A 72,089-nucleotide genomic window follows, 5' to 3' on the forward strand; every position below is an offset into this window, starting at 1 on the left:
GTAGCCAGAGAAAATACAGACACCAACGTCAACTACTAATTACACATCATAAAACATTTCAGAAAAATATATGGTGGATAGCTAATGAAAGACAAAGATCTTGTGAATACAGCCAATATTTCCGATTTTTGAAGTGTTTTACAGCGAAAACACAATATATCGTTATATTAGCTTACTACAATAGCTAGCACACAGCAGCATTGATTCTAGTCAAACGGTAGCCATAGCACAGTTCGACAGATATATGAAAAAGCATCCCAAATTGGGTCCTTATCTTTGTTGATCTTCCATCAGAATGTTCTCCAAGGGGTCCTTTGTTCAGAACCGTCTTTATTTGGATCCAGAACGAACGATTTCCCTCTTGAATTAGCAAGCACACTGGCCGTGCGGCGCTAACCTCTCCTTCTTGACAAAATTCTTGCGTCGCATCACGTCTATAGTCCAGAATAAATTTCAATAATATAATTAAACTATATTGAAAAAACATACTTTAGGATGATATTGTGACATGTATCAAATAAAATCGAAGCCAGAGATCATATTCACCTTTAACGAGGGTTTTCCAGGAGCCGAGTCCAGGTCCTACTTCGCGCCCAGAAAAAAAAATAAAGTGCGCAACTCTCACTCCAAGAGGTTGTGTTCAATCCCAGGACAAGATAATCAAGTCATTTCTGCTCTCACTTCCGCATGACACCCAGGGGAAGGCGTATGACGTGTTTCTACAGTCCTAAGTGACATGCCCTTTTATAGACAAGCTCTAGAAGAGAGACATCGATTTTGGAAATCTCACTTCCGGATAGGAAATGGGCTGTAAAAAGAGTTCTGTTCCACTTAGAGAAATAATTCAAACGGTTTTAGAAACTAGAGACTGTTTTCTATCCAATAGTAATAATAATATGCATATTGTACGAGCAAGAATTGAGTAAGAGGCCGTTTGAAAATGGGCACCTTTTTCCAGTTTTTCAATACGCCCCCTGCAGCCATAACAAGTTAACCTGCTGGGATGTCCTTGTCCCATCGTGCTCTAGCGACTCCTTGCGGCTGGCCGGGCGCATGCACTGTGATATCAGTCGCCAGTTGTAAAGTGTTTCCTCTGACACATTTATGGAATTCAAATACAATTTCTGTTGACACTAAAACTGCTCCATACTCCTACCTTAATCTACCTTGATCCTGTATCTCCCTGGTCCTGGACCATTGTCACTGTCTTCTCTACCTTGATCCTGTCTCTCCCTGGTCCTGGACCCTTTTCACTGTCTTCTCTACCTTGATCTTGTCTCTCCCTGGAGCTGGACCATTGTCACTGTCTTCTCTACCTTGGTCTTGTATCTCCCTGGTCCTGTACCATTCTTATTGTCTTCTCTACCTTGATCCTGTATCTCCCTGGTCCTGGACCATTCTCATTGTCTTTTCAACCTTCATCCTGGTCCTGAACTCTTCTCACTGTCTTTTCTACCTTGATCTTGTCTCTTCCCGGAGCTGGAACATTGTCACTGTCTTCTCTACCTTGGTCTTGTATCTCCCTGGTCCTGGACCATTCTCGTTGTCTTCTCTACCTTGATCCTGTATCTCCCTGGTCCTGGACCATTCTGATTGTCTTTTCAACCTTGATCCTGGTCCTGAACCCTTCTCTCTGTCTTTTCTACATTGATCCTGTCTCTCCCTGGTCCTGGACCCTTCTCACTGTCTTCTCTACCTTGATCTTGTCTCTCCCTGTAGCTGGAACATTGTCACTGTCTTCTCTACCTTGATCCTGTCTCTCCCTGCTCCTGGACCATTCTCACAGTCTTCTCTACCTTGATCCTGTCTCTCCCTGGTCCTGGACCCTTCTCACTGCCTCCACTCTCAGATGTTGCACCTCCATGGCCTGTATGATTGTCTCACACTCACCATACACCCACCATACACCAAACTGTGAACACCCAGACAACTCGACAACACCGTATACTACCCTGCTTGTTCAGGCACGCTTCTCAACACCTTATACCTCCCTATTTTCTTGGCTTCATCCCTCTGCACCATGTCCTTATAGAACACCAGCAAGCTCCCATCTCTCTGCTCCATGTCCTTACAGAACACCAACAAGCTCCCATCTCTCTGCTCCATGTCCTTACAGAACACCACCAAGCTCCCATCTCTCTGCTCCATGTCCTTACCGAACACCAACAAGCTCCCATCTCTCTGCTCCATATCCTTACAGAACACCACCAAGCTCCCATCTCTCTGCTCCATGTCCTTACAGAACACCACCAAGCTCCCATCTCTCTGCTCCATGTCCTTACAGAACACCAACAAGCTCCCATCTCTCTGCTCCATGTCCTTACAGAACACCAACAAGCTCCCATCTCTCTGCTCCATGTCCTTACAGAACACCACCAAGCTCCCATCTCTTAACACTCTAGCATCAACCACTTCCCAATAATTATTTTTTATCAGGCGTCAACCTAATTGGATTCATAGTTCCAACTACCTCAACAAACTTCAGAGTCGGACATTCGTAACAGGGTCAACAGCTCAGCTCGCCTCCGTTAAATCAAATGTTCAACTTGCTATAAACTTTCTCTCCGGCTAAAAATTCCATCTAAATGTCAATAATCAAACAAATATTTAGGTGAAAATTTGCTACATCTTGAAATGACAGACACATTCATGGAGATAGAATTAGCTACATCTTGAAATGACAGACACATTCATGGAGATAGAATTAGCTACATCTTGAAATGACAGACACATTCATGGAGATAGAATTGGCTAAACAAAAGACAGATTTATGTTATTTCTATCAGTGAGAGGATCTCTTGAAATGACAAATAGGTAGCCAGTTTGTTACGTTCAATAACATCCGTTTAGAAAACAGCTCATGGTAAGTTGTCAGTGAGTGACTGCATAAAAATTGTGTACCGTAATTGTTTTTCTAATAATATACTACCCGCTGGGCACACACTGGTTAATTCAACATAGTTTCCACGTCATTTTAATGAAAGTACCCTGAACCAATGTTGAATAGATGTTGAACTAACATATGTGCCCAGTAAGTGTGGTTCTTGTGACATTTTGACATCAATGTATTAGTATAGGTAATCAATGTATTAGTATAGGTAATCAATGTATTAGTATAGGTAATCAATGTATTAGTATAGGTAATCAATATATTAGTATAGGTAATCAATGTTGCAGATTTCAGGGACTAATCTGTTATCGCTACATATATTTCTGGACTTGTAAATTGATAATACCTATTGATTCTTGAAGAATATAACTTAGAAATGCTTAATGAGCTGAGTTCAACTGTCGTAGCCCATCACAACCCAAAATATAAGATTGTTTCATTCCATTGTTTGTAAACCACATAATTGTTAATAAACACTGTATAGCCTCAAAACATGATTAAAAGTATCATTTTGATATCATGGACGGTCAGTCCTTGCATCCATGGCCCTGTCTATGAACTTGAGAGTTGCTACATTTCTCCAGCCCCATCCTTCAGCTTTTTGCCAAAACAGTGGCAGGGTGCCCACTTTGTTATTGTTTGAATTGCAGATTGACCCTTTTCATAGTAACAGTTATGTAATGAATATGTTCTTTATTAAAGACTGTGTACTTTTTACCTAGTCACACATTGATGCACTTGACAATATGAAATAAATCAAGAAAGATAATGACTTCATGCTTCTTCATCAGTTTAATACGTTTGCATAATGTCTATGATCGTGTAGACAGAAAGGACATACAGTTCATGAAAGTAGACATTATGATAATGAGACAGACCCTATTGGTTCCCTTTAGATAAAACGATTTAATATTCCATGCAGTTAATGTAAATAAGAACATTTCAAAAGACTTAATTCTTCAAGGCCTAATCTAAGTGGTTCTTCTTGTCAGAGTCATGACACTCAGAGTCATGACAGCCGCACTTATCAATGTAAATGTAGGACTGCATGATCTTCTTCCCGCCATGGCAGATCATCTCCACCTTCCTCTCACTGGTAGACATCTCCTGACAGCAGGAGCAGGAGTGCATCAAGGTGTTTTTCTCTGCAGAGTACCTAGCAAACAGGACACACAAACAACACTGTTAGAAACAGTACCACATTTATTCTGCCGTAGGTCAACTCCCATTGAATTCTCACCCTTCAATCCAATTCCCCACTTACAAATTTCTGCAAGACCCAAATGCATGTTGAGTTTGTTTCTGTGTGCTTTTTTGGCATGTGTGTTGTGTTCTTATTTAGAGTTTGTACTCACATAGAAGATGTTCCACAGGATCCCCCGCAGGCTGAGATTTCCACCGGCACAGTAGACTTGCAGTTATTCACCTCTAGGTAGGTGGTGGTGTTCTTCACATCACAGTGACTGCGTAAAGCACCTGTGTAGGTAGACAGAGTTAAGGAGGACATTTTAAAGTGTTGAGTTTCTTATGTTCATAAGAGGTCAGGTTCATAAGAGGTCAGGTTCATAAGAGGTTAGGTTCATAAGAGGTTAGGTTCATAAGAGGTCAGGTTCATAAGAGGTTAGGTTCATAAGAGGTCAGGTTCATAAGAGGTCATGTTCATAAGAGGTCAGGTTCATAAGAGGTCAGGTTCATAAGAGGTTAGGTTCATAACAGGTTAGGTTCATAAGAGGTCAGGTTCATAAGAGGTTCATAAGAGGTCAGGTTCATAAGAGGTTAGGTTCATAAGAGGTCAGGTTCATAAGAGGTCATGTTCATAAGAGGTCAGGTTCATAAGAGGTCAGGTTCATAAGAGGTCAGGTTCATAAGAGGTCAGGTTCATAAGAGGTCGGGTTCATAAGAGGTTAGGTTCATAAGAGGTCAGGTTCATAAGAGGTCAGGTTCATAAGAGGTTATGTTCATAAGAGGTCAGGTTCATAAGAGGTTATGTTCATAAGAGGTCAGGTTCATAAGAGGTTATGTTCATAAGAGGTCAGGTTCATAAGAGGTTATGTTCATAAGAGGTCAGGTTCATAAGAGGTCAGGTTCATAAGAGGTCAGGTTCATAAGAGGTCAGGTTCATAACAGGTCAGGTTCATAAGAGGTCAGGTTCATAAGAGGTCAGGTTCATAAGAGGTTAGGTTCATAAGAGGTTATGTTCATAAGAGGTCAGGTTCATAAGAGGTTATGTTCATAAGAGGTCAGGTTCATAAGAGGTTATGTTCATAAGAGGTCAGGTTCATAAGAGGTCAGGTTCATAAGAGGTCAGGTTCATAAGAGGTCAGGTTCATAACAGGTCAGGTTCATAAGAGGTCAGGTTCATAAGAGGTCAGGTTCATAAGAGGTTAGGTTCATAAGAGGTTATGTTCATAAGAGGTCAGGTTCATAAGAGGTCAGGTTCATAAGAGGTCAGGTTCATAACAGGTTATGTTCATAAGAGGTCAGGTTCATAAGAGGTCAGGTTCATAAGAGGTCAGGTTCAAAATAGGTCATGTTTGACTAGTAGATCTGATGTATAAACAAAAAATACAACTTTACACAAATCATGAATATTTAGAAATGAATCAGTCTGTTGTTTTAACTTACATGTTGTGCAACATCCATTTGCATCAGTTTTCTCAGTTCCCTGTCAAAAAGAATAGTGTACAGCTCAATTTGGATATGACTAGTTACAGTCTATTGAGCTAGAGAACACAGTATAGATGTTATAATGGAAAACTATGATCATCTATGAATATGTTACTCGGGTGTAAATTCAATATAAACTACAAGTTACTATCAAATGAAGCAACCAGTATATTTAGGTATAGTTACTTTACTTCAAACAAACACATTCAAGCAGTTTCCTCATCTACTTACAGGGACGCAGTCCTCTGGACGGAACACTGGGCATTTCAATTTGGATTCCACAACGATGAACTGGTTGTTTGTCTTTGTGCATTCATACTTCACACAGCGGTCACTAGGGGGCGACCAAAGCTTCCCAAGCTGTCAAGTAGAAAAAAATGAACCTTGGTAAATTAATACTGTACGTTATAAAAACTTCAATAAATAAGCATTGATAAATCATTTATAAACCTTTCAGAAATAAGTACTTTGTTATTTGAAAATGTAAACAAGAATTACAATTCTTAAGCATTTACACCTTTAACATTTATGATAATTTATGATGAAGTTATGAACATTTGTAAGCATTTATATGTTCTCGTTAGTGATGTCATTCGTCCCTTTGAGATATCACAAAGATATCTGATATTAAAAATAATCTAATTTGGTTGCATTATCTCATCAATGTCACCTGAATGATGTGAGATGTGGCATCTGGGAGAACTAGAACACAGTCCTTCTGGACACACGTTCCACAACATTTCTCAGGGACGACTTCATACTCATAACCCTGGAGAAGAGTCAACATGGTGACATCATTAGTGGATTTCCTTCATATATACCTGGATTATTATACTGTATAGCCAACCATGTAAAATGTTTCACTTATGTTTAACCGAGTTTGCCATTATCCTGAGTACAGTACCGTTGGGCAGGTGGTGATACAGTTGATTTGGCCACACTCAACAACATATAGCTTGGAGACTGGATCCTTATTAGGGCCACACTTGCACTCCTCACAGGTGCCTTTGGGAACATTTTCACCAAGCTGGAGAGTGCAAGCAAGAGTTAGTATCATGTACTGAAGCAAAAATTAAGCTTGGGGCCACAGTGGCTCTCAGGATTACTTAAAGGGGCAATCTGGGATTGGTACATCAATATTTAGGTTTATTTTATACAAAATGTACAAATTATTTACCATAATAGTGCTCTGAGTTATATCAAAAAAGTGTTACTTCTCACCGTGTATTCGGTATTATTGTGGACACAAACAGGTTTGGGCACTGAGAGAAGACACAATACAAGGGTCAGGCAATGGTTGAGACATAACAGTTGTTGAACGGTTAAGTTAGTCACAATTCCTGCACCATGTTACCATCACGATATCACGAATGACATTATGTCACAGTGTTATGGCACATTTATGAACCCTTTATAAAGCATGTTATAGATGCTTTGTAACACATTTATGTAGTGCTTATGAAGGCTTTATGAAGTAGCTAGAGTGAAGACCTGTTTGGTGCTAACATTCCATACCTTGTACTCCTTGTCATATGCCAAACATTTAGCACAAACAGACTTGTACCCAGGTAACCTGGTGGAACGTTAAAGTGCCTCTATCCGGTCTAAACTCAAATCCTGTCTCTACTCACCACATGTATTTATCTGACAGCAGTCCACCGTCTTGTTGACCAACACCTCACCGTACTTCTTACAGGTAACAATTTCTTGGGGCGGACATTTCACTGGTTCACACTGGACACTCAGTGTGTCACCATTACACGTGCACTTCTGGCAGTTACTGTACCAAGTCTGACCAAACTGTGTTGGGACAAAACAAACACTGTTAGCAGAGACTTCAAACTTATTAAGACAAGGACTGGCCACCCCTCAGAGCCTGGTTCCTCTCTTGGTTTATTCCTAGGTTCCTTCCTTCTAGGGAGATGTTCCTAGCTACTGTCTTTCTGCCTCTGCATTGCCTGCTCTTTGAGGTTTTAAGCTGAGTATCTGTAAAGCACTTTGTGACCACTGCTGATGAAAAAAGGGCTTTACCAAATACATTTGATTGATTGATAATAACAATAGGGCTCCAGCCTCTTCAGGGCTTGGACCACTTACAAACCCCAATGAAACTAGTAAACAGCTTAAAATAATTGGGGTTCTATACAGAACCTTTTTGTGGGCCGTAATGTGAAGTGAGCTGTTGAACCATTTCTTCTGACAGATTCATTGTGGTATACATCTACATTATTACCTGTTTGGGTTTTCCATCAGGTCCTGTGCATCCTTGAAGGAGAAAATAAGATCTTAAGTCATATAACGGTGTTACTTTGAGACACAATTAAACAATGTATTCCTCAAACGGTCACATCCTTACCACAGTCACGAACACAGGTGTCAGAGAATGTGTTGAACAAGATGGTACCCTCAGGGCAGAAACAGCCCTCCATGAATGAGTCACATACAACGGCAAGGCTCCTTTGTGCTCCCTGACATGAATGCACATATTTTTCATTGTATCTATGATAAGAAAAAACAATTCATTACAGACTAGAAACGTTGGAATATAATGGAAACCTTTAAGAAAGCATGTACATTAGGTAGTGGTGTAAAATAATGAGATGGGAATGAGATGGGAATGAGATGAGATGAAAATGTGGTGGGAATGAGATGGGAATGAGATGAGAATGAGACTAGAATGAGATGAGATGAAAATGAGGTGGGAATGAGATGGGAATGAGATGAGAATGAGATGGGAATGAGATGAGATGAAAATGAGGTGGGAATGAGATGGGAATGAGATGAGAATGAGATGACAATGAGATGGGAATGAGATGAGAATGAGATGACAATGAGGTGGGAATGAGATGAGAATGAGATGAGAATGAGATGGGAATGAGATGAAATGAAAATGAGGTGGGAATGAGATGGGAATGAGATGAGAATGAGATTGGAATGAGATGAGATGGGATTGAGGTGAGATGAGATGGGAATGAGATGGGATGGGAATGAGATGAGATGGGAATGAGATGCGATGAGAATGAGATGGGAATGAGATGCGATGGGAATGAGATGGGAATGAGATGAGATGGGAATGAGAATGAGATGGGAATGAGATGCGATGGGATTGAGATGGGAATGAGATGAGATTGGAATAAGAATGAGATGGGAATGAGAATGATATGGGAATGAGATGAGATGGGAATGAGATAGGAATGAGATGAGATGGGAATGAGATAAGATGAGAATCAGATGGGAATGAGATGAGATTGGAATGATATGAGAATGAGATGGGAATGAGATAAGATGGGAATGCAATGAGATGGGACTGAGATGTGATGGAATGAGATGGGAATGAGATGAGATTGGAATAAGAATGAGAATGAGAATGAGATGGGAATGAGATGAGATTGGAATAAGAATGAGAATGAGAATGAGATGGGAATGAGATGAGATTGGAATGAGATGGGACTGAGATGTGATGGAATGAGATGGGAATGAGATGAGATTGGAATAAGAATGAGAATGAGAATGAGATGGGAATGAGATGAGATTGGAATGAGATGAGAATGAGATGAGATGAGAATGAGATGATATGAGAATCAGATGAGAACGAGATGAGAATGAGATAGATACCTTGAATTGCATGTTGGCTGGATAGTAGAGCCACATGCCTTATACACTTTGGTCTTAGGGCATGTCAGTTCTGTAATATGGTCAAGATGGAATGAAAGACAAAACAGTAAGTACACAAATTGTAAAATACAAAATACAATTAAAGTTATTAGAATTATTAAAAATCTTATTAACATCTTGGGTGCATCCCAAATGGGATCCTATTCCCTACTTAGATCACTACTTTTGTCCAGAGCCTGGTCAACAGCAGTGCACTATGTAGGGAACAGGATCCCATTTGGGACACGGAACCTTATTTTATATGGATGTCCTTCCCTACCACATTTTCCTTTAGTTGACTTCCTCCAGTCGATACAGACTCCAGCTGCTGCACACCTCACGGCGTAGGCTTCCAGGCTGGAGCAGCCGATTGAGATATTTGGCATGTGGCAGACATCAAACTTACAGGCCTCGAAGAAGGGTTGTCGTGGGATAACGTCATGGCATTGCTTAAAGACCCTTCCAAAATAAAGAACCCATTTATGTTATTATATATAGGCCCAACCCAAATGGGGCATATAACATGTCACGACAGATTTCCTACAAACATTGATTACTGTATGCCTTACACGCTACTTTATTTGTGAAGCATTTATGAAGTTCTTATGAATATGGCATATTTTATACGGCATAAACAGTCTGTAAGATAAGTTTGGTTCTAAGTTATGGAACAACAACCCATGCCTTTAGCGGAACGTTTACAGACTTTTATGTACACAGTGTCATAGCAACCTCAATCAGATTCCCTTGTCTTTGTAATATAGCTGTCTCTCTGTGTTATTACAAGGTTACATGTCTTACGGGCTAAGTATGATGTCACAGATTGATGTCTTTCCTGACGGGCAGGTTGTAGGCGTAGGGGTAGGTGGGGTAGTAGGTTGCCGTTTACAGTAGGGTTTTTTATCATCAGGAATCTTCCATTCATGAGCCATCCCAGGACATGATGGGTCAATCTGACCATTCGGTAATTTGCAATCGTTTTTCCGGTTATTGTCACAGGTACCTTTATAAAGGTCAAATAAATATGGGAATGAGAAATAAACACAACTTCTTTGATGTCAGAAACAGCTGCTCATAACTTTAAGCCTACCTACAGTATCTTTTCATTGGTTATGCTATCATTGTAACTGTACAGTGAACTCTAATGCCATTGAAATGCAATAACATGCAACAAAATATCATCAAATCATTGCAACTATAATGTTCAGTTTACTCACAGAGTACTACAAGCTGTTCTTCTGATTCATACTTAAAGTGTTTTTGGTCAACATAATGCGAGCATCCCAAATGGGACCCTATTCCCCCTGGTTAAAAGGAGTGCACTACAATGGGACCCTATTCCCCCTGGTTAAAAGGAGTGCACTACAATGGGACCCTACTCCCCCTGGTTAAAAGGAGTGCACTACAATGGGACCCTATTCCCCTTGGTTAAAAGGAGTGCACTACAATGGGACCCTATTCCCCCTGGTTAAAAGGAGTGCACTACATTGGGACCCTATTCCCCCTGGTTAAAAGGAGTGCACTACATTGGGACACTATTCCCCCTGGTTAAAAGGAGTGCACTACATTGGGACCCTATTCCCCCTGGTTAAAAGGAGTGCACTACATTGGGACCCTATTTCCCCTGGTTAAAAGGAGTGCACTACATTGGGAACAGTGTGCCATTTGGGATACAGTAAAGCCTACATACTTACCACACTGCCCCTCTGTGTTGTTGTGGAATAGGGAGTTTGGCAGGGTTACACTGAACATAAGGGACTTAAACATCACTGTTGCTTTAATGGCAGGGATCTTCAACAGTAACTCTACTCCAGTGCTGGTGATCATGAGGTCTTCATTAGAAAAGGTCGGGAAGATCTGATTTCCATTGATGTAAACCTTGTGAATGATAAGTAAAAACATTACGTAAGGAATGAGAATAGAGAACAGAATAACATTACAATACAGTAGATAAGATTTGAACGGTTTCCAGAACTATATCAAGTCACAAGAAGAGTTGGTAGTCTGTCAATCTTTTGTCAATAAAATGTAATTCTTTGAAATGTCATGGGACTGTTTCAGATACCTTGATGATGGTTTTGAGTTAACGTGATGGCATCCTCAAAGTGGTTAACCAATATGTCATGTTGTTAAATAACTATTTGTAACTAATGTAGTGTAGTATTGCAAATTACACTTGTCGTAGTCGGCAAGATCAGATATTCCTATTAATCAATACCCCCACGTTAACAAAAAGTAAATAATACATTTGAAAATATGAAGCTAGATTATTTTAAGTCTTAAAGTGGTATGAGAATGTCTCTCTCAAATCATGTATGTATCAAAGGTCTGTATCAAAGAATGTCTACATCAAAGTGCACTTTTGTAAGTGTATAAATGTGTACAAAAGCACAGTTATAATTACCACATTTGTTGTCACGTTTAATCTCTTCGGCGTAAGAACAATTGTATAGGACTTGTAATAGACAATCAGAGACTGAGGGCAGGTCGCATGTCCAGACGGATCACAGTTATAGTTGTCGATGATGACACTGAAGTTTTGTCGAGGAACTATTTCTTTAATCAAAACGTAGGTGCAGTTTTCCTGGAAACTGTAATATTGGCCATCAAATGTGACGTAGTGAGGGTCTCCCCATCCATAGCATATACCTGAGAGATAGAACAGAAAAAAGTAGCAAATAGATAGATCACGCATCAATACAAGAGCTTAAAGTCCTTCTCCAGTCTCCTTTTCACCTCATTTAACACCTGATTTACTGAACACAACAGGTGGTCTAGGTATCCTCATGAAATGGAACAAGCTGATAACATCACAATGTCACTATCAGATCAGAGGGTGCAACTTTCACTGGGGACAGGGGGGTGGACGGGGGCATGTCGCCCCCACATTCTGAAATTGCATTTTTGTTCCCCCCCAGTTTAATCATTGGAATGTGATACGAAACAAGGCAACACTGTGCTTTAGGACCATGCGGACGCCTCCGAGCGGTCGAGTAGGCTGTTTGGAGTGTTTATCCGACTGGATAAAAATAATAATTATGTCCCCCCCACTTCTAAAACCAAAGTTGCACCCCTGGATCAGACCAACTCCTTGAAGTTTGCAGTTGTGTCCAAAAAACACTATTTTGTTCAAAACATATAGTATTTCTTTACCCTTTAGTGTACAGACTTTACTGTATTTATACTTGGGATATCAGTTTCCAACAGGAAATGTTCTAAAATCACTGGAGGACGTCTTAAAAACAAGTAAACTTGGAGATAGAAGTATGTGTAGAAGGAGAGAAGATAATTAAAAACATTACGTTTTGAACTTACATTCACATTCGTAGTGATAGCAGCAACCTGATTCGTTATAGACTTTCACTGGTGGGTATCCATTTTCACACACAGGCTTTTCTACAGACTCACAGACCACAAAAGTTGTGGTAATTACACCCCTGTGGCAAGTTTGAGTAGTGCAGTTGTCTGTCTTCCAAGTCTCACCATCCTAAAGTTGAAAATGTATGTTTTAGTCCTGAAAGTAAACACACTACGTACTACACACCACTTTAACTACACAACACTATGACTACACAACACTACGTACTATACAACACTATAACTACACAACACTATGAACTACACAACACTATAACTACACAACACTATAACTACACACTATGAACTACACAACACTATAACTACACAACACTATAACTACACAACACTATAACTACACAACACTATGAACTACACACTATGAACTACACAACACTATAACTACACAACACTATAACTACACAACACTATAAGTACACAACACTATAACTACACAACACTATGAACTACACAACACTATAACTACACAACACTATAACTACACACTATGAACTACACAACACTATAACTACACACTATGAACTACACAACACTATAACTACACAACACTATAACTACACAACACTATGAACTACACACTATGAACTACACAACACTATAACTACACAACACTATAACTACACAACACTATAAGTACACAACACTATAACTACACAACACTATGACTACACAACACTATGACTACACAACACTATAAATACACAACACTATAACTACACAACACTATAACTACACAACACTATAACTACACAACACTATGAACTACACACTATGAACTACACAACACTATAACTACACAACACTATAACTACACAACACTATAAGTACACAACACTATAACTACACAACACTATGACTACACAACACTATAAATACACAACACTATAACTACACAACACTATAACTACACAACACTATAACTACACAACACTATGAACTACACAACACTATGACTACACAACACTATAACTAAGAAACACAATAATTCTGTTAACTTCATTACCTTTCTTGGTGGATTGACATATTCACAGTCCATGTAAGGTGTAGTCGGGGACGATATAGATGTTCTAGTATGTGTAGCTTCTGTTGTTGTTGAGACAGTGCTGACTGTAGCTGAGACAGTGCTGACTGTAGCTGGGGTCGTAGAGGGACATGGTCTGGCTTGTTTCTCAACAATACAACTTGAGTTACAGTAGGAGGTGAAACACCAGCCTGCCCCGTCAGTCTCATTATATATCAAGGAACCTAAACAAAAACATATTATTAGTAATGAATAGATATTACATGAAGTGTAAGAATGCATTATGTAGTCAGAATTGATCATTTTAATGAAGGAAACTTACCAGAAGGGAAATGTAGATTTTTGTATGTGCAAAAACATAATGTGGTAGGGGTTGTGGAAGTGGTAGGGATAGGGGTACTGGTAGGGGTAGTGGTAGTGGTAATGGTAGGGGTAGTGGTAGTAATAGGGGTTGTGGTAGTGGTAGGGGCTGTCGTTGGGGTAATGATATGAGTTGTTGTTGTGGTAATGGTAGTGGTTGTGGTTGGGGTAATGGTAGGGGTTGTGATTGGGGTAATGGTAGGGGTTGTGGTTGGGGTAATGGTAGGGGTTGTTGTTGGGGTAATGGTAGGGGTTGTTGTTGGGGTAGTGGTAGTGGTTGTGGTTGGGGTAATGGTAGTGGTTGTGGTTGGGGTAATGGTAGGGGTTGGTGTTGGGGTAATGGTAGGGGTTGTTGTTGGGGTAGTGGTAGTGGTTGTGGTTGGGGTAATGGTAGTGGTTGTGGTTGGGGTAATGATAGGGGTTGTTGCTGGGGTAATGATAGGGGTTGTTGTTGGGGTAATGATAGTGGTTGTTGTTGTGGTAATGACAGGGGTTGTTGTTGGGGTAATGGTAGTGGTTGTTGTTGGGGTAATGGTAGGGGTTGTTGTTGGGGTAATGGTAGGGGTTGTTGTTGGGGTAATGATAGGGGTTGTTGTTGGGTTTGATGTAGTAGTTTCTTTCTGTGTTGTCAAAGTTGAGTTTTGCTTTTGAGTTGCTTGTGTGTATGGTGGATTTGTGACTACATTGACGTTTGTTGTTGTGGTAGATGCTTTGGTGGTGGCTGTTGTTGTTGTTGGGGTAGTTGTTGTTGTTATAATGGTTGTTGTTGTTGTTGTTGGGGTAGTTGTTGTTGTTGGACTTTCTGTTGTTGTTGTTGGGGTAGTTGTTGTTGGACGTTCTGTTGTAGTTCTTGTTGTTGGGGTAGTTGTTGTTGTTGGACTTTCTGTTGTTGTTGTTGTTGTTGTTGGGATAGTTGTTGTTGGAATTTCTGTTGTTGTTCTTGTTGTTGGGGTAGTTGTTGTTGTTGGACTTTCTGTTGTTGTTGTTGTTTTTGGGGTAGTTGTTGTTGTTGGACTTTCTGTTGTTGTTGTTGTTGAACTTTCTGTTGTTGTTGTTGGGGTAGTTGTTGTTGTTGGACTTTCTGTTGTTGTTCTTGTTGTTGGGGTAGTTGTTGTTGGACGTTTTGTTGTTGTTCTTGTTGTTGGGGTAGTTGTTGTTGTTGGACTTTCTGTTGTTGTTGTTGTTGGTGCGGAAATGGTTGTTGTTGTTCTTGTTGTTGGGGTAGTTGTTGTTGGACTTTTTGTTGTTGTTGTTGGGGTAGTTGTTGTTGGACGTTCTGTTGTTGTTCTTGTTGTTGGGGTAGTTGTTGTTGTTGGACTTTCTGTTGTTGTTGTTGTTGTTGGGGTAGTAGTTGTTGTTGGATTTTCTGTTGTTGTTGTTGTTGTTGGGGTAGTTGTTGTTGTTGAACTTTCTGTTGTTGTTGTTGTTGTTGTTGAACTTTCTGTTGTTGTTGTTGGGGTAGTTGTTGTTGTTGGACTTTCTGTTGTTGTTGTTGTTGTTGTTGGGATAGTTGTTGTTGGACTTTCTGTTGTTGTTCTTGTTGTTGGGGTAGTTGTTGTTGTTGGACTTTCTGTTGTTGTTGTTGTTTTTGGGGAAGTTGTTGTTGTTGGACTTTCTGTTGTTGTTGTTGTTGAACTTTCTGTTGTTGTTGTTGGGGTAGTTGTTGTTGTTGGACTTTCTGTTGTTGTTCTTGTTGTTGGGGTAGTTGTTGTTGGACGTTTTGTTGTTGTTCTTGTTGTTGGGGTAGTTGTTGTTGTTGGACTTTCTGTTGTTGTTGTTGTTGGTGGGGAAATGGTTGTTGTTGTTCTTGTTGTTGGGGTAGTTGTTGTTGGACTTTTTGTTGTTGTTGTTGGGGTAGGTGTTGTTGGACGTTCTGTTGTTGTTGTTGTTGTTGGGGTAGTAGTTGTTGTTGGATTTTCTGTTGTTGTTGTTGTTGTTGGGGTAGTTGTTGTTGTTGAACTTTCTGTTGTTTTTCTTGTTGTTGGGGTAGTTGTAGTTGGACGTTTTGTTGTTGTTGTTGTTGTTGGGGTAGTAGTTGTTGTTGAACTTTCTGTTGTTGTTGTTGGGGTAGTTGTTGTTGTTGAACTTTCTGTTGTTGTTGTTGGGGTAGTTGTTGTTGTTGGACTTTCTGTTGTTGTTGTTGGGGTAGTTGTTGTTTTTGGAATTTCTGTTGTTGTTCTTGTTGTTGGGCTAGTTGTTGTTGTTGGACTTTCTGTTGTTGTTGTTGGGGTAGTTGTTGTTGGACGTTCTGTTGTTGTTCTTGTTGTTGGGGTAGTTGTTGTTGGACTTTCTGTTGTTGTTGTTGTTGTTGGGGTAGTTGTTGTTGTTGAACTTTCTGTTGTTGTTGTTGGGGTAGTTGTTGTTGTTGGACTTTCTGTTGTTGTTGTTGTTGTTGGGGTAGTTGTTGTTTTTGGAATTTCTGTTGTTGTTCTTGTTGTTGGGCTAGTTGTTGTTGTTGGACTTTCTGTTGTTGTTGTTGTTTTTGGGGTAGTTGTTGTTTTTGGAATTTCTGTTGTTGTTGTTGTTGTTGTTGAACTTTCTGTTGTTGTTGTTGGGTTAGTTGTTGTTGTTGGACTTTCTGTTGTTGTTCTTGTTGTTGGAGTAGTTGTTGTTGGACGTTTTGTTGTTGTTCTTGTTGTTGGGGTAGTTGTTGTTGTTGGACTTTCTGTTGTTGTTGTTGTTGGTGGGGAAATGGTTGTTGTTGTTCTTGTTGTTGGGGTAGTTGTTGTTGGACTTTCTGTTGTTGTTGTTGGGGTAGTTGTTGTTGGACGTTCTGTTGTTGTTCTTGTTGTTGGGATAGTTGTTGTTGTTGGACTTTCTGTTGTTGTTGTTGTTGTTGGGGTAGTTGTTGTTGTTGGACTTTCTGTCGTTGTTGTTGTTGTTGGGGTAGTTGTTGTTGTTGAACTTTCTGTTGTTGTTCTTGTTGTTGGGGTAGTTGTTGTTGGACGTTTTGTTGTTGTTCTTGTTGTTGGGGTAGTTGTTGTTGTTGGACTTTCTGTTGTTGTTGTTGGGGTAGTTGTTGTTGGACGTTCTGTTGTTGTTCTTGTTGTTGGGGTAGTTGTTGTTGTTGAACTTTCTGTTGTTGTTGTTGTTGTTGGGGTAGTTGTTGTTGTTGGACTTTCTGTTGTTGTTGTTGGGGTAGTTGTTGTTGGACTTTCTGTTGTTGTTGTTGTTGTTGGGGTAGTTGTTGTTGTTGAACTTTCTGTTGTTGTTGTTGTTGTTGGGGTAGTTGTTGATGTTGTAATGGTTGTTGTGGGACTTTCTGAGGTGGTAGTTGTCTCATTGCTACAAACATCAACACAACATCTGACTCTGATCTCGTAGTTGTAGCATATTGGTGGGGTGCCTTGATCCTTGTTGTGGCATATCAGTCCAACTGAGGGATTGCATTCAACATTTTGACCTAGTTCGACCAAAGGAACGTGGATGTTGTCTTTGGCTCTGCATTCTACATCCTTAGGTTGGCTACAAATATCAATGCCAGATTTCCTTATATTTTCTATGGTTTCATAATCTCCTTCTTCTGGTCCAAATGAAGGATAGTGATTGTCAATCCAGTCTGACCAATCACAGACAGTCTTGGTCAGGCAGTGTGGAGTAATAGTGGGTGAAGTGGTTGTTGGTGAAGTAGGGGTTGTTGTGGGGGTAGTGGTTGTTGTGGGGGTAGTGGTAGTGGTTGTTGTGGGGGTAGTGGTAGTGGTTGTTGTGGGGGTAGTGGTAGTGGTTGTTGTGGGGGTAGTGGTTGTTGTTGGAGTAGTGGTAGTGGTTGTTGTGGGGGTAGGGGTTGTTGTTGGAGTAGTGGTAGGGGTTGTTGATGGTATAATGGATGTTGTCGATGTTGTTGATTCTGGACCAGTTGTACTTTCCTCTGTTGTTTCACTTGTTGTGGAATAGGTTGTTGTCTTAGATGTTGTTGTGGTTGATGGACTTTCTGTTGTTGTTGTTGTTGTGGTAGGTGTTGTTGATTCAGGACCAGTTGTAACTTCATCTGTTACTTTTGTTGTTATGGATGGAGTTGTTGACATAGTTGTGGTTGTTGGACTTTCTGTTGATGTTGTTGTTGTTGGGGTAGTTGTTGTTGTTGGACTTTCTGTTGTTGTTCTTGTTGTTGGGGTAGTTGTTGTTGTTGGACTTTCTGTTGATGTTGTTGTTGTTGGGATAGTTGTTGTTGTTGGACTTTCTGTTGTTGTTCTTGTTGTTGGGGTAGTTGTTGTTGTTGGACTTTCTGTTGATGTTGTTGTTGTTGGGGTAGTTGTTGTTGTTGGGATAGTTGTTGTTGTTGGACTTTCTGTTGATGTTGTTGTTGTTGGGATAGTTGTTGTTGTTGGACTTTCTGTTGATGTTGTTGTTGTTGGGATAGTTGTTGTTGTTGGACTTTCTGTTGATGTTGTTGTTGTTGGGATAGTTGTTGTTGTTGGACTTTCTGTTGATGTTGTTGTTGTTGGGATAGTTGTTGTTGTTGGGATAGTTGTTGTTGTTGGACTTTCTGTTGATGTTGTTGTTGTTGGGATAGTTGTTGTTGTTGGACTTTCTGTTGATGTTGTTGTTGTTGGGATAGTTGTTGTTGTTGGACTTTCTGTTGATGTTGTTGTTGTTGGGGTAGTTGTTGTTGTTGGACTTTCTGTTGATGTTGTTGTTGTTGGGATAGTTGTTGTTGTTGGACTTTCTGTTGATGTTGTTGTTGTTGGGATAGTTGTTGTTGGACTTTCTGTTGTTGTTGGACTTTCTGTTGTTGTTGTTGTTGTTGTTGAACTTTCTGTTGTTGTTGTGGGGGTAGTGGTAGTGGTTGTTGTGGGGGTAGTTGTTGTTGTTGAACTTTCTGTTGTTGTTGTTGGGGTAGTTGTTGATGTTGTAATGGTTGTTGTGGGACTTTCTGAGGTGGTAGTTGTCTCATTGCTACAAACATCAACACAACATCTGACTCTGATCTCGTAGTTGTAGCATATTGGTCGGGTGCCTTGATCCTTGTTGTGGCATATCAGTCCAACTGAGGGATTGCATTCAACATTTTGACCTAGTTCGACCAAAGGAACGTGGATGTTGTCTTTGGCTCTGCATTCTACATCCTTAGGTTGGCTACAAATATCAATGCCAGATTTCCTTATATTTTCTATGGTTTCATAATCTCCTTCTTCTGGTCCAAATGAAGGATAGTGATTGTCAATCCAGTCTGACCAATCACAGACAGTCTTGGTCAGGCAGTGTGGAGTAATAGTGGGTGAAGTGGTTGTTGGTGAAGTAGGGGTTGTTGTGGGGGTAGTGGTAGTGGTTGTTGTGGGGGTAGTTGTTGATGTTGAACTTTCTGTTGTTGTTGTTGGGGTAGTTGTTGATGTTGTACTGGTTGTTGTGGGCCTTTCTGAGGTGGTAGTTGTCTCATTGCTACAAACATCAACACAACATCTGACTCTGATCTCGTAGTTGTAGCATATTGGTGGGGTGCCTTGATCCTTGTTGTGGCATATCAGTCCAACTGAGGGATTGCATTCAACATTTTGACCTAGTTCGGCCAAAGGAACATGGATGTTGTCTTTGGCTCTGCATTCTACATCCTTAGGTTGGCTACAAATATCAATGCCAGATTTCCTTATATTTTCTATGGTTTCATAATCTCCTTCTTCTGGTCCAAATGAAGGATAGTGATTGTCAATCCAGTCTGACCAATCACAGACAGTCTTGGTCAGGCAGTGTGGAGTAGTAGTGGGTGAAGTGGTTGTTGGTGAAGTAGGGGTTGTTGTGGGGGTGGTAGGGGTTGTTGTGGGGGTAGTGGTAGGGGTTGTTGTGGGGGTAGTGGTTGTTGTGGGGGTAGTGGTAGGAGTTGTGGTAGTGGTAGGGTTTGTTGTTGGGGTAGTAGTAGGAGTTGAGAAAACAAATACTGTTGTGGTCGGTGCTTGAGTGGATATCTGTGTTGTTGTAACTCTTGGTGTAGTTGTTGGAGTTGGGGTGGTGGAACAGGGATTCATAATCCGGACAATGGTTCCGTTCTCTTTGCAGATGGCGGTAATACAGGTCCCATCACCGTCAGATGTGTGATATATGGTCGCTCCATACGGGTATGTTCTGCCGTCGTATAAACAATAGCAAGCTGCAATAGGATTTTCACGGGGAACACAAGTTATTATCATGTAATCATCTTGTCATGTTACCTTCTTGGTAATCATGTAGGCTAATGTTTCAGTTTGTAGTGGTTTTCTTTACCTTGGACATCATAGCTGCAACTGGCCTCAGTTGATGAGCAACGACTTGACAAAGAAAGAAGGAGGTTACAGTACTTTTCAAAGTCGAATAAGATATTAAGAGCTGTTTGTTATGAAGTACAAAACAATGTTATATGTTATATTCACAATAAGGTATTAACAGGTCAAATCACAATAAGGTATTAACAGGTCAAATCCCAATAAGGTATTAACAGGTCAAATCCCAATAAGGTATTAACAGGTCAAATCCCAATAAGGTATTAACAGGTCAAATCCCAATAAGGTATTAACAGGTCAAATCCCAATAAGGTATTAACAGGTCAAATCACAATCTTTGAAAAGCAAAATCAATGAAATGGTTGGTTAACCTCTTTGCAGGTGGACGATTGCCATTGCCTTATCTCACCAGAAATACAGGCTACCTTAAGGCTTATACCAACCATATTAAATCCTATGTAATGTAAATACAGTATCTATGTATATATCAAAATGTTGATCTGAAAACATACCAACTCTGACAGTTCTCCTTGGAAGGTATAACCTCTCCCTTGTTGTAATGAGTTCCATTTCCATCGTAGCAACCACAGTCCACGATACGGACACACTTCATGGTACTTTCTTCCAAATAAGGCGTGGCCGGAGGACATTTTGGATAGCAACCTTTAAGATATAAACAGTCAATTTAATCCAGGACACCTGCGCAGATTAGATCATCCTCATGGTATCTACTTCTAACACCAAAGCTGTAATGGATATGATATTTCTAGATTTGTATTTAGTTTTCAGTATAGATGGACAAGGGAGGGGGGAGTCATTACATATTTTATACTGTACATGTGTTGAACAACTTGGAATGTAAATAGTCTAAATCAAACGGCCAAACTGTTATGAAGGGATATTAGTTACCTTCCAGCGCAGGGATCTGACTGGAGCATGTTCCTGAGGGATTCTTGCAGGTCTTCATACAGGGGTATCCACACGGATTATAATGCCACTCACACTCACCAATAGGGTTGTAGAAATCACAGAACAGAGCTGGTGAAATTAAAAACATGTCACATTTTAACTTAACCAGGGTCCTAAAAGAGGATTGATTGAACAGTTACACATACAAATCATCAATTGGTATTTTGTCCCGATAGCAAAACAATCCCACCTATCCATCAATCAATTGTCCCACTCAAAGCAAATGACTCACGGCAGATATCTGGTGTTCTCCACTTGATACAAGCCCCTGCCTCGTTACAGGCCTGGGCGTAGGCTGCTACAGCTGTACAGAAACACTCGCAGTCTCCCCCAGTGTCACAGGCACACGAGTCCCTCACACAGGCATCATGGAATGGCGTGGGGTCCACCTTATAGGAAGATGTATTAATCCATCATTTATTTATTCAATGCATTGCCCAGCTTGTTGAAGAGACTGCAGATGAACTATTGACAATGATTATTATTGGGTTGGATGGTTGACTTTATGTTTTTGATATCTGTTTAGTACTACTTTTGTTGTTGTCTTTTATGGTGACTTTGTGGACATTCACATGATTATTGACAAACCAATTGTATTAGAAAGATTGCCATGTACCATCATGCAACTCTGCTTGTCATTGTGTGACCTTATAGAAAACCTGTTAGCCTCAGACTTGTGCTCCAAAATGATCGGTTGTTATAAATTCCACCATATGACTGTTATTATGACCCTGAAGCTGTGAGGTAAATTAACTATTGTTGAAGCCTTAACCATATTCTTGTACTTATGCACTTCCACTTTGGCGGCGTTTACACAGGCAGTCCAATTCAGATCTTTTACCAATTCTTTTCATATTTAATACCTATCTGATCTTGTCCTTAATGTGTAAACAGCAAATTAAAAACACATGGAATCTGATCTATACCACTTCCATTGTGGATCTCAATCCTGTTTCAAATCCTATTCTCCATGTGATCTCTTTCTGGATGCTCAGATCTGATGTTTTTTTTTGCACATGACCTGCCATTACCATGACAACCTTCCATTACCATGACAACCACCCCAAAATGTAAAGGACAGGAAATGAGCATTGCATCGGTAGGCTACTTCAGAGCCTACAACAGTGTGAAGGAACCAATCTGATATGAGCCACATGTAAAACTACGTGTGGACAGTCAGAAAAAAAGATTGGATATAAAAAGAAAATCAGATTTAGGTTGTTAGGAGATGTAAATACAACCTTTAAGGCCTAGATTCAATCCGTGTAATAGCAAACAAATGCAGCGTTTACCATGAATGTGGTCTCCACAAACATGGAAATATAGCTTTTTAAAGGTGGATAGCCAAAAAGGGAATCTAGCCCTTTTAGAGTTGATCCCTCAGTCTGCTGACTCACATCTCAGCTCCAAATTTATATGACAGATATGACCGCCCATGAGCACAGTTATGGTCTGGCGTCATGGGACAGGTCCTTTTCTGCTCTTTCGAATAAAACCCCCTACCCGGGTTTTCTATCACCAGACCGAGCTTACCTCAATTACGAGAGGGCTAAGGGTTGAGACGAGATCAGCCTACCTCGATTTCCACGAGAGGGCTAAGGTTTGAGACCAGACCATAAAACCTGAGAATAAGCTAAGGTTGTAATGGTTGTTGAAACTCTGAGACTATCGATATCGACAGAATAAGAACACATCTTTGATAGTAATTACTAGTCTGCAGCTGGGAATTTGGTATCATTGAACGTGAAGACCGACAACTGCCGAAACATCTATTCTATAACGACATGAATGAATGTTACTCTGAACTATCCATTCTAACCACGGCAGAGAGAGAGAGAGGGCGGACAAACTCTCCAACAGAAACAAACTTTTCAACAGAGATCCCGACGACACGCTGAGCGTAAATATATATATTGATTGCAATTATTCCCGAATGAGTGAGCGTTCATGTGCAAAGGATCAGCATTTCAATTGTTATAATTATCAACCTTGTAGTGTCTCATCTCAGTCGACCCCCTCTTCCCTTTTGTCCACCAAGCCGGTTTAGCCCACTAGGGCACATTCCCCTATCATTTCCTTGTAACCATATCTACTGTTTGTTATGCATTTCTGTGAATTACTTAGTTAGTAAATAAATAATTTAAGACAATTGATGTATTGATGACTCATAGTGAAGACTGGGTTCGTGTAGATAACCAACAATTTACGACATTTGGAAAGATACTAACGTGAGGTAAAGAATAATTAATTAATTTGAATACTAATTGATCAGATATTAAAATATCTGAAAGTTAAATTAGGAATATTTTAACTTTGTAATCTGAATATTTTCCTTGGTGCTCCGACTTCCTAGTTAATTACAGTTACATGATTAATCAGTTTAATCGCGTAATAATAATTACAGAGAGATATTTGATAAATAAGTATTCCGTTTTAATGATGCCAAAGACACCACTCTATGGAAAGGGGAGACTCCTGTGAACAAGATGGTGACGGTAACCCACACAAACGAATGGAAGTATGGAGGGAGCTTCCTGCCAACAAAAATAAGGGGTTAAATATGTCCCCCAAATAAATGTATTCCTGAGCTTTCTTAAATCTCCTAAATATACGACAGACACTTCAAAATCTTATTCCTTATGATTTATTTTTGACTGTCTTTTTCGCCATTTATGAATGTGATGTTATGGCCTGTAGTAGTAAAGGCCAAATTCAATGTTTGAAATGTTTTCTTTCTATATATATATTTTAGAAAAATAAAGGGATCCTAAAATGTTAAATTAAATATCTAAATGATCAATAGTATGACTATCTTAACTTCTTATGGCTGGGGGGCAGTATTGAGTAGCTTGGATGAAAAGGTGCCCAGAGTAAACTGCCTGCTACTCAGACTCAGAGGCTAAGATATGCATATTATTAGTAGATTTGGATAGAAAACACTCTGAAGTTTCTAAAACTGTTTGAATGATGTCTATAAGTATAACATAACTAATATGGCAGGCAAAACTCTGAGAAAAAAATCCAACCTTTAAGTGGGAAATCTGAGGTTTGTGGGTTTGCCTATCTAATATACAGTGGGATATTGGTCGCTTTGCACTTCCTAGGGCTTCCACTAGATGTCAACAGTCTTTAGAACCTTGTTTGATCCTTCTACTGTGAAGAATGAGGGAAGGAGAGCTCTTTGAGTCAGGTGTCTGGCACGAGCTGAACATGCGCGCTCACGTGAGAGCGACCTGCTTTCCATCGCATTTCTGAAGACAAAGGAATTCTCCGGTTGAAACATTATTGAGGTTTTATGTTAAAAACATCCTAAAGATTGATTCTATACATCGTTTGACATCTTTTTACGAACTGTAATGGAATTGTTTGACTTTTCGTCTGACCTGCGCCTTATGAATGTGGATTACTGGACTGAACGCGCGATCAAAATGAAGGTATTTGGACATAAATGATGGACTATATCAAACAAAACAAACATTTATTGTGGAACTGGGATTCCTGGGAGTGCATTCTGATGATGACCATCAAAGGTAAGTGAATATTTATAATGATATTTCTGACTTCTGTTGACTCCAAAAAATGGCAGATATCTTTATGGCTTATTTGGGCTCTGAGCACTGTACTCAGATTATAGCACGGTGTGATTTTTCCGTAAAGTTTTTTGAAATCTGACACAGCGGTTGCATTAAGGAGAAGTTTATCTAAAGTTCCATGTATAATACTTGTATCTTTTATCAATGTTTATTATGAGTATTTCTGTAAATTGATGTGGCTCTCCGTAAAATCACTGGATGTTTTGGAGGCAAAACATTACTGAACATAACGCACCAATGTAAACTAAGATTTTTGGATATAAATATGAACTTTATCGAACAAAACATGCATGTATTGTGTAACATGAAGTCCTATGAGCTCCATATGTTATCCCCCCCAACGGCTTAGACTTTTAAGAGAAAATAACAATTTTCACCAAATGTAAATATCAATGTAGCCAAGATACACAAGCGGTAGCCTCTGTTCATACAGCTTGTTTTAACCTGCCGACTGCATGTATCTGCTGTACTCTCTATTGAATGTACCTGCTGTAGTGTCTATTGAATGTACCTGCTGTAGTCTCTATTGAATGTACCTGCTGTAGTCTCTATTGAATGTACCTGCTGTAGTCTCTATTGAATGTACCTGCTGTAGTCTCTATTGAATGTACCTGCTGTAGTCTCTATTGAATGTACCTGCTGTAGTCTCTATTGAATGTTCCTGCTGTAGTCTCTATTGAATGTACCTGCTGTAGTCTCTATTGAATGTACCTGCTGTAGTCTCTATTGAATGTACCTGCTGTACTCTCTATTGAATGTACCTGCTGTAGTCTCTATTGAATGTACCTGCTGTAGTCTCTATTGAATGTACCTGCTGTAGTCTCTATTGAATGTATAGGTTATGCAAATGAAAGTATTTATACGTGTGTCTTGTTGTCTTTGTTTATATCATCTGCACTACGTCAACTTCCTAACAACTTTGGTTGGTATGGCAATAATCTATATTGACTAGTATCTGCTGTGTACTGTACCTGTGAGTGGCAGGCTGAGAAAACGTGACTGGTGATGATGCTGCAGCGTTTCTGAGACCACGACTTCCTGTAGGATCTTAAAGTGCATGGGTTTTTTATGACATCAGCGTTGGGGCAACTGGGTGACACTTTCCAGCTGTTCCCAAACTCCAGAGCTTCAACAACCACTTCCTGGTTTCTGGACGTGAAGTCGTTCTTTCCATTACCGTCGTAGTTTCCACACAGACCACACACTTGGCCCTGGAAGGATTAAAAAAAATAAAATAATAATAACTTGAAGTAGCTAATAAAACATTTATAAAAATGGTATGCCAATGCAACTGCTAAACAAAGATACAGTGCAATCACTGGTTCAAAATGTCCTATTCTAGTCACTCACCTGGAAGGTAGAGCTGAGTTTGATGAACAGGCTATTCTTCTTATCCCACATGAGGATCAGGCCATTTTCAGCCTCAACAACAACATAGATACCGATAGAGTGGACCTGGTATGGCACGTCAACCCCCTTCTCTTGTTTGATCACTTTTACAGATTCATCTGCTAGTATGATTTCATTGCTCTGAAAGACAGAAACAGAAAGTGTTAATTGATAATGTAATACTAGTAGACAGCTTTTACACTGTGGTGGTGCTGGCTTTTACACTGTGGTGGTGCTGGGTTTTACACTGTGGTGGTGCTGGGTATTACACTGTGGTGGTGCTGGGTATTATACTGTGGTGGTGCTGGGTATTATACTGTGGTGGTGCTGGGTATTACACTGTGGTGGTGCTGGGTTTTACACTGTGGTGGTGTTGGGTTTTACACTGTGGTGGTGCTGGGATTTACACAGTGGTGGTGCTGGGTTTTACACTGTGGTGGTGCTGGGTGTTACACTGTGGTGGTGCTGAGTTTTACACTGTGGTGGTGCTGGGTTTTACACTATCCAGGTTTACACTGTGGTGGTGCTGGGTTTTACACTGTGGTGGTGCTGGGTTTTACACTATCCAGGTTTTACACTGTGGTGGTGCTGAGTTTTACACTATCCAGGTTTACACTGTGGTGGTGGTGGGTTTTACACTATTCAGTTTGTACACAGATACAACATGTCGATTTGAAATTCTACTGTCCAAAAACATAGATAACCCTAAACCCAAATACATAGGGGTGATTTTTGTGCTGCTTTCAAATCTGCCCAACAATAATTCTAAGCAGACAATCTAGCAATCTGTCAATCTAGCGTGCTAACAAAACGCATGGGGGGGACGAGATCAGTGCATCCAGAGGTCAGCATGCAATTCCACTCACAGCCACCGGTGTCGACATTGAGTCAAATGTCCAGACTTGTCTATTGTACCTTTAATGCATGTATGAAGCCGTTTATGAACAGTAGTTCCTACCCCCAAGAAGAGCTTGATGGCCTTGGAACAGGTGGTGCCAGTGGTTCCACAGGGAATGTTCTCTGAGATCACTCTGAAGGTTCCGTTTGGATTGTTGCTGCAGTAGTCCTGCAGGATGTATTCAAATACACCATCAGAAAACCTTTGCCTCTTAGTTATTATTATTACGTCAACTTAATCATAATTAGAAAATATGTGCATCATAAAGTAGGGGGTATAAAGTAGGGGTTTTAATAAAAATACAAATCAAATCATAAATACAAATGATTATTGCCCTACCTGAGTAAGAGTGTATTCACAATTTCCATTGAAAGTGAACCTTTCCTCGTCAAAAGTGATGAAATGCCCATCTCCATATATGGCACACATCCCATCACACTGCGTATTGGTACACTGCCATTTTCTGCCTTCGCAAGTGCTACAATGATGCAAACATAATCACATGGGGAGATTTTAGAAGGAAACATTTGAAAAATCCAAAGAAGATGAAGAAGAAGAGGGGTAGAAGTTGACTTTACCAGGTATTGCAGTCTACTTTGAGCACATGTCCAGGTTGGTAGTAGACTCCATTGTGAGAACAGGGACATAGGTCTTCCTTGACGCATCCTCCGTTTCCATCAGACAGCAGACCATCAGGACATACACAGCCTGACACACACTCTGCACTGATCTATAACACACAATGAAATAGGACTGACATGAATTTAAGTTGGACATTATGTTCCTGTATGTCCCTCCACCCTCCAGGGCATAAGATGTGGACATTATGTTCCTGTATGTCCCTCCACCATCCAGGGTATAAGATGTGGACATTATGTTCCTGTATGTCCCTCCACCCTCCAGGGCATAAGATGTGGACATTATGTTCCTGTATGTCCCTCCACCATCCAGGGTATAAGATGTGGACATTATGTTCTTGTATGTCCCTCCACCATCCAGGGTATAAGATGTGGACATTATGTGTCAAATGGATCAATTGATCAAGTGTTTGAAAAGACAAAAGGATGACTTTTAAATATGATCTCCTTGATGTTCATGTAGATCAGGTTCTCTGTAAACGTTACAGATGTCTGCTCAAACAGAAACCCTCTAAAAAGTCAATCTCATCAGAGGATATCGTTTGGATCCTGGGTCTAGCTATGTCCAAGGTAATAAATAATTTGATCAATCTGACACTGTGTTAACATAACATTGTCCTTGTATGTTTTTATTAACGTGTTGTAAGACATGTTTTTATTAACGTGTTGTAAGAAATGTATTTATTAACGTGTTGTAAGGCATGTTTTTATTAACGTGTTGTAAGACATGTTTTTATTAACGTGTTGTAAGGCGTGTTTTTATTAACGTGTTGTAAGTCATGTTTTTATTAACGTGTTGTAAGTCATGTTTTTATTAACGTGTTGTAAGGGATGTTTTTATTAACGTGCTGTAAAGCATGTTTTTATTAACGTGTTGTAAGTCATGTTTTTATTAACGTGTTGTAAGGCGTGTTTTTATTAACGTGTTGTAAGGCGTGTTTTTATTAACGTGTTGTAAGGCATGTTTTTATTAACGTGTTGTAAGGCATGTTTTTATTAACGTGTTGTAAGGCATGTTTTTATTAACGTGTTGTAAGGCATGTTTTTATTAACGTGTTGTAAGGCATGTTTTTATTAACGTGTTGTAAGGCATGTTTTTATTAACGTGTTGTAAGAAATGTTTTTATTAACGTGTTGTAAGGCATGTATTTATTAACGTGTTGTAAGGCATGTTTTTATTAACGTGTTGTAAGAAATGTTTTTATTAACGTGTTGTAAGGCATGTATTTATTAACGTGTTGTAAGGCATGTTTTTATTAACGTGTTGTAAGGCATGTATTTATTAACGTGTTGTAAGGCATGTTTTTATTAACGTGTTGTAAGGCATGTATTTATTAACGTGTTGTAAGAAATGTTTTTATTAACGTGTTGTAAGGCATGTATTTATTAACGTGTTGTAAGGCATGTTTTTATTAACGTGTTGTAAGGCATGTATTTATTAACGTGTTGTAAGGCATGTTTTTATTAACGTGTTGTAAGGCATGTATTTATTAACGTGTTGTAAGGCATGTATTTATTAACGTGTTGTAAGGCATGTTTTTATTAACGTGTTGTAAGGCATGTATTTATTAACGTGTTGTAAGGCATGTTTTTATTAACGTGTTGTAAGGCATGTATTTATTAACGTGTTGTAAGGCATGTTTTTATTAACGTGTTGTAAGGCATGTATTTATTAACGTGTTGTAAGGCATGTTTTTATTAACATGTTGTAAGGCATGTTTTTATTAACGTGTTGTAAGGCATGTATTTATTAACGTGTTGTAAGGCATGTTTTTATTAACGTGTTGTAAGGCATGTATTTATTAACGTGTTGTAAGGCATGTATTTATTAACGTGTTGTAAGGCGTGTTTTTATTAACGTGTTGTAAGACATGTTTTTATTAACGTGTTGTAAGAAATGTTTTTATTAACGTGTTGTAAGGCATGTTTTCATTAACGTGTTGTAAGAAATGTTTTTATTAACGTGTTGTAAGACATGTCCCATTGTAGACTTACACAGTGACTGTCCAGTGTTTGACAGCTCTTCTGGCACTCTGAGCCCTTGGCTCCGGGCCCTGCACTAGAACAGTTGAAGAAACCCATTGGTTCTTCACAGGCTGTAGGGAACAAAAGTAGGTTTTATAGGTTAGTAGGAACTAAAGTACAGAGTCTTGGTTGTGAAGTGATTTGCTGTATTTGTCAAATAAAGATGTGTTCTGAATTTCAGAGTACTCACATAGATGTTGTGGTTCTCCAGTACAGCTTAATTTCCCTTGTCTGCATGAGCTGGGTGGTTAAGAGGGGTACAAGAGGAGGGGGTTAAGCATGGTTTAACATGCCTCTTGAAGTAAACCAAGACTTCAGAAGAAGACAGTCGATTTCTAAATATTTTAGTAGAGCCACAACAGAGAAGACCATCAGATTTTCAGAGATTTTCTTTCACACGCCAACCAAGTCCTCACCAAGTAGCCCCATAGATCCTGGTGACCTCTCCAGAGGGTACTACTGTGCCTCCATGGTAGCAGGAGCAGCGTGAGGCAGGGACACACTCTCCCTGGTCGTTCAGGTAGGTTCCCTCGGCACAGCCACAGCCGTCCACAGACACATGTTCTGACTGTTCAATTAAATTAAAAGTGTTTTATCCTTGAGGGGAAATTACTTTGGGCATATTTGCAACAGCAACAACATCCACAACAACAAGAAGATACACAACAACAACAAAACAGCAACAACAAGACAACAACAACATCCACAACAACAACAACATCCACAACAACAAGACAACAACAACAAGAAGATACACAACAACAACAACATACACAACAACAACACACACAACAACAACATACACAACAACAAGACATTAATAAAATGAATAATATTAATAATAATAGCAAACAAATATAATAGAAATGAGATGTCCATGTAAATGTACCTGGCAGGTAAAGTCTGTCTGGCTCAGTGAACGACAGGTGCGGTCACAGCTGGTCATGGTGTAGTCATAGACCATCGTGTCAGGGCAGCTAGAGGAGTACTTCCCTGTGGAAAACAGGGTGGTGATTCAACAGTTAATTACATGTTTTGGGGAATTTTGTTTTTAAATAAGAGGGTAAATCCTGAACACCGTGGGTAAATAGGAGGGTAAACCCTGGACACCGTGGGTAAATAGGAGGGTAAACCCTGGACACCGTGGGTTAATAGGAGGGTAAACCCTGGACACTGTGGGTTAATAGGAGGGTAAACCCTGGACACCGTGGGTTAATAGGAGGGTAAACCCTGGACACCGTGGGTTAATAGGAGGGTAAACCCTGGACACCGTGGGTTAATAGGAGGGTAAACCCTGAACACCGTGGGTAAATAGGAGGGGAAACCCTGGACACCATGGGTAAATAGGAGGGGAAACCCTTCATTAATTAATCAATAAATTCAGTATCTCTGATGTTTATCTTACCACAGGTGGTTTTTCTCCATCCACTGAGCAGGACGCCTGCAGCAGCACATGCATGGACGTAGGAGGAGACCGCAGCACACATGCACTCCTCACTCCTCTCACAGTTACAGCTGTCATACATGCAGATCTATAGGGAGAGAAGAAGAAACAGAAGAAGAAGAACGTTCAGTTATGAGATGTGTTAATGAAGAAAACTACTGTTTTCTGAAATCACACACAAGCACAGGACAATAGTATTATAAAAATCTGATTAGATGTTTTGAGATATTTTTATTAAAATTTGATAATTTTGATATAGAACTTCTTAAACGATCGTTTAAAAAAATATATATTCTTAGAATTTTGAGATAAGGCTGTAATTAAAAAGCATTTGACAAATTAAAATTTCGTACTTACTTCCTTGTAGTAATTTGGGTTGACCTCAGTGTGGCATTGGGAAAATATTCCTTCACGATCTGACAGCATCGAGCACCAGTGCTTGGCATATCTCTCTGTAAAACATATGAGATATTAACAACATTTCACAAATAAACAAAGAGGTTTTATCTAGGCTTTACTGTGCATCCCAGTAGACATACGTCAGTGTAATCCCCAAGAAGTATTCCAAGGCTCTGATAAAGGCTCTCTATGCCGAAACATAATGAAACAATTTAAATGGTTAGTTAGAAAATATACTCAGATCTATGCACAGCGTGATCCCTTTTCTACTACTAGTAAGGAATAGTTTTGTTATTATCAAATCCCTCAGTCGGGCAACTGATTCCCTTTTTGTTCAAGCTGGGCTGAAGTGCGGTTGGGTATTGTTTCATTAGACCAGGGGTTCGCAAACTTTTTGTCCCACGACCCCATTTAGAAAATTCTCGCGAAGGCAACCATGTGAAAAAAATATGTAATTAACAGACAGTGTTAACCTTTTTATTTGAGGCTATGATGGCAGTCAATTGAAAAACATGAACAGTATTTCTGATTGTCTTCTCAACTCAAAACACGACATCTGTGGCATTGTGTTTTGTCACAAAACCTCACATTTTCGAGTGGCCTTTTTTTACCCTAGCACAAAGGTGCACATGTGTAATTGTCATGCAGTTCAATCAGCTTCTTGATCTGCCATACCTGTCAGATGGATGGATTATCTTGGCAAAGGAGAATTGCTCACTAAAAGGGATGTAAATAAATTTGTGCACAAAATTTGAGAGAAATTAGCTTTTTGTGCGTATTGAAAATGTCTGGGATCTTTTATTTCAGCTCTTGAAACATGGGACCAACACTTTACATGTTGCGTTTATATTTTGATCACTGTGTATATTTTTTGCTTATGGTAGAGAAATTAACATTTAAATATCTGACTACGGCTCTGGTGGATCCTGCAGTCAGCATGCCAATTAACATAACATGTCCTTGTATGTTTTTATTAAAATGTGTTGCAATATATATGTTTTTATTGGGTATTATTGGGTATTTTGTAAATGCAAAATGCTAACAAACAGGGATGTAAACAAATTTGTAAATATATTTTTTGGTATTTTGGAAATTCGCCCGTGACCCCATTTTCATATAAAGTGACCCCACATGGGGTCGTGACCACAAGTTTGAGAACCGCTGCAAAAGACATATGTTAGTGTTTTTAAAGTAGTTGAAGGAGTACCGTTCTCTACACTCAGACTGCATGGGATCTCAAAGCTCTGTGCCACATCAGGACAGCTTGCTTTGTTCTTCCACGTGTTGGCGAACGTCACAGCGGTTCCTTCCACCAGTCCATTGATGGTTCTGAAGTCGTCAGCTTGGACGCTGTTAAAGTCTCCACAAAGACCTGGATAAGAGGTACAAAACATTACAACAGGTGGTTTGAACTAACAATGACTAAAGATGCAATGCATCAAGTATCATTAGTTTACTAATAATTGTTTCAGGTGAGGTTTGACCGAACCCCTCAAACAACTAGTGACACACGTTACATTAACAATAGTTTGATAACAAATCATCTTTTATAATAATAATGCATGAGATTTATATAGCGCTTTTCAAAGACCCAAAGACGCTCATCTTTCCACAAAGACGTTAAATGAACAGAGAGAAACATACCCTGGGTGTTGTCTTTGTGTGAACTGCTAGCTACGATGTAGACCTGCATTGTAGGTGTTAGCTGCACCTCTAGACGGAGCCCATAAGAGGTTTGCACAACGATGTAGAACGTAGAGGGCTGAAAGATCCTTACATCCGCTGTGGAAAATATACACAAGTTCAGGTCACAATCTGGTTTACCATTAACTTTTAGCTCCCACTTCCCCATTGTGGGATGCTTATGGTGTTACACGCTGCTAGACAAGGAGAGAAAGACGAAGAAAAGAGACAACTTCTGGTACAGTACGTACTGCATGGGAAGGGTTTCAAACATACGTTTATACTGATTAATGACTACAAACAATTAGACAGATATCACATTTCTGTATCCCTTTTCTCAAGCAGCCATCAATCAGTCACTCACCCATGAAAAGCGGCAACTGAGAAAACATCTTGTTGACATAGACCCTTCCACTGGCCTCGATGACGATCATCTGCAAGTGATCAAATTACAACTTGAATAAATGACACTCCCCTGGTGATAAGGAGTGTGGAACAGGGTTGGAGTCAATTCCAGTCGATTCAGAAAGTTAACCTAATTATTCCAAATGTTCCTCACTGAAAAACAATGAAGAGCATTGGAATTGGAATTCAGTGGACTGCCTGAATTGACTGGAATTTAAATGCAATTTACTCCAACCCTGAAGTGGTGATATGAGTCACTGGTAGCAGCAGAAGTCTCAACATTGAGCTTTTTCCCCCTGAACATACACAACATGGTTTGATGTTGATATATTTTAATACGACACTATCATGTGGGTGTGTCACTGCAGAAAGGCTAACTTACCATGGACTCTGGAGTCACCAGGGATACAGATCTTAGGCAGGTCTCAATGTCCGTCTTCCCACATTTCACTATGTCACCCAGGACTGTGAAAGCAGTCTCGTTGGTTTGCTGGGGACAATTGGTACAAGGTATGACAGTAAAGTTAAGGTATGACAGTAAGGTTAAGGGAACACATATTTTGTAACACACTACTTACTACTTGCCTACTTTCGGTTCTAGGGAACTACAGTTCCTTCAGGAAGTATTCACACCCCTTGACTTATTGCACATGTTGTTGTGTTACAGCCTGCATTTTAAATGGATTAAATATTGTTTTTCAAACAATAACGTTGAAAACATCGTGAAAACATGTTTTTAGAAACGTTTGATAATTTATTGAAAATGAAATACAGAAATATCTTATTTACATTAGTATTCACACCCCTGAGTCAATACATGTTAGAATCACCTTTGGCAGCGATTACAGCTGTGAGTGCTTCTGAGTAAGTTGCTAAGAGCTTTGCACACCTGGATTGTACAATATTTGCAATTTTTTATTTTTGTACATTCTTCAAGTTCTGTCAAGTTGGATGTTGATCATTGATAGACAGCCATTTTCAAGTCTTGCCATAGATTTTAAACTAATTTAAGTCAAAACTGTAAATTGGCCACTAAGGAACATTCAATGTCATCTTGGTAAGCAACTCCAGTGTATATTTGGCCATGTGTTTTAGGTTACCGTCCAGCTGAATGGTGAATTTGTCTCCCAGTGTCTGATGGAAAGCAGACTGAACCAGGTTTTCCTCTAGGATTGTTCCTGTGCTTAGCTCCATTCTGTTTACCTTTTATACTGAAAATCTTCCCAGTCCTTAACGGTTACAAGCATACCCATAACATGATGCAGCCATAACATGGTACAGTCACCACTATGCTTGAAAATATGAATTAGTAATTAGTTTGCCACTGTCTTTTGCAGTATTACTTTAGTGCCTTGTTGCAAACAGGATGCATGTTTTGGAATGTTTTTATGCTGTACAGGATTCCTTCTTTTCACTTGTCAATTAGGTTAGTATTGTGGAGTAACTACAATGTTGTTGATCCATCCTTAGTTTTACTCCTTTCACAGCCATTAAACTCTGTAACTGTTTCAAAGTAACCATAGGCTTCATGGTGAAATCCCTGAGTGGTTTCCTTCCTCTCCGGCAACTGAGTTAGGAAGGACACCTGTATCTTTGTAGTGACTGGGTGTATTGATACACAATCCAAAGTGTAATTAATAACTTCACCATGCTCAAAGGGATATTCAATGTCTGCTTTTTAATTTGTACACATCTACCAATAGGTGCCCTTCTTTGCAAGGCATTGGAAAACCTCCCTGGTCTTTGTGGTTGAATCTGTGTTTGACATTCACTGCTAGACTGAAGGACCTTACAGATAATTGTATGTTTGGGGTACAGAGATGAGGTAGTCATTCAAAAATCAAGTTAAACACTATTATTGGACATAGAGTGAGTCAATGCAACGTATTATGTGAATTGTTAAGCAAATGTTTACTCCTGAACTTATTTAGGCTTGCCATAACAAACAATACTTATTGATTCAACATTTCAGATTTTTATTTTAAATAAATTTGTTTAATTTTGAAAAAAATATATATGACTATGGCATTATGGGATATTGTGTGTAGGCCAGTAACCCCCCCCCCTAAAATCACTATTTAATACACTTTAAATTCAGGCTGTTACACAACAAAATGTTGGAAAATTTAAGGGGCGTGAATACCTTCTGAAGGCACTATATATTATGGTTCAACTTGATTGAAAAGTATTTATGAGATTAATATGGATAGTGATAGCAATGGTATGTATAAGCACCTCCAATGCAAGTGGCTGCCAGCTGTCAGCCGCAATCTATGCCGGATGTGGCCCGTTCGTGGGCCAGTACATGTTCGCTAGCGAGTTAGGAGTTAAATCTACTAAACATACAGTATGCGTCAGCATGGAGTCATATTAGTGCCAAATGACATGGAATCTGAATTGAATCACTTTGAATTTGTATGAAGAAATCACATTTTTGTTCAATATTTCTGTTGGCACTAATATCACTCCATACAGTAGGTTAGATCCCTACCTTGGACAGGACATATGAGCAGTCTCCAGACAGTAGGTTAGATCCCTACCTTGGACAGGACATATGAGCAGTCTCCATACAGTAGGTTAGATCCCTACCTTGGACAGGACATATGAGCAGTCTCCATACAGTAGGTTAGATCCCTACCTTGGACAGGACATATGAGCAGTCTCCATACAGTAGGTTAGATCCCTACCTTGGACAGGACATATGAGCAGTCTCCAGACAGTAGGTTAGATCCCTACCTTGGACAGGACATATGAGCAGTCTCCATACAGTAGGTTAGATCCCTACCTTGGACAGGACATATGAGCAGTCTCCAGACAGTAGGTTAGATCCCTACCTTGGACAGGACATATGAGCAGTCTCCAGACAGTAGGTTAGATCCCTACCTTGGACAGGACATATGAGCAGTCTCCATGGAAGGTGTAGGCTTTCCCATCGTAGGTGGTGATGTGGGAACCTCCCACTATGGAGCAGGTAGCTGGGCAATCTAGATCCATACAACTCCACTGACCTTGGATACAGGTACTAACGGAGAGAGACATTCAGTTTAGCCTCAACACATCCGGATCAACACACACAATATTTCAGTGTATATAAACGCAATGCAGCTCTTACCATTTATGGCATGTTCTTGAGAATGATTGTCCAGGCTGGTAAGATTGTCCGTTGTGGAGACAAGAGCATTGGTTCACAGCTACACAGCCAGTCTGAGTGATGTCATCAAACACGGTTCCTATGAGAAAGACATTTAGCCAGCTGATCCCATGAATTACATTCAATACATTACATTTAGCCAACTGATCCCATGAATTACATTCAATACATTACATTTAGCCAGCTGATCCCATGAATTACATTCAATACATTACATTCAGTCAGCTGATCCCATGAATTACATTGAATACATTTAGCCAGCTGATCCCGTGAATTACATTCAATACATTCAGTCAGCTGATCCCATGAATTACATTCAATACATTACATTCAGTCAGCTGATCCCATGACTTACATTCAAAACATTACATTTAGGTCACCTGGTTCCATAATAACATTCATTACATTTAGTCAGCTGATCCCATAAATGACATTCAATTAATTTAGTCCTTCCTTATCTCATAAAATACATTGATCCATGTAGTTCAGTATCTTAATTACTACGGTACATCTGTTGCAGAACTTTTGTTTAAGTAATGAAATCTCCAGTCCTACAGTAAGGCTACTCTTCCAATCTATGTAACCTTTTCCTGGTTTAAATAGCCACATAACCAATATGAGTTTTAATACAGTCTTCCTGGTTTAAAATCCAGGGATGTGGACTCCAGTCATATTGCAACTTGAGACTTGACAAAAAGTAAAACACTTCCCACTAGACTTCGACTTGAGCATCTACGACTCGTGATTTAACTTGGACTTGAGCTGTATGACTCGATGTGTCATCTTGCGCATGTAAACCTATCTGGTATTTTAAATCAGAGTGCTGCAGGTTCTGTGCATTTTGTTCTGTGTCTTGACCAATCAGATTTACGGAAATCACAGGTTGCGCACGCTGGGCGCAATCACATAATCTATCAAAACGCGCTCTGCTCCACTTTCCTCCGGTATGTATTTAGTAAACATGATAACACATCACTCCCTACATACCCAAGCAAGAACTCTTCACGGAAATGTTTCAGCAGCCTACACTTAAACTGTATGGGAAGAAAACTAGAGGATTTCTCAGTCTGACTATGTTACTGATAACAACCGCAGCCTGGAGCTGTATAGTCTACAGCCAATGCGCCCTGGGCCCTCTGGCCCTCTGGCCAGGGTAAACCACATGGTAATGTTGTGCAGCCTATTTATAGTGCATTTATTTGTTTTAAGAGAAAATGTCTAGGTTATATTCAAACTTGGTCTGGCTGGCTGGCTGGCTAGGCTACCTTGACCTTTTCAATCCAAAAGGATTAAATGAAATGAATCAAACACAATACTGATTACATAAATATACTGTGTGAGTTACTTTTTAATTGCAGGGTTAGGGTTGGGAATTGCAGTTGTAGGCCTATATGATGCTAACCTGCATAAAGCAAGCTCAGCCCTGTGAGTTCTGTTGTCCAATCGCTGTGGTTGTGTCTATGTACAGGAAAGTTGTTTTAAAATATATTTCATATTAATTGCAAGGTTGCTTCAGTTTGACAGGGTTTTCATCCTCCCGAAGGCCAGGAGTTTTTCCAGAATTTCTTTAAAACCATGTGACCTGTTTAGAAAATATATACCTGTATACCTAGGCGGCAGGTAGCCTATTGGTTAAGAGCATTGGGCTAGTAACTGAAAGGTCAATGGTTTGAATCCCTGACCTGATCAGGTGAACATTTTGTCAATGTGCCTTTGAGCAAGGCTCTTACCCTAACTGTTCCTGTAAGTCGCTCTGGATAAGAGCATCTGCTAAAAATGTAAATCTGGTCCAACTCCCATCATTGCCCATATAAATACCTTTTCACAACTACTAATTAATCATATAATGTTATACTCAGCTACTTTAAAATAGTTATATAGCTGACATATGATGTTGTACTCAGCTACTTTAAAATAGTTACATAGCTGACATTTAATGTTGTACTCAGCTACTTTAAAATAGTTATATAGCTGACATATGATGTTATACTCAGCTACTTTAAAATAGTTATATAGCTGACATATGATGTTGTACTCAGCTACTTTAAAATAGTTATATAGCTGACATATGATGTTGTACTCAGCTACTTTAAGATAGTTACATAGCTGACATATGATGTTGTATTCAGCTACTTTAAGATAGTTATATAGCTGACATATGATGTTGTATTCAGCTACTTTAAAATAGTTATATAGCTGACATATGATGTTGTACTCAGCTACTTTAAAATAGTTATATAGCTGACATATGATGTTATACTCAGCTACTTTAAAATAGTTATATAGCTGACATATGATGTTGTACTCAGCTACTTTAAAATAGTTATATAGCTGACATATGATGTTATACTCAGCTACTTTAAAATAGTTATATAGCTGACATATGATGTTGTACTCAGCTACTTTAAAATAGTTATATAGCTGACATATGATGTTGTACTCAGCTACTTTAAAATAGTTATATAGCTGACATATGATGTTGTACTCAGCTACTTTAAGATAGTTATATAGCTGACATATGATGTTGTATTCAGCTACTTTAAAATAGTTATTATGCTGACATATGATGTTGTACTCAGCTACTTTAAAATAGTTACATAGCTGACATATAATGTTGTACTCAGCTACTTTAAAATAGTTACATAGGTGACATATGATGTTGTATTCAGTAAATGAGTGCATGTACCAGCAGGACAGAAGCATCCGTCGGTGCAGTGTTCCTCACAATGCTGGTTCCTCTTTGGGTTGGAGCAGGTATCAGTGCAGGGACTACCACACTCCTGGTACTGCATGCTTAAAGGACACGTCTTCACTGCTCAACACAGACAAATAACCCTGGTCACAAATCTGTTTCTGAGTCTTCATTACTTCACAAGTTCACGTATTCTTCTATTGACATCATTGCAATTGAAAATCTGGATTTGCTCCTCAGTTTTCAGTCACATAAATGTAAATACTAGCATGTCAAAGAAGAAGACACTGTCGATTACCTAAGGCAAAGCATTATTGCATGTCAAAAGTGTTTACTTTGAGGTACAACATAACTGTGGCTGAGGATTGTTTTTGTACCTACATCCAATCTACCAACAGAGCAATACAAACAAACCATCCAAAATAAAACAAAAAGGATATGCAAAACAGTGATGCAAAAAAGATTCCCTTACAGCAGAAGTGGTCGGTCTTCCACTCTTGGGGTTTCCCCCCTGCGTGAGCACACTGGCGGGAGTACTCTGACATGGTGGGGCAGGCACAGCTGGCACTGCTGCTGCTGTTGCCACAGTGACACACGTCTTCTGCACAGGCCTTGATGAAGGAGTCTGTGGCAATCAGGTCCTTACAGCTACTGAAGGCAAGATTGGTGAGAAGCTGCTCACAAAGTTTGGTCTGAAAGGATGAAGAAGAAGAATTACTAGAGGCAACAGAGGGATTATATACTGATCAAATGTCAGCAATGATGATGTTGATATTAATATTTTAAACTAACAATCATGTTTAAATGTAATGAATAAGAAATGTTAAATGTTCAGCTCAGCTCTAATCTTGTAAGTACCTGGTCTTCACACTGCTCAGTGTGACCAGGGATTTCTGTACAGGTCTCAGTTGGGCCATTCATCTTCCAAATATCTCCATAGTCGATTGTCTTCAGATAATCACCTGTGGATGAATAAACAGTTTCGTTTTACCAGTTTCATTCCCCTTACAAACAGTCTCTCTGTCATCATGTGTTTTGTGTTTTTGTTAACCCTTTCATATAATGGTACCTAGAAATATACTTTATAACCCCTTCCTAACCCATAGATTGAACCCACACATTCATAAACAGAACAGGAGCGTAATCCGCCCCTCTAAGACATTTGGTGGTTTTGTTTACCATTCCTAATGAACTCGTCGTAAATCTGGACTCCGTTGAAGTCTCCACACAGCCCACAAGTCTGATTCTGGAACTTTGAGTCCAGCTCCACCTATAACACCAATGGAAGACGACTGAGGGTTAATGCATTGCAAGCTAGCTGTTGAAGTGCCTACAGCAGTTCATATATACCTACATTTCACATACAGCTAGCTGTTGAAGTGCCTACAGCAGTTCATATATACCTACATTTTACATACAGCTAGCTGTTGAAGTGCCTACAGCAGTTCATATATACCTACATTTTACATACAGCTAGCTGTTGAAGTGCCTACAGCAGTTCATATATACGTACATTTTACATACAGCTAGCTGGCCATGCACATACAGCAGTTCATATATACGTACATTTCACATACAGCTAGCTGTTGAAGCACTTACAGCAGTTCATATATACGTACATTTCACATACAGCTAGCTGTTGAAGCACCTACAGCAGTTCATATATACTGACATTTCAGAGGTTTCAACTGTTCTCGCCTGGGTACCAGTCTGTTTATGGTAACATTCCACTCCTTGTTCTAGCCTGGGTACCAGTCTGTTTATGGTAACATTCCACTCCTTGCTCTAGCCTGGGTACCAGTTTGTTTATGCTAACATTCCACTCCTTGTTCTAGCCTGGGTACCAGTTTGTTTATGCTAACATTCCACTCCTTGTTCTAGCCTGGGTACCAGTCTCTTTAGGCTAACATTCCACTCCTTGTACCTGTGGTACAAGCATTTCACTACTTCCACAATAACATCTGCTAAATATGTGTATGCGACCAATAGAATTTGATTTGATATAGCTATGTTTGGCATATGACACTGAGTACAAGAAGTGGGATGTTAGCACAAAACAGGCACTGTACTTCAGGTTAGGTATGTACAGATAGGATCAATACAGAGCATTAGGCTACCTAAAAAAAATACAAAATTGTGCACAGAACTTTGCTAATATTGTTTAATGTTTAATGTACTGTATACCCAAGTGGTTATTCATTAAAGTGAATTATGTGGATTAGGGATCATGTCTACAATATATCTACAATAGGTTTCACTGTAGTTTTATTCTGGTCTGATATGAAATGGATAGGATCTGAACAACAATACCAAATACATTCACTGTATGAATCTTCACAACTATTTGTTTCTCCCTTTTAATAATCAGGATTCTATTTTCTGTTGGTTTGTGTTCTATAAACATCTGACAGGGGGAGGTGTCTTACAATCCCCTCTGACTTTACCTCTACTGCACATGTACTCTTCCCTTTAAAACCTTTTAAACTCTCATCATGTTGTTAAAACCTTTTAAACTCTCATCATGTTGTTAAAACCTTTTAAACTCTCATCGTGTTGTTAAAATCTTTTAAACTCTCATCGTGTTGTTTTCTATTTTCTTGCGTGCATTTAAAAAAAATGAATAAAATGAAGCATCATATTTGTTATGTTTTGGTCATTAAATTGAATGTGAGTTGTCTAAAAACTGGTCCGTCTGCTTTGCAAGTTAGTTTAAGTCTGAGGTTATGATGTCTGAGTACACTGGGATTATTTATGTACACACGAAGGGGAACGATGATACATACAGTATTTACTCAGTACAATGTCAATAGATATTGAGACAATATTGTGACTTCTGATCAAATCAAACTCTGTGAAGTGATTAAACTAATAAGTTCTTCCATACTGGCCCCCCAAATGGCACCCTATTTCCTATATAGGCCTATATAAAAGTAGTGCACACAAAGTAGTGCACTATAAAGGGAATAGGGTGCCATTTAGGACAACCTTTTTCTGAGTTTTTTCACTGAAGCCTAGATGATGAAAAGGGTTGTTGGAGGAAGTAGATTGGCCCACATCCTTGATTGGAGCAAAGCCTATTGTAATGTCACTTCACCTGCCATTCTGTGGCCCTACTAAAGAGACCACAACTGTTTGTATGATCATTAGACTGAAAAAATCTACTTTTAATGTAAGAATGTTGTATGTAACCGTGCAGAAATATAACCCAGGAGGTAGATTGATGATTGGGCTGCCATGTCCGATTAGAGGTTAACACTGCATGTTCCCACTCTTATCCCAACAGTTCCTCTAACACTGATGTTCCCACTCTTATCCCAACAGTTCCTCTAACACTGATGTTCCCACTCTTATCCCAACAGTTCCTCTAACACTGATGTTCCCACTCTTATCCCAACAGTTCCTCTAACACTGATGTTCCCACTCTTATCCCAACAGTTCCACTAACACTGATGTTCCCACTCTTATCCCAACAGTTCCACTAACACTGATGTTCCCACTCTTATCCCAACAGTTCCTCTAACACTGATGTTCCCACTCTTATCCCAACAGTTCCTCTAACACTGATGTTCCCACTCTTATCCCAACAGTTCCACTAACACTGATGTTCCCACTCTTATCCCAACAGTTCCTCTAACACTGATGTTCCCACTCTTATCCCAACAGTTCCTCTAACACTGATGTTCCCACTCTTATCCCAACAGTTCCTCTAACACTGATGTTCCCACTCTTATCCCAACAGTTCCTCTAACACTGATGTTCCCACTCTTATCCCAACAGTTCCTCTAACACTGATGTTCCCACTCTTATCCCAACAGTTCCTCTAACACTGATGTTCCCACTCTTATCCCAACAGTTCCTCTAACACTGATGTTCCCACTCTTATCCCAACAGTTCCTCTAACACTGATGTTCCCACTCTTATCCCAACAGTTCCTCTAACACTGATGTTCCCACTCTTATCCCAACAGTTCCACTAACACTGATGTTCCCACTCTTATCCCAACAGTTCCTCTAACACTGATGTTCCCACTCTTATCCCAACAGTTCCTCTAACACTGATGTTCCCACTCTTATCCCAACAGTTCCACTAACACTGATGTTCCCACTCTTATCCCAACAGTTCCTCTAACACTGATGTTCCCACTCTTATCCCAACAGTTCCACTAACACTGATGTTCCCACTCTTATCCCAACAGTTCCTCTAACACTGATGTTCCCACTCTTATCCCAACAGTTCCTCTAACACTGATGTTCCCACTCTTATCCCAACAGTTCCTCTAACACTGATGTTCCCACTCTTATCCCAACAGTTCCACTAACACTGATGTTCCCACTCTTATCCCAACAGTTCCTCTAAGACTGATGTTCCCACTCTTATCCCAACAGTTCCACTAACACTGATGCTCCCTACAGTCACTAGCAAACTACAGACCATTTTCATCAGGACCAGAATATTGCAGCAAAGCATCACATTTACATTTGACATTTAGCAGAGACTCTCATCCAGAGTGATTTACAATTCGTGTATTGAACCAAAGCAGCTGAAACAACCACATATCACTGTAGTGTAACAGAAGACGTATGGAAATGAGTCAGCATACTGAAAACATACCCAGAAGGAGTCATCTTCATTCCACATGACGACCAACCCCAGCTTAGCTGTGATCTTCACATAGGAAACGGTCCTCTCAATGAAGACGTTAAACTGACCAAACGGTATGGTGACCCTAGGGGGACAAAACAATAGTGTTCATCAGAGAGGAGAGTCGGTATTCCTACAAGGGTCAAAATTGTCCTTTAAAGTATTTTCTTTGTATTTTTCTTCCTCCCCTGTTGAGACTGTACTAGGTAAACATGTCTGTATAGGATTTCATCAAATGGAATTTCAGCTTGGTAACTTTCATCAACTAAACTTCAGAATAAGAGTTTTATCTCTGAATGCTTTTAGATCACTGATGAACTCACTATTGCCCGTTGAAACTGACATTATGTAGATTATGTTAAAACAGCAAAAAGTTGATCTCAAGATGAGTTAAATGATGATGCATTTTTTTTTTTACTTATGAATTTTACCTCAAGTCTTTGCACAAAAGTAGCAACTGAATGCAGGTGAGGTGATTTTTTTTTTATTTCCAATCGTTAATTTTTTTTTTTTTTTAAAGATTGATCTCTGAATAAAATGAATACCATTGGATGTAGTTAAGTGATTACAAATCCCTGTATCATTTGCTTCCTGTATTACAATGTATTTTACACATCTAAGAGCCAATGGTTTTACACATCTGAGATCCGTTGTTGACTAGATTGGGAACTCACTGTAATCCGTTGACGCTGACGTTACCCTTGGCCAGCTCCACGATGGTTCCATCCAGCTTCAAAGAAACCTTAATAATAATAATAGTAGGACATTTTATTTGACAGACGCCTTTCAGGACCCTCAAGGTCACCTTACATTAAGATCATAGAGCAATAAAAACAATTCATCAATAGTGCAATTTAAAACAATTAATCAATAGTGAAATTTAAAATTAAATCATCAATAGCGCAATTTAAAACAATTAATCAATAGTGAAATTTAAAGCAATTCATCAATATCGCAATTTAAAACTATTAATCAATAGTGCAATTTAAAAACAAAGAACTGATCAAAAAGGAATACCTTGGTGATTGTGGGCAGCCCATCTACCTCCCCGCGCTGCAACTGAATGTTAAAGGCCTCGTAGCCGCTGCTGCTCTTACACAACGACGACAGCACGTAGTTACAGGTGTAGGGCAGCTGGAAGAAGTCTCCATCGTAGGTTTTGTAGTGGTAGTTACCCCATGTGCTGCAGACCTGCCCGTTATGAGCGGGACTCACTCCAGCTGCATGGGGAGAAATGTACAGTATAGTTGCGCCATTCATGTCTGAATATAAGATGTATAATATAACAGTAGAGTAGAATATAGATATTTGAGTATTTGGTGACATATATTCAACAACACAAATTACCTGATAAGATTTGCAGTTTGGAATCATATAGACTCCCAATGGAAGTCATATCTGGAATCATAACTGGAAATAGACAGGGAACAAGTCTTATTTTGCTTCTAACCCAGCTCCTCTTTAGTTCCTAAACTATACTACATGGGTTATCCTAAAGTGATATTAAATTGTATTTCATCATATCTTGTCTTGTCTTACCAGTCTCAGAATGTGCAGCAGATAGTCCGAAGACGAGAGCGATCCACGGCTTCACCCATTGGAGTGCCATGATGGTTCTTCTAACGAGTCGTCCTGGTCCACCTGAACAGGTACTCTTCCTGTTCCTACTGATACCGTGAGGCACCAGGTGCCTGCTTTTAAACTGCTACACTCAAGGAAGTACCTTGATGATGCTGGGATAGTTGATTCTGTATCTAAGGAGGGGACTGATCAAACTTTAGGTGTTACCATTGTTCTGTTTGTCTGTCTGTCAGAGGTAGGATTACCTTTCCTGTAAGTGACATTGTGTAATGTATTAATCTTAATAATCCCTAGGTAACTATCGATATTCATGATATGTAGGGTACGTCCCAAAAGTGCTCCCTATTCCCTATACAATGAGTGTACATAACATTAAGACTCCAGGTGAAAGCTATGATCCTTGATTGATGTCACCTGTTAAATCCACTTCAATCAGTGTAGATGAAGGGAAGGAGACAGGTTAAACAAGGATTTTTAAGCCTTGAGACAATTGAGACATGGATTGCGTATGTGTGCCACTCAGAGGATGAATGGGCAAGACAAAAGATTTAAGTGCCTTTGAACGGGGTATGGTAGTAGGGGCCAGGTGCATCGGTTTGTGTCAAGAACTGTAACGCTGCTGGGTTTTTCACACTCAACAGTTTCCCGTGTGTATCAAGAATGGTCCATCACCCAAAGGACATCCAGCCAACTTGACACAACTGTGGGAAGCATTGGGATCGACATGGGCCAGCATCCCTGTGGAATGCTTTCGACACCTTGTAGAGTCCATGCCCTGACGAATTGAGGCTGTTCTGAAAGCAAAAAGCTGGCGTGCAACTCAATATTAGGAATGTTTTGTACACTCAGTGTATAGTGCACTACCTTTGAACAGAGTCCTCGTGTATGATATAGGGTATAGAGTGCCATTTGGGCACATATTGATTACAGTAAACCCTTATATAAACAGTGATGAATGGACAGACTCATCAACATTCTACAGAATCTTAGATTGTTTCATTAATCTTTAAAGGGCCAGTCTGTGATATTTACAGCCATTTATGCCATAGACGTGTTTGAGTGGTTACGTTTCTCCAGCCCTATCCCTCAGCTTTTATAGCAAACCAAGTGACAGGGCTGCCGTTTAGTTATTTTTCAAATGAAGGAGTGGGCCTTTGTATGACTAATGGATGATGCGCTGTCCATCTGTTTATGCTGATTATATGGTTTTACCTGGTTTATTATACATTGTATGACATCACATTTTATATACATTCTGCATATGTACAAAGATGTTCAAATAAACCTTTAAAACCTGATGAGATCAACTTGTTTGAACTTCAGTGTTTTAGAACTTCAATTGTGGTTTACTACTTGTCATGTTTCATGGCCTGTTATTGGAAAAGAGGGATGAAAGTTTGTGTTAGTCTTGTTATGGACACAGTCTGCTTCACAGCCAGGACTCACCACTGGAACACAAAGTTGTAGGATCAATCCCAAACGGCACCCTACTCACTAGCTCCCATAGGGCTCTGGTCAGAAGTAGTGTACTATATAGGGAATAGGGTTCTATAGGGCTCTGGTCTAAAGTAGTGCACTATATAGGGAATAGGGTTCTATAGGGCCCTGGTCTAAAGTAGTGCACTATATAGGGAATAGGGTTCTATAGGGCTCTGGTCTAAAGTAGTGCACTATATAGGGAATAGGGTGCCATTTGGGACGCTGTCATAGATGTCCTACAGTTGTTCAAGCTCTGGGTTGTGTCTACAGATTATTTGTTTTTGGTTGGAGGAAACGTTGTAACATCGACTCCACCGTTCAGTCATTCCCAAGTATTCAGATCTCTAATGAAGCATTAACAGGACATGACCAAATATTGACTTAGCCACTTATCTACAATTCATCATCAGCTTTTGGTGAATACACTACACAGTCACGCAGTACAAGATGAGGTGTCAAGCTCAGCTCAATTATAATTCACTATTTCAGGACTATACTTGTACTAACAGGATGTCTGTTGTGTTGGAACACAGTAGTGATATTTCAGATAGAACAGAGTAGTGATACTTCAGATAGAACAGAGTAGTGGTACTTCAGATAGAACAGAGTAGTGGTACTTCAGATAGAACAGAGTAGTGATACTTCAGATAGAACAGAGTAGTGATACTTCAGATAGAACAGAGTAGTGATACTTCAAATAGAACACAGTACTGATACTTCAGATAGAACAGAGTAGTGGTACTTCAGATAGAACAGAGTAGTGATACTTCAGATAGAACAGAGTAGTGATACTTCAGATAGAACAGAGTAGTGATTCTTCAGATAGAACAGAGTAGTGGTACTTCAGATAGAACAGAGTAGTGATACTTCAGATAGAACAGAGTAGTGATACTTCAGATAGAACAGAGTAGTGATACTTCAAATAGAACACAGTACTGATACTTCAGATAGAACAGAGTAGTGGTACTTCAGATAGAACAGAGTAGTGATACTTCAGATAGAACAGAGTAGTGATACTTCAGATAGAACAGAGTAGTGATTCTTCAGATAGAACAGAGTAGTGGTACTTCAGATAGAACAGAGTAGTGATACTTCAGATAGAACAGAGTAGTGATACTTCAGATAGAACAGAGTAGTGATACTTCAGATAGAACAGAGTAGTGATACTTCAGATAGAACAGAGTAGTGATACTTCAGATAGAACAGAGTAGTGATACTTCAGATAGAACAGAGTAGTGGTACTTCAGATAGAACAGAGTAGTGATACTTCAGATAGAACAGAGTAGTGACGCTTCAGATAGAACAGAGTAGTGATACTTCAGATAGAACAGAGTAGTGATACTTCAGATAGAACAGAGTAGTGATTCTTCAGATAGAACAGAGTAGTGATTCTTCAGATAGAACAGAGTAGTGATACTTCAGATAGAGTAGTGATACTTCAGATAGAACAGAGTAGTGATACTTCAGATAGAACAGAGTAGTGATTCTTCAAATAGAGTAGTGATACTTCAGATAGAACAGAGTAGTGATACTTCAGATAGAACAGAGTAGTGATACTTCAAATAGAACAGAGTAGTGATACTTCAGATAGAACAGAGTAGTGATACTTCAGATAGAACAGAGTAGTGGTACTTCAGATAGAACAGAGTAGTGATACTTCAGATAGAACAGAGTAGTGATACTTCAGATAGAACAGAGTAGTGATTCTTCAGATAGAACAGAGTAGTGATACTTCAGATAGAACAGAGTAGTGGTACTTCAGATAGAACAGAGTAGTGATACTTCAGATAGAACAGAGTAGTGATACTTCAGATAGAACAGAGTAGTGATTCTTCAGATAGAACAGAGTAGTGGTACTTCAGATAGAACAGAGTAGTGATACTTCAGATAGAACAGAGTAGTGATACTTCAGATAGAACAGAGTAGTGATTCTTCAGATAGAACAGAGTAGTGATACTTCAGATAGAACAGAGTAGTGATACTTCAGATAGAACAGAGTAGTGATTCTTCAGATAGAACAGAGTAGTGATACTTCAGATAGAACAGAGTAGTGATACTTCAGATAGAACAGAGTAGAGACAGAGTTTGTCTCTAATCCAGTCCGGTCCCAGGTCCTGGAATTGGCTCATTCCTCAGACTGACCTGTCATCCAGGGTCCCTAGCCTTCCTCCGACGTCGTTTCTGGTGGCCCACAATGGTCCCTGACGTCTCTGCCTTCGTCGCCGCATGCACAGTGTGTGCTCTGAAGAAGACTCCACGGCAAGCTCCTTCTGGCCTTCTTCAGTCACTACCGGTTCCTCATCGTCCCTGGTCTCATATCTCTGGACTTTGTCACCGGGCTCCCTCCATCTGATGGCAACACTGTCATTCTGATGGTAGTCGATCGGTTCTCCAAGGCTGCCCATTTCATCCCTCTCCCCAAACTACCTTCTGTCAAGGAGACGGCCCAGCTTATGGTGCAGCATGTCTTCCAGATCCATGGACTCTCCGTAGACATGGTCTCCGATCGGGATTCTCGTCTCAGTTCTGGAAGGCATTCTGCACCCTTACTGGGTCGTTGGCCAGTCTGTCATCCAGATTCCATCCCCAAACTAATGGTCAGTCGGAACGAGCCAACCAAGACCTGGAGACCACCTTCAGGTGCCTGGTCTCAACCAACCCCACTACCTGGAGCCGTCAACTGGTCTGGGTGGAGTATACCCAGAACACCCTTCCCAGTTCTTCCACGGGACTTACCCCTTTCAAATTCTCCATGGAGTATCAGCCTCCACTCTTCCCTGAGCAGGAGGTCAGCGTACCCTCGGCCCAGATGTCTGTCCGCCGCTGTCGACGTACCTGGAGAAGAGCCAGGGCGGCTATTCTCAAGACCAACTCCAGGTAACGTTGACAAGCGGACCGTCGCCGGACCCCAGCTCCCAGCTACCGCATTGGGCAGAGAGTATGGCTTTCCACTCGGGATCTGCCCCTTCGGGTAGAGTCCCGCAAGCTGTCTCCCCGGTTCATTGGTCCTTTTCCCATCTCCAAAGTCCTGAGTTCCACTGCTGTCCGTCTTGTGTTACCCCGTACCCTCCGTATTCACCCTACCATCCATGTGTCTAGGATTAAGCCCGTGTCTCACTGTCCTATGTCTTTTGTATCCAGGCCCATCCCACTCCCCGGGTTATTGGTGGGCAGCCAGCATGAGACGCCTCCTGAAGGTTTGACCATGGGGCAGGGGTTTCCAGTACCTGGTTGACTGGGAGGGTTATGGCCCGTTGGAGAGGTGCTGGGTCCCGGCTAAAGACATCTTGGACCCAGCCCTCATTTCCACCGGTGACACCCCGGTCAGCCAGGTATGCACCAAGGGAGGACGCCAGGTGTTTGACCATTCTGCCTGCCTTGACCATGAGCCTCTCTGCCACTCTGCACCTCCTGGACTCTGATCTGGTTTTGACCTTTTTGCCTGTCGACGACCATTCTCTTGCCTACCCCTTTGGATTATTACACATAGTAAGACTCCAACCATCTGCCTCCTGTGTCTGCATCTGGGTCTCGCCTTGTGCCTTGATAATCGCCCCATTTCAAGACTACCTTGTTCAGCTAGGATTCTTAAATCCTTGGTTAATGTACAACTTTGTTCCTTTTTATCTGATAATTGTATTCTTCATATAAACCAATCAGGGTTCAGGCCTGGGCATAGTACTACCACCTCTGTACCACAGCAACCACGCTAGTTGTTAATGATCATGTCAATGCCTTGGATGCTAAAAAGAGCTGTGCTGCCTTGTTCATTGACCTGTCAAAAGTGTTCGACACTGTTGATCATTTTGTTTTATGGAAGAAATTATCAAGAGTAGGCCTGGGATATACAGCCTGTTTATGGTTTCAGAAGTATCTTAGCGACAGAACTCAGGCCATCTTGGTAGATGGGGTTGAATCTGAATTTCTTGAGATTCAAAAAGGTGTTCCTCAGGGTTCGATTTTTGGGTCCATTATTGTTCGCTTTGTATAATAACATAGGAAACACTTAATACTTTTAACAATCATCTCTATACAGATGACACAGTTTTCTATTCCTGTGCCACCTCAGTGCAGCAGGCCATTCGTGAACTTCAGCATGACTTTGATCCATTTCAGAAATCACTTACAGATCTTAAATTAGTGTTAAATACAAGTAAAACCAAGCTCATGCTGTTCTCTAGGTCACAAAATGTTGACCCTGAGGACATGGGTATATTTGCGCTATAAATGGAGCACAAATTGAGCTTGTTTGTCAATATAAGTACCCGTGTGTCTGGATTGATGACAAGTTGTCCTTCGTAAGGCATATAAAAAATCCAACTAAGAAGCTAGGATCCAAGATCGTTTTATATACAGAAATAAATCATGCCTTAGTATTAAAAATAGGAGAGAGATTGTTCAAGCAACGCTACTCTCTGTATTAGATTTTGTTGATATTATTTACATGCAGCAACCTCTGTTTGAAAACCCTTGGACACAGTCTACCATTCAGCAATACGTTTTATCACAGCGGACAATTTTAGGACTCATCATTGCAGTTTGTACAAAAATGTGGGCTGGACCTCTGGATATTTCAGTCTGTAGTTATCTGGATATTTCAGTCTGTGGGCTGGACCTCTGTCTGTAAGAAAAAAGCTGCATTCTCTTGTATTTATTTACAAAGTAATCTTACAGAAACTCACTCTATATGTAACGTCATTAATTAAGATACAAATCATAAGTTACCAAACCCGTTCACAGGAATGGAACTACACTAGAGGACCCTCCAGTCTCCACAAAAAAATGTATGCCCCAAATTTGTGGAACAATTTGCAGAGTTCACTGCAGTTAGATGTGCTGGTCTCACTCAGCAAGTTTACATTATTGATTAAAGACCTCTATGTAGTTGAATGTGATTGCTTTTATTAAATGTTTTTTTCTTTCTTATTTTTATTTTTTTTGTGCTGAGATTAACACTGGAGTGATAAATGAGCAGATGATGATGTCCAAGTAGTGATACTGGTGTGCAAAAGAGCAGAAAAGTAAATAAAAACAATATGGGGATGAGGTAGGTAGATTGGGTGGGCTATTTACAGATGGACTTTGTACAGTTGCAGCGATCACTGAGTCGCTAAGATAGCTGATGTTTAAAGTTAGTGAGGGAAATGTAAGTCTCCAGCTTCAGCGATTTTTCCAATTCGTTCCAGTCACTGGCAGCAGAGAACTGGAAGGAAAGGCGGCCAAAGAGGTGCTGGCTTTGGGGATGACCAGTGAGATATACCTGCTGGAGCGCGTGCTATGAGTGGGTGCTGCTATGGTGACCAGTGAGCTGAGGTAAGGCGGAGCTTTACCTAGCATAGACTTATAGATGACCTGGAGCCAGTGGGTCTGGCGACGAATATATAGCGAGGGCCAGCCGACTAGAGCATACAGGTCGCAGTGGTGGGTGGTATAAGGGGCTTTGGTAACAAAACGGATGGCACTGTGATAGACTGCATCCAGTTTGCTGAGTAGAGTATTGGAAGCTATTTTGTAGATGACATCGCCGAAGTCGAGGATCGGTAGGATAGTCAGTTTTACTAGGGTACCACGTCCGGAGCCGCCACCGTGGACAGATGCCCACCCAGACCCTCCCCTAGACTTTAGGTGGTGCGCCAGGAGTTCGCACCTTGAGGGGGGGGGGGTTCTGTCACGTTCCTGACCTGTTTTCCTTGTTTTTGTGTGTGTTTAGTTGGTCAAATCAATCAAATCAAATCAAATCAAATTTTATTTGTCACATACACATGGTTAGCAGATGTTAACTTCTTCAGGCTGCAAGCCTGACGCCGGGAACAATATGACAACAGCCACTTCAAGTGCAGGGCGCGAAATTCAAAATATATTTTTTAGAAATATTTAACTTTCACACATTAACTTCTAATTGGTCCCAATCCCGGATCCGGGAGCACCCCCATCAGTAAAAAAGCTGACTAGCATAGCCTAGCATAGCGTCACAAGTAAATACTAGCATCTAAATATCATTAAATCACAAGTCCAAGACACTAGATGAAAGATACACATCTTGTGAATCCAGCCATCATTTCTGATTTTTAAAATGTTTTACAGGGAAGACACAATATGTAAATCTATTAGCTAACCACGATAGCAAAAGACACAACTTTTTTTCTCCACCATTTTTTTCCTGCATAGGTAGCTATCACTAATTCGACCAAATAAAGATATAAATAGTCACTAACCAAGAAATAACTTCATCAGATGACAGTCTGATAACATATTTATTGTATAGCATATGTTTTGTTCGAAAAATGTGCATATTTCAGGTATAAATCACAGTTCTACATTGCAGCTGCAATCTGAAATAGCGTCGATGCAGCCAGAATAATTACAGAGACCAACGTCAAATACCTAATTACTCATCATAAATAATTTCTGAAAAATACACAGCGTACAGCAAATGAAAGCCCAACATCTTGTGAATCCAGCCAATATTTCAGATTTTTTAAGTGTTTTACAGCGAAAACACAATATAGCATTATATTAGCTTACCACAATAGCCAGAAACACAAGCAATTTACCAGCAGCAAAGGTTAGCGATCGTAACAATCCAGAAAAAGATATATTATTTTTGACTAACCTTGATAAACTTCATCAGATGACAGTCCTGTAACATCATATTACACAATGCATATAGGTTTTGTTCGAAAATGTGCATATTTAGCAGCACAAATCGTGGTTATACAATGTGATCAGTAGCAACATTTCAGGCATTCTGGCCGGCGCCATCTTGGAGAGGCACCTAATCTAATCGATAACTAATCGTAAACTTGACTAAAAAATACAGGTTGGACAGCAAATGAAAGATGCATTAGTTATTAATGCAACCGCTGTGTTAGATTTGTAAAATTAACGTTACTAGACATACAGTCTGACCCCCCCCCCCCCCTTAAAAGATTTAGATGCACTATTGTAAAGTGGTTGTTCCACTGGATGTCATAAGGTGAATGCACCAATTTGTAAGTCGCTCTGGATAAGAGCGTCTGCTAAATGACTTAAATGTAAATGTAATACAGTGTGCGTTAAAGCCAGACCAGTGCCGAAATTAATGGCGGACAAATCCTTTTACATTTTTCCACAGAAATACGAATTATCATCATAAATAGCTCTTACTTTTGGACGAGCTTCCATCAGAATCTTGGGCAAGTTGTCCTTTGTCCATAATAATTGTTGCTCTGCTGAAGAACGTCGTCTTCAACCGTGTAATTAGCAGCAAACATTAGCTATGTGGCCACACATGCCCAAATCTTCAAAACGCAACACAAAGGAAATTCCGAAAATCGCAATATAATCACATAAACTGATATAACTCGGTTTAAAATAACTTCGTTATGACGTTTCTAACACCTATATCGAATTAAATTACAGACGGATATATCTAAGGCCGATAACTGAGCGTTTCAAAATGCCATCCTGAGGTCTTGCTTTGCGTCATGACGAACGTCGAAAAGAGTGCTCCCTCCATTCCTTGGGGCTTTATAAGGTCTGAGATCTGCCTAGAAACTCCATTCCAATTCTCATTGGTTACTGACATCCAGGGGAAGGCGCGTGCAGTTCATGTCGACCCATAGGATACATACAGAGTTTTAAACTGATCCTAGAACAGAGTCAACATTTTCAGATTTTGCAGTACCTATCAGGAATTTCGCTGCCAAACGAGTTCTGTTTCACTCAAAGAAATAATTCAAACGGTTTTAGAAACTAGAGAGTGTTTTCTATCCAATAGTAATAATAATATGCATATTGTACGAGCAAGAATTGAGTACGAGGCAGTTTAATTTGGAGACGATATTTTCCAAAGTGGAAACAGCACCCCCTAGATTGAGAAAAGGTTAACAAGTCCAATACAGCATTTGAAAGATAAACATCTTGTGAATCCAGCCAACATGTCCGATTTTTAAAATGTTTTACAGCGAAAACACCACGTATATTTATGTTAGCTCACCACCAAATACAAAAAAGGACAGACATTTTTCACAGCACAGGTAGCATGCACAAAGCCAACCTAACTAACCAAGATCCAACCAAACTAACCTAGAAACAACTTCATCAGATGACAGTCCTATAACATGTTACACAATAAATCTATGTTTTGTTCGAAAAATGTGCATATTTTAGGTATAAATCAGTTTTACATTGATGCTACCATCACAGCTACCGTCAGATATAGCACCGAAGCAACCAGAGTAATTACAGATACCAACGTCAAATACCTAAATATTCATCAAAAAATTTCTGAAAAATATATGGTGTATAGCAAATGAAAGACAAAGATCTTGTGAATACAGCCAATATTTCCGATTTTTTAAGTGTTTTACACTTAAAGCGAAAACACAATATAACGTTATATTAGCTTACTACAATAGCTAACACACAACAGCATTGATTCCAGGTAATCGGTAGCGATAGCACAGTTCGACAGATATATGAAATATCATCCCAAAATGGGTCCTACTTTTGGTGAGCTTCCATCAGAATGTTGTACAAGGGGTCCTTTGTCCAAACCCGTCTTTGTTTGGATTCAGAACGACCTCTTTCCCTCTTGAATTAGCAAGCACACTGGCCAAGTGGTGCTAAGCTCTCCTTCGTGAACAAAGTCAAACAACGCAACACACCTAACGTCCCGAATAAATTTCAATAATCTAATAAAACTATATTGAAAAAACATACTTTACGATGATATTGTAACATGTATCAAATAAAATCAAAGCCGGAGATAGTATTCGCCTATAACGACGGTTTTCCAGAAGGCGATTCCAGGTCCAACTTCGCGCTTTCGAAAAAACAGGAAATGGCGGACAACTCATTCCAAGAGGATTTATTCCACTTCAGACCAAGATAATCACTTCATTTCTTCTCTCACTTCCTCTTGACATCTAGGGGAAGGTGTATGACGTGTATGTATACCAATACGTATCATGCCCATTTATAGGCAAGCCTTTGAACAGAGACCTCGATTTCAGAAATCTCACTTCCTGTCAGGAAGTGGGCTGCAGAAGGAGTTCTGTTTCACTCAGAGAAAAAAATCAAACGGTTTTAGAAACTAGAGAGTGTTTTCTATCCAATAGTAATAATAATATGCATATTGTACGAGCAAGAATTGAGTACGAGGCCGTTTGAAATGGGCACATTTTTCCAAGTTACTCAATACTGACCCTGCAGCCATAAGAAGTTAATGCGAGTGTAGCGAAATGCTTGTGCTTCTAGTTCCGACAATGCAGTAATAACCAACAAGTAATCTAACCTAACAATTCCACAACTACTACCTTATACACACAAGTGTAAAGGGATAAAGAATATGTACATAAAGATATATGAATGAGTGATGGTACAGAACGGCATAGGCAAGATGCAGTAGATGGTATAGAGTACGGTATATACATATGAGATGAGTAATGTAGGGTATGTAAACATAAAGTGGCATAGTTTAAAGTGGCTAGTGGTACATGTATTACATAAAGATGGCAAGATGCAGTAGATGATATAGAGTACAGTATATACATATACATATGAGATGAGTAATGTAGGGTATGTAAACATTATATTAAGTGGCATTGTTTAAAGTGGCTAGTGGTACATTTTTACATAATTTCCATCAATTCCCATTTTTAAAGTGGCTGGAGTTGAGTCAGTATGTTGGCAACAGCCACTAAATGTTAGTGGTGGCTGTTTAACAGTCTGATGGCCTTGAGATAGAAGCTGTTTTTCAGTCTCTCGGTCCCTGCTTTGATGCACCTGTACTGACCTCGCCTTCTGGATGATAGCGGGGTGAACAGGCAGTGGCTTGGGTGGTTGTTGTCCTTGATGATCTTTATGGCCTTCCTGTGACATCGGGTGGTGTAGGTGTCCTGGAAGGCAGGTAGTTTGCCCCCGGTGATGCGTTCTGCAGACCTCACTACCCTCTGGAGAGCCTTACGGTTGTGGGCGGAGCAGTTGCCGTACCAGGCGGTGATACAGCCCGACAGGATGCTCTCGATTGTGCATCTGTAGAAGTTTGTGAGTGCTTTTGGTGACAAGCTGAATTTCTTCAGCCTCCTGAGGTTGAAGAGGCGCTGCTGCGCCTTCTTCACAACACTGTCTGTGTGGGTGGACCAATTCAGTTTGTCCGTGATGTGTACACCGAGGAACTTAAAACTTTCCACCTTCTCCACTACTGACCCGTCGATGTGGATAGGGGGGTGCTCCCTCTGTTTTGTTGACGTTGAGTGTGAGGTTATTTTCCTGACACCACACTCCGAGGGCCCTCACCTCCTCCCTGTAGGCCGTCTCGTCGTTGTTGGTAATCAAGCCTACCACTGTTGTGTCATCCGCAAACTTGATGATTGAGTTGGAGGCGTGCATGGCCACGCAGTCGTGGGTGAACAGGGAGTACAGGAGAGGGCTCAGAACGCACCCTTGTGGGGCCCCAGTGTTGAGGATCAGCGGGGTGGAGATGTTGTTACCTACCCTCACCACCTGGGGGCGGCCCGTCAGGAAGTCCAGGACCCAGTTGCACAGGGGGGGTCGAGACCCAGGGTCTCGAGCTTGATGACGAGTTTGGAGGGTACTATGGTGTTAAATGCTGAGCTGTAGTCGATGAACACCATTCTCACATAGGTATTCCTCTTGTCCAGATGGGTTAGGACAGTGTGCAGTGTGGTTGCGATTGCGTCGTCTGTGGACCTATTGGGTCGGTAAGCAAATTGGAGTGGGTCTAGGGTGTCCGGTAGGGTGGAGGTGATATGGTCCTTGACTAGTCTCTCAAAGCACTTCATGATGACGGAAGTGAGTGCTACGGGGCGGTAGTCGTTTAGCTCAGTTACCTTAGCTTTCTTGGGAACAGGAACAATGGTGGCCCTCTTGAAGCATGTGGGAACAGCAGACTGGGATAAGGATTGATTGAATATGTCCGTAAACACACCAGCCAGCTGGTCTGCGCATGCTCTGAGGATGCGGCTGGGAATGCCGTCTGGGCCTGCAGCCTTGCGAGGGTTAACACGTTTAAATGTTTTACTCACCTCGGCTGCAGTGAAGGAGAGCCCGCAGGTTTTGGTAGCGGGCCGTGTCAGTGGCACTGTATTGTCCTCAAAGCGAGCAAAAAAGTTATTTAGCCTGTCTGGGAGCAAGACATCCTGGTCCGCGACGGGGCTGGTTTTCTTTTTGTAATCCGTGATTGACTGTAGACCCTGCCACATACCTCTTGTGTCTGAGCTGTTGAATTGCGACTCTATTTTGTCTCTATACTGGGACTTAGCTTGTTTGATTGCCTTGCGGAGAGAATAGCTACACTGTTTGTATTCGGTCATGTTTTCGGTCACCTTGCCCTGGTTAAAAGCAGTGGTTCGCGCTTTCACGCGAATGCTGCCGTCAATCCACGGTTTCTGGTTTGTGAATGTTTTAATCGTTGCTGTGGGTACGACATCGTCAATGCACTTTCTAATGAACTCGCTCACCGAATCAGCGTATTCGTCAATGTTGTTGTTGGACGCAATGCGGAACATATTCCAATCCGCGTGATCGAAGCAGTCTTGAAGCGTGGAATCAGATTGGTCGGACCAGCGTTGAACAGAACTGAGCGCGGGAGCTTGTTGTTTTAGTTACTGTTTGTAGGCTGGAATCAACAAAATGGAGTCGTGGTCAGCTTTTCCGAAAGGAGGGCGGGGGAGGGCCTTATATGCGTCGCGGAAGCTAGTATAACAATGATCCAAGGTTTTACCAGCCCTGGTAGCACAATCGATATGCTGATAGAATTTACGGAGTTTTGTTTTTAGATTAGCCTTGTTAAAATCCCCAGCTACGATGAATGCAGCCTCAGGGTGTGTGGTTTCCAGTTTACAAAGAGTCAGATAAAGTTCGTTCAGGGCCATCGTTGTGTCTGCTTGGGGGGGAATATATACAGCTGTGATTATAATCGAAGAGAATTCCCTTGGTAGATAATGCGGTCGACATTTGATTATGAGGAGTTCTAGATCAGGTGAACAGAATGACTTGAGTTCCTGTATGTTGTTATGATCACACCACGTCTCGTTAATCATAAGGCATACACCCCCGCCCCTCTTCTTACCAGAAAGATGTATGTTTCTGTCGGCGCAATGCGTGAAGAAACCAGCTGGCTGCACCGACTCCGTTAGCGTCTCTTGAGTTAGCCATGTTTCCGTGAAGCAGAGAACGTTGCAATCCCTGATGTCTCTCTGGAATGTTACCCGTGCTCGGATTTCATCAACCTTATTGTCAAGAGACTGGACATTGGCGAGTAGTATGCTAGGGAGTGGAGCGCGATGTGCCCGTCTCCGAAGCCTGACCAGGAGACCACTACGTTTGCCCCTTTTACGGCGTCGCATAGGTTCGCCGGCTGGGATCAGATCCATTGTATTGGGTGGAAGGCAAAACACTGGATCCGTTTCGGGAAAGTCATATTCCTGGTAGGAACGATGGTGAGTTGACGTTAATCCTATATTCAGTAGTTCCTCCCGACTGTATGTAATGAAAAATAAGATTACCTGGGGTACCAATGTAAGGAATAACACATAAAAAAACAAAATACTGCATATTTTCCAAGGAACGCGAAGCGAGGCGGCCATCTTGGTCGGCGCCGGAAGTAGAGGTCAGGGCGTGAGTTGGGGTGGGCATTCTATGTTATGTGTTTCTATGTGGGGTTACATGTGTTGCCTGATATGGTTCTCAATTAGAGGCAGGTGTTTGACGTTTCCTCTGATTGAGAACCATATTAAGGTAGGCTGTTCTCACTGTTTGTTTGTGGGTGATTGTTCCTGTGTCTGTGTCTACCACACGGGACTGTTTCGTGTTTTCGTTCGTTTGTGTAGTCTGTACCTGTTCGTGCGTTCTTCGTGTATATGTAAGTTCTCAAGTTCAGGTCTGTCTACGTTCATTTTGTTGTTTTGTAATTTTCCAAGTGTTTTTCGTATTAGTCTTGTCTTTAATAAATATTCATCATGTCTGCATACAACGCTGCATTTTTGGTCCGACCCTTACTCCTTCTCCTCGACCAAGGAGGAGGAGGATTATGACAACCGTAACAACCTCCATGTATATCTCACTAGGTCAGGATATTAAACCTCCATGTATATCTCACTAGGTCAGGATATTAAACCTCCGCCATGTATATCTCACTAGGTCAGGATATTAAACCTCCTCCATGTATATCTCACTAGGTCAGGGTATTAAACCTCCATGTATATCTCACTAGGTCAGGATATTAAACCTCCGCCATGTATATCTCACTAGGTCAGGGTATTAAACCTCCTCCATGTATATCTCACTAGGTCAGGATATTAAACCTCCGCCATGTATATCTCACTAGGTCAGGGTATTAAACCTCCTCCATGTATATCTCACTAGGTCAGGATAGTAAACCTCCTCCATGTATATCTCACTAGGTCAGGATATTAAACCTCCTCCATGTATATCTCACTAGGTCAGGATATTAAACCTCCGCCATGTATATCTCACTAGGTCAGGATATTAAACCTCCTCCATGTATATCTCACTAGGTCAGGATATTTAAGCCTCCATATATCCACTAGTCCAAATATATCCATGACATTCATGATTTCCTTATTAAGAGCATGAGGGTGATAGTGTGATTTCCTTCACTGTACATTGAGGTATTTAAAGAGTATTATAATCTCCCACCATAAAAATAGTAATATGTATATTTTAAAAGAAGCTTGGATCATCATTATTTGGTCTGTGAAGGTTAATGAGCCAAATCTGTCTATGGTCCAATAACATATTTAAAATCATCCATGTACCTTGCGGATCCGTTTGGACAATTTGCACATTCGGGTCAAAATGACTGTTAATTAATATCATCACCCCTTCTGAGTTTCTATGTACATGGGCGAAGTATCCCCCCCTTACCTTCTTGTAACAGATGTGGGATACACACACACACACTCCCCCGTTGTGACCATTTTCCCAAGCATCTCTGTGCAGTCAGACCTTTGATTATTTTGTGCCACCAGGGCTACAATAATATGCCCCCTCTCTGATTGTCCTAGTGTGACCCCCTCCCCATGGATTACTGCAGCTAGTTTTGCCAGCACTGCCACTACCTGGGTGGGGGCACCCCACCAGCACCCCCACCGGCTAGGTACAATGTCATCAAGGTTCTCATTAGCAGCTTTGAGAATTTTCTTGTATATTATGCTCTCCCTTCAGGGGGCTTTGTAGAGGACCAACCCTGCCAGGGAGGCTCAGAACCTTGAGGGGGCGGTGCTGCTCTAGTAGGTCTCTGACCACATTTATCTTCCTGTTTTGGCTGCATATAGGCAGCTTACAGCAGGCCTGTCAAACAGATAGCGACTTCTCTTTAGTGTATGGGTTCAGGTGGGTGTCTAGGGTACAGGGTTGTGGACCATTCCATTATGATAGGACAATAAATAAATTAAAATAGATGTACAATTTATTTTATAATGTAGTTCCATCATGATACTACAAAAATAAATAAATTAGATGTATAATTCATTTTCAAATGTATATCTCTTACCAGCACAAAATTGAAAGGTCTCTCTCACAACCCCTGCTCAGAGACAAACATTGGTTCTGGAATATATGCAACCATTTCCTTTCTCACTCAACGCAACACTTTTTCCAAACACCAAAAAAAAACACACATCACATCTTCCATCACAGTACATAAACACATACTCACATACTGTGCTTTATTTGTCTTCTGTTTTTATCTCCACATTGTTGAATTAGTACTTTTGTGTTCCAATTAGTCATATATTTAAAGGTGTTTTATTTTGCTAGTTATACGTTCTTCTAATGCTGTCTTTTCCATTTATAAAATTCTATAAATGGAAAATTGAATACTAGTAATTTTATTTCCCTATCTTGAAAGGTACAATGTAATTGTACTTTATTTATTTAACAATAATTTAATCGTATTGCTTTTCTATCTACTGTTTAGTATTATTTCAATCCCTTGAAAGTTAGTCTTAGTCAAATAGCACCCTACTCCCTAGCCCCCATAGGGCTCTAGTCAGAAGAAGTGCACTATATAGGGCTCTGGTCTAAAGTAGTGCACTATATAGGGAAAAGGGTTCTATAGGGCTCTGGTCAGAAGTAGTGCACTATATAGGGAAAAGGGTGCCATTTGGGACGCTGTCATAGATGTCCTACAGTTGTTCAAGCTCTGGGTTGTGTCTACAGATTATTTGTTTTTGGTTGGAGGAAACGTTGTAACATCAACTCCACCGTTCAGTCATTTCCAAGTACTCAGATCTCTAATGAAGCATTAACAGGACATGACCAAATATTGACTTAGCAACTTATCTACAATTCATCATCAGCTTTTGGTGAACACACTACACAGTCACGCAATAGAAGATGAAGGGTCTACCTCAGTTCAATTATAATTCACTGAAATATTTCATAACTATACTTGTACTAACAGGATGTCTGTTGTGTTAGAACACAGTAGTGATACTTCAGATAGAACAGAGTAGTGATACTTCAGATAGAGTAGAGATACTTCAAATAGAGTAGTGATACTTCAGATAGAGTAGTGATACTTCAAAGAGAGTAGTGATTCTTCAGATAAAACAGAGTAGTGATACTTCAGATAGAACAGAGTAGTGATACTTCAGATAGAATAGAGTAGTGATACTTCAGATAGAGTAGTGATACTTCAAATAGAGTAGTGATACTTCAGATAGAGTAGTGATACTTCAGATAGAGTAGTGATACTTCAGATAGAGTAGTGATACTTCAAATAGAGTAGTGATACTTCAGATAGAATAGAGTAGTGATACTTCAGATAGAACAGAGTAGTGATACTTCAGATAGAACAGAGTAGTGATACTTCAGATATGTTCAGAGCAAAGGGCAGGTGTTGATGATGTTTTGTACACTCATTGTATATTTCTGTATCATAATGTAATGCATCGCTGACTAAAGGCAACCAACAAAGCTCATAGGGGGTACATCTTATTAAAACTAAACTTTAAGACAAAAATACATGCACTTCTACAGTAAAGCAAACAAGGGGCATAGGTATTTGAAAGATCTATTTTAATAAGGTAAACAAGCACGAATTTATACATTTCTACATTTTATATATCAGTTATTTAAGCTGTTAGCTAAATAACAGCTATGCAATGCAGGTTACCAGCAACAATTGCTCACCGGACGTCGATTGACCTCTTTGATTCCGCAAAACATGCAGACACTCTTTGGTTGAATCCATTCAGTTTTGCACTTGACTAGGTATCCCCTTCCCTTCCCTTTGTCCTTCTCCACACCTGCTATTGGATGGAAACAGACCATTAGACACAATCCAGATCAAAATACCATGAAAAACACCTGGTATTGGAGGGAAACAGACCATTATACATGATCCGGCACAAAATACCATGAAAATACCTGGTATTGGAGGGAAACAGACCATTATACATGATCCGGCACAAAATACCATGAAAACTACCTGTTATTGGAGGGAAACAGACCATTATACATGATCCGGCACAAAATACCATGAAAACTACCTGGTATTGGAGGGAAACAGACCATTATACATGATCCGGCACAAAATACCATGAAAACTACCTGGTATTGGAGGGAAACAGACCATTATACATGATCCGGCACAAAATACCATGAAAACTACCTGTTATTGGAGGGAAACAGACCATTATACATGATCCGGCACAAAATACCATGAATAATACCTGGTGTTGGAGGGAAACAGACCATTATACATGATCCGGCACAAAATACCATGAAAACTACCTGTTATTGGAGGGAAACAGACCATTATACATGATCCGGCACAAAATACCATGAAAACTACCTGTTATTGGAGGGAAACAGACCATTATACATGATCCGGCACAAAATACCATGAAAAATACCTGTTATTGGAGGGAAACAGACCATTATACATGATCCGGCACAAAATACCATGAAAACTACCTGTTATTGGAGGGAAACAGACCATTATACATGATCCGGCACAAAATACCATGAAAAATACCTGGTGTTGGAGGGAACAGACCATTATACATGATCCGGCACAAAATACCATGAAAAATAGCTGTTATTGGAGGGAAACAGACCATTATACATGATCCGGCACAAAATACCATGAAAAATAGCTGTTATTGGAGGGAAACAGACCATTATACATGATCCGGCACAAAATACCATGAAAAATACCTGTTATTGGAGGGAAACAGACCATTATACATGATCCGGCACAAAATACCATGAAAAATAGCTGTTATTGGAGGGAAACAGACCATTATACATGATCCGGCACAAAATACCATGAAAAATACCTGGTGTTGGAGGGAAACAGACCATTATACATGATCCGGCACAAAATACCATGAAAAATAGCTGGTGTTGGAGGGAAACAGACCATTATACATGATCCGGCACAAAATACCATGAAAACTACCTGGTGTTGGAGGGAAACAGACCATTATACATGATCCGGCACAAAATACCATGAAAAATACCTGTTATTGGAGGGAAACAGACCATTATACATGATCCGGCACAAAATACCATGAAAACTACCTGTTATTGGAGGGAAACAGACCATTATACATGATCCGGCACAAAATACCATGAAAAATAGCTGTTATTGGAGGGAAACAGACCATTATACATGATCCGGCACAAAATACCATGAAAAATACCTGTTATTGGAGGGAAACAGACCATTATACATGATCCGGCACAAAATACCATGAAAAATAGCTGTTATTGGAGGGAAACAGACCATTATACATGATCCGGCACAAAATACCATGAAAAATACCTGGTGTTGGAGGGAAACAGACCATTATACATGATCCGGCACAAAATACCATGAAAAATAGCTGGTGTTGGAGGGAAACAGACCATTATACATGATCCGGCACAAAATACCATGAAAACTACCTGTTATTGGAGGGAAACAGACCATTATACATGATCCGGCACAAAATACCATGAAAAATAGCTGGTGTTGGAGGGAAACAGACCATTATACATGATCCGGCACAAAATACCATGAAAACTACCTGTTGTAGGAGGGAAACAGACCATTATACATGATCCGGCACAAAATACCATGAAAAATAGCTGGTGTTGGAGGGAAACAGACCATTATACATGATCCGGCACAAAATACCATGAATAATACCTGGTGTTGGAGGGAAACAGACCATTATACATGATCCGGCACAAAATACCATGAAAACTAGCTGTTATTGGAGGGAAACAGACCATTATACATGATCCGGCACAAAATACCATGAAAAATAGCTGGTGTTGGAGGGAAACAGACCATTATACATGATCCGGCACAAAATACCATGAAAAATACCTGGTGTTGGAGGGAAACAGACCATTATACATGATCCGGCACAAAATACCATGAAAACGACCTGTTATTGGAGGGAAACAGACCATTATACATGATCCGGCACAAAATACCATGAAAACTACCTGGTGTTGGAGGGAAACAGACCATTATACATGATCCGGCACAAAATACCATGAAAAATACCTGGTGTTGGAGGGAAACAGACCATTATACATGATCCGGCACAAAATACCATGAAAAATACCTGGTGTTGGAGGGAAACAGACCATTATACATGATCCGGCACAAAATACCATGAAAACTACCTGTTGTAGGAGGGAAACAGACCATTATACATGATCCGGCACAAAATACCATGAATAATACCTGGTGTTGGAGGGAAACAGACCATTATACATGATCCGGCACAAAATACCATGAAAACTACCTGTTATTGGAGGGAAACAGACCATTATACATGATCCGGCACAAAATACCATGAAAAATAGCTGTTATTGGAGGGAAACAGACCATTATACATGATCCGGCACAAAATACCATGAAAACGACCTGTTATTGGAGGGACACAGACCATTATACATGATCCGGCACAAAATACCATGAAAAATAGCTGGTGTTGGAGGGAAACAGACCATTATACATGATCCGGCACAAAATACCATGAAAAATAGCTGGTGTTGGAGGGAAACAGACCATTATACATGATCCGGCACAAAATACCATGAAAACGACCTGTTATTGGAGGGAAACAGACCATTATACATGATCCGGCACAAAATACCATGAAAAATACCTGGTGTTGGAGGGAAACAGACCATTATACATGATCCGGCACAAAATACCATGAAAACTACCTGGTGTTGGAGGGAAACAGACCATTATACATGATCCGGCACAAAATACCATGAATAATACCTGGTGTTGGAGGGAAACAGACCATTATACATGATCCGGCACAAAATACCATGAAAACTACCTGTTATTGGAGGGAAACAGACCATTATACATGATCCGGCACAAAATACCATGAAAACTACCTGGTGTTGGAGGGAAACAGACCATTATACATGATCCGGCACAAAATACTATGAAAACTACCTGTTATTGGAGGGAAACAGACCATTATACATGATCCGGCACAAAATACCATGAAAACTACCTGGTGTTGGAGGGAAACAGACCATTATACATGATCCGGCACAAAATACCATGAAAACTAGCTGTTATTGGAGGGAAACAGACCATTATACATGATCCGGCACAAAATACCATGAAAAATAGCTGGTGTTGGAGGGAAACAGACCATTATACATGATCCGGCACAAAATACCATGAAAACTACCTGGTGTTGGAGGGAAACAGACCATTATACATGATCCGGCACAAAATACCATGAAAACGACCTGTTATTGGAGGGAAACAGACCATTATACATGATCCGGCACAAAATACCATGAAAACTACCTGGTGTTGGAGGGAAACAGACCATTATACATGATCCGGCACAAAATACCATGAAAACTACCTGTTATTGGAGGGAAACAGACCATTATACATGATCCGGCACAAAATACCATGAAAACTACCTGGTGTTGGAGGGAAACAGACCATTATACATGATCCGGCACAAAATACCATGAAAACTACCTGTTATTGGAGGGAAACAGACCATTATACATGATCCGGCACAAAATACCATGAAAACTAGCTGTTATTGGAGGGAAACAGACCATTATACATGATCCGGCACAAAATACCATGAAAAATAGCTGGTGTTGGAGGGAAACAGACCATTATACATGATCCGGCAAAAAATACCATGAAAAATAGCTGCACCTGTTTGAGTTCACTGACTACAAGGTGTCTCTCCTTCTCAATCGGGAACCCTCACCGCCGACCCCGGACTAGAGGACGCCACTGGACTGATGGTCGAGTCTGGAGTGGCGGGCGACTCTGGCAGCGCCGGACAGGAGGGAGACTCTGGCAGCGCCGGACAGGCGGGAGACTCTGGCAGCGCCGGACAGGAGGGAGACTCTGGCAGCGCCGGAGCAAAACATCGTTTTTTATCTCTCTGTACAGTATGTATACCTAGAATAACAACACATTGACTCTTCACAGGTGAGGCCCTGGACATATACCAAATCCGGACCAGAGGGCGACGCTGGAGGCTCCGGACTAGAGGGCGTCGCTGGAGGCTCCGGACCAGAGGGCGTCGCTGGAGGCTCCGGACCAGAGGGCGACGCTGGAGGCTCCGGACTAGAGGGCGACGCTGGAGGCTCCGTACTGACGGGCGACGCTGGAGGCCTCGTGCCATAACTCCTCACTGGAGGTTTCTTGCCATAGATCCTCACTGGAGGCTTCGTGCCATGGATCATCACTGGAGGCTTCGTGCCATGGATCATCACTGGAGACTTCGTGCCATGGATCATCACTGGAGGCTTCGTGCCATGGATCATCACTGGAGGCTTCGTGCCATGGATCATCACTGGAGGCTTCGTGCCATGGATTGCCACTGGAGGCTTCATGTAATTCGTGGATGGCGCCGGGCCGTGCACGGGGGCCAGATCTTCCGGGAAGTCATCGAACGAAGTCTCTCGGACATTCGGTTTCCGTTTTATAAAATGTTCACATTTTTATCGTTTTTCCGCTGTCCCGGTAAATCCCACCAGAGGGTGAATGGAATCATATTGCAAATGTACAAAACATCACCAATCACGACGTGGCCTTTTCTCCTAAACGGAAAAGACATCGAAGACGAAACTTGGGGAGCATAGGTTTGGCATAATGGGCAGTTGGCCCCGAACAAGATGGGTTTTTGAGTTATGGACATTTTTCTGGGATTAAAGGTCAAAAACGAAAATAGAGCGCTAATTTGACCGCTTCACGTCAAAGTACATAATCCTACGGTGTCAGGAAAAAAATAACCAGCCATTTATCTATCGTAATTTAAGAGAAATCGTACAATGTACAATTGGTGATGTTCAAAGAAATGAGTTTTTTCCCCAAAAAGTTACAGATCCATTTGCAGCGTGTTCAGATGAACCTTTTTTAACTTCTTATGGCTGCAGGGGCAGTATTGAGTAGCTTGGATGAAAGGTGCACAGAGTTGCCCATAGTAAACTGCCTGCTCCTCAGTCCCAGTTGCTAATATATGCATATTATTATATTATCCACGTATTGGATAGAAAACACTCTGAAGTTTCTAAAACTGTTTGAATTATGTCTGTGAGTATAACTGAACTCATATGGCAGGCAAAAACCTGAGAAGTTCCACTTCCTGTTTGAATTGTTTCTGAGGTGGCATATTTTCAACCAAGCTCTCATTGAAATTACAGCGAGATATTGATGAGATATTGATGAGTTTCACTAGATGTCAACAGTCAATAGAACTTTGACTGATGACTCTAATATGAGGGGGGGCCGAAGGAGACAGGAATAAGTAATCACTGCCACGAGCTGACCATGCTTTCACATGCGCATTCACATGAGGAGGACCTCCGTTCCACCGCTCATCTGAAGTCAATCTAATTCTCCGGTTGGAACGTTATTCAAGATGTATTTTAACAACAATCTAAAGATTGATTCAGTACATCGTTTGACATGTTTATACTGACTGTTACGGAACTTTTGGACATTTTGTCACGTTATAGTGGACGCGCTTTGTGACTTTGGAATTGTTTACAAGACACGGTAACCAAAGTAGCTAATTGGACATAAATAACGGACATTATCGAACAAATCAAGCATTGGACCTGGGATTCCTAGAACTGCATTCTGATGAAGTTCATCAAAGGTAAGGAAACATTTATCATGTATTTTCTGGTTTCTGTTAACCCCAACATGGCGGCTAATTTGGCTATTGTTCTGAGCTCCGTCTCAGATTATTGCATGATTTGCTTTTTCCGTAAGTTTTTTTAAAAAATCTGACACAGCGGTTGCATTAAAGAGAGGTATATCTATAATTCCATGTGTATAACTTGTATTATCATCTACATTTATGATGAGTATTTCTGTTGAAACGATGTGGCTATGCAAAATCTCTCTATGTTTTTGGAACTAGTGAATGTAACGCGCCAATGTAAACACAGATATTTTGTTATAAATATGAACTTTATCAAACAAAACATGCATGTATTGTGTAACATGAAGTCCTATGAGTGTAATCTGATGAAGATAATCAAAGGTTAGTGATTCATTTTATCTCTATTTCTGCTTTTTTGTGAAAGCTATCTTTCGCTGGAAAAATGGCTGTGCTTATTGTGGTTTGGTGGTGGCCTAACATAATCGTTGTTTGAAATTGGACATTGGACACTTTGGTGGGATTAACAACAAGATTACCTTTAAAATGATATAAGACACATGTATGTTTGAGGAATTTTAATTATGAGATTTCTGTTGTTTGAATTTAGCGCCCTGCACTTTCACTGGCTGTTGTCATATTGATCCCGGTAGCGACGATGCAGCCATAAGAAGTTAAAACTCAGGATTCTGTAAAAGCCTACTCCAATGAGGCTATGTTTACTTTTAGCTTCCTGTGCAGACCGGAAGTGGTCATAATTGGGGTCAAAGTGGCTGTTTCGAAGGGTTAAAAAGTCAGATCTTTCCAAAACTTCATATGTGTGATTAGGCAACCCTCATGAACTGTAAGTCAGTCATTCATCCCATCAGATTTCCAAGAAAAACTCACACACCCACACAGCAAGGATGGAGTGACACACTGTGGGGCTTAGAGACAGACAGAGCCTGCAATAGTTACTTTTGTTTGAACTATCAAAGAACCGTCAGACCTAGAGTTCTGAAACTTTAGAAACCTGTTCTAGAGCTCAGGTCGATTGTGCGTGGTGAGTTATGTGGCTCGAGAAGGTTCTCGGACCGAGAAACAGCCTCGTACATTTGCAACAACTTCAATTAATTTTGACCATTACGAAAATGACGACATTTAGAAAAGTCCCAGTCACAAGACTAGGTGCATTTAAACCGGCTCGGCCCATAGAGACGGACCCCAACGTTTTTGTCCGATAGCTCATTCAAGGACCCCGTAGCAAAGCATGGAAAAAAGTGGATTTTCAGCACCAATTAAGGTCTTGCTCAAGCACCGAATAACCTATCGAGCTGAAACTTGAGATTCGAGGTCACCTCCTACACATAATGTCAGAACTGGACCCACAGCTAGAACGTAACTACGTGTTTTTTTATGGTTTAAACTGAATGCGCTGTGAATTATGGGCCTGCTCTGAAATATGTGATAGTTGGCTTCTAAATGAGTTGGAAAAAGTGGGTGTGGTGTCAGTTTGTATCAGTTTGGTGTCAGAATGGTATCTAATTGACTGATGGACACTGACTTGCTAGTTGACTTTTGTACATTTGCAATATGTTTAAACACTGAGGTACCATCACCAAAATGACATTCTGAAATCAACACTAAAAATGGCATCACCATAGTCTCCAGGCCGTGCCGAGTTCAATGAGACGCCCCGCTTGACCGTAGCTCGCTCTGAGTGCAGCAATCGTGAAAAAAAGCAGGCCCAAAATGAAGCCTGGCCCTAAATTTCAGGGGCCTTTGGGGGACAGCAGCAGAACCGTTTGGTTTAGAAGGACAATTCAACCACAGGAATGTTCCTACGGTCCTCCCGATCTGTGCAAGCTTAACCTTGACCGTGTGGCATTAACCCTTAACAGTTAAAAGAAGGTGTTTACATCAAACATTTTTCAATGACTTCTCTCCCCATAGGAATACATTGCCTGCACCCCTAAATTCAACCTGAAGCCTATGTGGGTTATGTATGTCTTATGAACCTGTCTTCAATGACAATCCATCAGGCCACTATGAGGTCTACCTGTGTTGATTCTAAGCTTCCTGGAGCAACCGGAAGTGGTTAAAATCACCCTAAAAGTGTTTTTCCATACCCAACCAGCAGTTTGTGATAAATAGTGCATTCAACCCTGTGTAAATCGGTCAGTTCTTAACGTAAACACTTAAAACTCAGGATTCTGTAAAAGCATACCCCAGTCAGGATATGTGTTTACTTATAGCTTCCTGTGCCAACAGGAAGTGCCTTAAAATTGTGTCATAGTGGCTGTTTGAACCCAATTATGGCCACTTCCGGTTGGCACAGGAAGCTTAAAGTAAACACATATCCTCATTGGAGTAGGCTTTTACAGAATAAGTTTTAAGTCTATACATTAAGAACTCACTGATTTACACAGGGTTGAATGCACTATTTCTGTCAAACTTTTGGGTAAGTTTGGGTATGGCAAATCATCGAATTGTGCTTCTAACCCTATCTTTTCTCCTGCTGTCACCCAAAAGCACCTGCAATTTAGGGCCAGGCTTCATTATGGGCCTGCTTTTTTCATGGTCGCGGAGCTCAGACCGAGCAAGCTACGGTCTAGCGGGGAGTCTCGTTGAACACAGCTTAGAGATTATGGTAATGCCATTGCAGGCTCTGAGTGTTTTTAAGCACCGCACTTTGTCACTCCATCCTTGCTGTGTGTGTGTGTGTGTGTGTGTGTGTGTGTGTGTGTGTGTGTGTGTGTGTGTGTGTGTGTGTGTGTGTGTGTGTGTGTGTGTGTGTGTGTGTGTGTGTGT

The 72,089-nt window shown here is 40.5% G+C and overlaps 1 protein-coding gene across 2 annotated transcripts; it reads right to left on the reverse strand.

Moving 5' to 3' along the window:
- Window positions 1–3,663: 3,663 nt before the first annotated feature.
- LOC139584165 (mucin-2-like) lies at window positions 3,664–45,852 on the reverse strand. Of its 2 annotated transcripts, XM_071415705.1 has the most exons (48): window positions 45,628–45,852; window positions 45,436–45,498; window positions 45,106–45,308; window positions 44,763–44,830; window positions 44,059–44,173; window positions 40,627–40,717; window positions 40,306–40,409; window positions 39,920–40,139; window positions 39,442–39,567; window positions 36,717–36,834; window positions 36,488–36,626; window positions 33,987–34,094; window positions 33,564–33,633; window positions 33,161–33,298; window positions 32,724–32,888; window positions 31,475–31,569; window positions 31,079–31,205; window positions 30,563–30,666; window positions 30,090–30,241; window positions 29,864–29,913; window positions 29,644–29,744; window positions 27,589–27,740; window positions 27,350–27,488; window positions 27,071–27,178; window positions 26,074–26,253; window positions 25,695–25,934; window positions 21,363–21,519; window positions 21,071–21,199; window positions 20,674–20,824; window positions 20,166–20,209; window positions 13,933–20,052; window positions 13,593–13,834; window positions 12,527–12,698; window positions 11,616–11,860; window positions 10,906–11,089; window positions 10,013–10,214; window positions 9,492–9,670; window positions 9,173–9,242; window positions 7,914–8,056; window positions 7,791–7,822; window positions 7,189–7,357; window positions 6,779–6,819; window positions 6,462–6,584; window positions 6,228–6,326; window positions 5,789–5,917; window positions 5,516–5,555; window positions 4,246–4,366; window positions 3,664–4,046 (listed from the first exon to the last, which is right to left on the reverse strand). In XM_071415705.1, the coding sequence occupies exons 1-48, from the start codon at window positions 45,695–45,697 to the stop codon at window positions 3,857–3,859; spliced, it is 12,228 nt and encodes a 4,075-aa protein (XP_071271806.1). In that variant the 5' UTR covers window positions 45,698–45,852; the 3' UTR covers window positions 3,664–3,856. The 2 variants fall into 2 exon arrangements, with proteins under 2 accessions (XP_071271806.1, XP_071271807.1); XM_071415706.1 differs by lacking the exons at window positions 36,488–36,626; window positions 36,717–36,834; window positions 39,442–39,567; ... (6 more) ...; window positions 45,436–45,498; window positions 45,628–45,852 and adding an exon at window positions 36,096–36,114.
- Between the last annotated feature and the right edge of the window lie 26,237 nt (window positions 45,853–72,089).

Source organism: Salvelinus alpinus, chromosome 9, assembly GCF_045679555.1.
Source record: "Salvelinus alpinus chromosome 9, SLU_Salpinus.1, whole genome shotgun sequence".
Taxonomy (NCBI): domain Eukaryota; kingdom Metazoa; phylum Chordata; class Actinopteri; order Salmoniformes; family Salmonidae; genus Salvelinus; species Salvelinus alpinus.

What these genes read in the sequence shown, in the direction of transcription:
- LOC139584165 (XM_071415705.1), bottom strand. Translation starts at nt 45,697, where the DNA reads ATGGCACTCCAATGGGTGAAGCCGTGGATCGCTCTCGTCTTCGGACTA. An exon ending in GTCAACTAAAGGAAAATGTG is followed by an intron (nt 9,243 to 9,491) that starts GTAGGGAAGGAC and finishes ACCATATTACAG; the next exon opens with AACTGACATGCCCTAAGACC. An exon ending in AAATGGATGTTGCACAACAT is followed by an intron (nt 4,367 to 5,515) that starts GTAAGTTAAAAC and finishes CTACCTACACAG; the next exon opens with GTGCTTTACGCAGTCACTGT.